Raw genomic sequence first — 72089 nt, 5'->3', positions numbered from 1 at the left:
AAGGTCACAGGCCGATGATGCCATCAGGACCACATCATCTGCAAAGAGCAGCGATGAGATCCCCAGCCCACCGAACTGCAACCCCTCTCACCCCGACCACGCCTTGATATCCTGTCCATAAATATTACAAACAGGATTGGTGACAAAAGCGCAGCCCTGGCGGAGGCCAACCCTCACCTGAAACGAGTCCGACTTACTACCGAGAACCCGGACACAGCTCTCACTTTGGTCGTACAGAGATTGGATGGCCCTGAGAAGAGACCCCTCACCCCATACTCCCGCAGCACCTCCCACAGTATCTCCCGGGGACCCGGGTCACACGCCTTCTCCAGATCCACAAAACACATGTAGACCGGTTGGGCATACTCCCAGGCTCCCTCCAGGATCCTTTGAGAGTGAAGATCTGGTCCGTTGTTCCACGACCAGGACGGAATCCGCATTGTTCCTCCTCAACCCGAGGTTCGACTATCGGCCGAACCCTCCTTTCCAGCACCTTGGAGTAGACTTTACCAGGGAGGCTGAGAAGTGTGATACCCCTATAATTGGCACACACCCTCTGGTCCCCCTTTTAAAAAGGGGAACCACCACCCCGGGTCTGCCACTCCTTTGGCACCGTCCCAGACTTCCACGCAATGTTGAAGAGGCGTGTCAACCAGGACAGCCCCTCCACACCCAGAGCCTTGAGCATTTCTGGACGGATCTCATCAATCCCGGGGCTTTGCCACTGTGGAGTTGTTTGACTACATCAGTGACCTCCGCCTGGGAAATTGACAATGATCCCCATCAACCTCCAGCTCTGCCTCTAACATAGAGGGCGATTAGTTGGATTCAGGAGTTCCTCAAAGTGCTCCTTCCACCGCCCTATTACCTCCTCAGTTGAGGTCAACAGTGTCCCATCCTTACTGTACACGGCTTGGATGGTTCCCCGCTTCCCCCTCCTGAGGTGGCGAACTGTTTTCCAGAAGCACCTTGGTGCCGACCGAAAGTCCTTCTCCATGTCTTCTCCAAACTTCTCCCACACCCGCTGCCTGCCTCTTTCACGGCAGAGGCTGCAGCCCTTCGGGCCCTTCGGTACCCTGCAACCGCCTCCGGAGTCCTCTGGGATAACATATCCCGGAAAGACTCCTTCAGTCGGACGGCTTCCCTGACCACCGTTGTCCACCACGGTGTTCGTGGGTTACCGCCCCTTGAGGCACCTAAGACCCTAAGACCACAGCTCCTCGCCGCAGCTTCAGCAATGGAAACTTTGAACATCGTCCACTCGGGTTCAATGCCCCCAGCCTCCACCGGGATGCATGAAAAGCTCCGCCGGAGCTCTTTTCTCTGTTAACTCATCCATCCTGCTAGACAACGCCAAAAAGTGGTGGAAGTTTTTCTTGAAGCAACAGCGTTAGTGATATTCATGATAAAATCAAAACGAATAACGACTGTTTGAGAATTAAACCAAAGTTTGGTCTTTGAGTATTTATTTACATTTGCAAATGGAGAAACTTTCTAACCTAAAGTCTAAATATCAAAACATCATATAGTGAAAACCTCTGTTAAGCCACCCCTCTAAATGTATCTTCTAGCATGGCCATAGTTGATCACCTTCCCCTCTGCTCTCTGTTCCTAACATTAGCCTAAACAACAGTTTATCTCAGGAGACAGAGTTCTCACTGTCGTAAACAGTCATCGGCCTTCTCCACTTCTATCTAAGCAAAAAGACAACAACGTGAGGAGCTTCAGGCTAGTAAAACTAAATAACTCTCTAGGTTATAGTTGACGGCTGTAACTGTTCCCCTCTCTGGGGCTTTAAAAGTCTACAGGAAGGAGCAGGATTTTGTGGAGGTTTAAAACAATCTTTAAACAAATGGTTAACATCATTAAACAAATGGTTAAAATAAAATTTGCCACCACACTAGTTTCTCCTGTTTAGTAGTAGTAGCATTAGTAATAGTTTGGATGTGTATTCCCGGGATTAAACCCTAGTATGCAGTTTACAAGAACTGCATCCACTCATTTATTCATTCACCCTCATTTCTGCACTTTTGGCATGAAAATAAATTAATAAACAGTTTGTTGTTGAAGTGAAACTGTGGGATTAAGAGAGGAGGATGAATGTGTCCCAATCTGCTCCATCAGGGTTAGATTCACAGTATAAACAGGATGATCTGGATGCAGAACAATATTGAGGCGGTAGATATTTTGTTGATTTTCCTTTTGGATAACTTTGGTAATATTTAAGCTTCACGTGAATTCATCTTCTGTTTGGGCAGAGTTAGCAACTCCTTCAGCTGCACGGCTTCTGAGAAGGCTGCTCTCTGTATAAAATTAATACAGAACAGAGGAGTGTAAGAGACCATGTCCTTCATCTTGTTTCCGATGTTGAAGCTCAGGTTGCCCAGGTGTTTGGCCTTGTCTATTAGAGCTCTTAAGAGCAGCTGTGGATCATCCAGCAGGGGGCGCTGCTGGACTCTTTCCACTGCAGCCTTGTAGTTGATCTGAGAAGTGTCTGAAAAGAGAAGCCAACACTGAAGCTCCTTAAAGCTGCATTCTCTCTAACTTCCAGCAGGGGGAGACTCCTTAAAGCTGCATTCTATCTGAATTCCAGTGGGGGGAGACTCCACTGGCTCCAAAAAGAAGTTTTCATAGAAGTCTATGAGAAAATGAGATTACTTCTCTCTTGAATTATTACCTCAGTAAACATTTTCATAATGAGTTTATGTCTCAGTCGCTAGTTTCAAGTCTTCTTTAATACAGCATGATTTTGATTTAGTAAATGATGCTCCCATTTATTTTAAAATAAACGAAGCAGGGGATGCTTTAGGACCTGTCAATCAGGACAGAGGCTTAGCGATGTTAACAATGCTAACACTGGTGGCTGTTGTCCTAGTTTTCATCTTAAACTTTCAATTCAGCTGGTTCAATTTCAGAAACAATGTCCAAAGAATGGCGTGAGACCAAACAACTGTAACTATATTCTCAGAAGGCGAAGCACTGCTACTTCTCCTACTTGGGTGGAGTGATTTGCTTGCAGCACCTGAGATGCCCCGTGGTGAGGAGCAGAGAGTTCGCTCAGAGTTGAAGTAATAATCACTCCGCCCAAGTAGCAGAAGTAGCAGTGCTTCGCCTTCTGAGAAATAGTTCCCATTATGTATAGAGTTACAAGATGGCTGTGCGTCATGTGACCTTGTTATTTGTACATGCTGTGACTATACAAATCACAACATGTGAATAGGAAAATGTTGGCGTTATGTTGTCACTTATTGGGAGCAGTAGGCTAGTTGGAGCCGGTTTCCTCCAGGATCTGTGCTAAGCTAGGCTAGCGGTGGGTGTGTCAGACAGAGTTGAGACACGCACGGAGATGAGAAGGGTATGTATGGATTCATGCTGCGTTCCAGACAAAATTTGTAGCCCTTAAGTTATGACTTCAAGTCACAAATCATGACTTGGTATCGTTCCAGGAAAAGTCACGACAAACCGTTCTAGCTAGCGTTAGCTAGCGGCTACCTAACGTTGACGTTAGCTAGCGCTAGCTGATACTAGCAATTTCTAGTCGGCGACATATTTTGGGCTTCATTTAATAAACATAACCTGTAGTAGTACACAATCGTATGTGTATTGTTTAGATTACAATTACTTTACGTTGCCTATTTATGTCTATTTATTTCCATTTCTCACCGTTAATCACTGGCGTCTGCAGCTTGACTGCTGTTCCAGGGCACTTTCCCGGGTAGAAGTTTGTGAAAACACGAGTTGGGATAAGGTGAATAAGCTAAAGTTCCAATAAGTCGGCGTGTTCCTTTAAACGAACAGATCGAACCCAACGTTGGGAAAAGCGACAAAAGAAAGTAGAAAAACAAACACTTTTGTGAAATTTTTTGATGCTTTTTGACACTTTTTTGACGTATCTTCAGAGATCTAAGATATAAAGATGTTCTTCCACTACTGGAAAGCCTTTGGTATCTTAAAAGATCCAAGAAATAAATACATTGTGGTGCCGCCTAGCGAAGAATTGTTGCTTTATTGCGATATTTGCTATTTCTTTTATATATATTTATTTTTGTCATTTTTGTCAACATTTGTGTTTCTCAGCTCCAGGTTCAGAGGTGAAGCATGTCCAGCTGGCAGCTGAGCGGATCCAGACCCTCCTCTCCCTTCCGAGGAAAACCATCGCCATCACAGTTTGCAGCCACTTCCTGTGCGATGAAAACAGTGTCCCCATCGACCAGGACTTCACGCTGCTGGACCTCCAGTTCCCCCGCTGACGCCCAGAACAGATCCTCAGTGTGTTGGACCATTGACCGTTCCCTAAAACCTTTCCCAAACACCAGTTGTCCAATCACAGTCTAGCTTTGCATTTCTTTTTTTTAAATTGAGTTTATCAGGGCATCCTCAAGAACGGGTTTGTATGATATCATACAAAACGTTATGCACACTAAAACGTGTATATCCTACGAAAACTAGGAGACCACTGTACGGTCACGTGACATCGACTACAGAGATCCATGACGCTGAGCGGCAGTTGCTAGCTGTTTAAGCCGCTACAGAGCTGTGTGTGACTTTTAGGCTTTTACAGTTGCATGGAGGCTGCGTTCTCTTTGTTTGAAAAGGGTGCTCAGGCCGCATCTGGGACGTGGTTTCCTTTGTCTTAGAGGTCACATGCTCTGAGATCTTTGTTTAAAGGATAGAGTTTAACCACACTGCTCAGTTCCCAACATGGATTTAAGCTTTTAAATCCGGTATGCTAGTCGAAAATGGAAACAAAACAATACTGTAGCCGGCTTGCTGGCTGTAGCTGAATGACAAGAACACGGTGGATGAAGTTTAACCAGAGAACTGGGTTTTATGACCCTAGAATGCTTCAGAGCAACGCGAGCTGCCAGTGTTTCAGCAAAGATTATGGTTAAGTTTAGGCAAGAAAAAGTGAGCGTTATGCTGCGATGAAAGTTAAGTCTTTTGTTTTCCCCTTGAAGTGAACTCTGCTCCCTGGCTTTAAAGTCCTGTGTGTTAACGCCCACACCCCACCCACCCCCCCATCCCTCCCTCGACATTATTATACAGCAGCTGTCAATTCGGTGCTAATAACTTATCCCTGTGTGTTTCATATCAAAATCTTCAGATATATTCAGCTTTCTGTACAGTGACGCCCAAATGTTTTCCAGAGCAATGTGTGAAGAGATAATTTGGCGCTGAAGCTGAAACTTTGATGTTTGCTTTTTTGAAATTCCTCAAATCTCTTTTGAAAACAAACCTTAACTTATGATGTGTTGTACGAATTGTTTCGGTGCTTGAAATGAGTTTACTGAAGTCTTTAGGTTATATATGATTAAAGCAGTAAATAAATGTCTGAAAGGAAATGTTGTAATATCTCTTTTTGAGTAGAAGCTTTGTCAAACATCGACGGAGCGTCTTTTGTCGACAGTTTCTGTGACCAAAGACTTTGAGGATATAAATATCACATATTAATACAAATCACCCAGCTTCAAATGCATTTGGGCATAACGTCTTTATTAGGGGTCCAAGCCCGAGTCTGGAAGAACCGGCGATAGCAAGAGGTGTGCCGTTCGCACAGCAGGGCTGTGGAGCCCTATTGTTTTTCTACTGATTATTTTTTTCCATTATTCTTCTCCGCCTAAAACTCTGACTACAGCCTAAACCATACATGGTGGGGGGTTGCCATTTTCAGGACTGGTACAAAACTCCGCAAGGACCTCAGGTGCAATAATTGACCCACTTCCACCACTAGGTGGCGCTATAGCTACTTTATATAGTATAAAAACGTGTTTGGCCCTATAACTCCCACACCGTACACCCGACATTCAAAAACCATACATCTACGCCTTCCCTGGATCCAACTGAATCGCGTGATATAGGCCACGCCTAATGTTTTTCTAAGGATTTGTTTTCTTCTTCTTTTCCATTATTCTTCTCTGCCTGATGTGACAAAAAGTTATAAAAATAATTTTTATACGATAAAAATTGCGCATATAACGCACAAACTAATTTGTGTAGCTAACTATGAAAACACAAACTTTGCCATATCTCGGCCAAAATAAAAGCTATCAACGCCAATCTTTAGATTCGTCTTTGCCATGACCCTCTGGAGGTCCCCCAGGCATTTTATGAAAATTGGTCACTAGGGGGCGCTCCAAGTACAAAAGCTTTATATCTCATGAACGGCTCATCTGATTTATACAAAATTCGATGGGTACCATTAGGGCCAATCCTGAGGCCAACCCTACAGTGGGGTACTGAGGGGTCAAAGCGGGCATGGCCTATGGGACCTATGTCTAAATTTACCACTTACACTAAGTGAACAACTTTAAATTTACAGGGTAGATGGACAATGGGCCATGGACCACACCTACCAAAAATTACACGTGGACCACGTGGCGCTACAATGTTTTTTTGTCTTTAACTCCCACATTACACATGGCACATTAGAAATTCTTACATCCACGTGTTTCTTGAATCAAGCTGAATTACGTGATATAGGCCATGCCCATTTCCGCTTAAAAGTTTTTTTGCAATATCGCGCAATTCGCAAAACCAACTTTTTCGAACTCGTCCTAGGCCGTGCGACCGATCTGCACGAAACCTTGTAGATAGCATCTCCAGATAGACCTGACCAAAAGTTATACAAAGAATTTTGCTACGTTAAAGTATGCGCATTTGACGACCAAACAAATTTTCCTAGCTAGCTACCACACACATATATCTCGGCCAAATTGAACGTTCTCAGCAAAGAACTTGAGATCCTTGTTCAACATCTCACTACGATGCTCTGTACCAAATTTGGCAAAGAACAGCCTTCATGGGGCGCTATAAGCAACATTTATTTGTTTCGGCCAATAACTCAATGCATTTACAGTTAGGTCAGGAAATATTTGGACAGTGACATACTTTTCATAATTTTGGCCCTGTGCGCTACGACAATGGATTTGAAATGAAATCATTGAGATGAAATTGTAGTGCAGACTTTCAGCAAAATTGGAGGAAGGGTTTAGGAATTGCAAACATTTTCATACATAGTCCCCTTATTTCAAGGGACCTAAAGTAATTGGACAATTGAGTCAAAAGCTGTTTCATGAGCAGGTATGGGCTATTCCCTCATTATTTCAACATCAATTAGGCAGATAAAAGGTCTGGAGTTGATTTCAGGTGTGACATTTTCATTTGGAAGCTGTTTCTGCAAATCCACAACATGCGGTCAAAGGAGCTCTCAATGCAAGTAAAGCAGGCCATCCTTAGGTTCCGGAAAAATAAAAAATCTATCAGAGAGATTGCAGAAACATTAGGAGTGGCCAAATCAACAGTTTGGTACATTCTGAGTAAAAAGGAACGCACCGCTGAGCTCAGCAATACAAAAAGTCCCGGACGTCCATGGAAGACAACAGTGGTTGATGATCCTTTCCATGGTAAAGAAGAACCCCTTCACAACATCTAGTGAAGTGAAGTAGACTCTCCAGGAAGTTGGCGTATCATTATCCAAGTCTACCATAAAGAGAAGACTTCACAAGAGCAAATGCAGAGGGTTCACCACAAGGTGCAAACCATTCATAAGCCTCAAGAATAGAAAAGCCAGATTAGAGTTTGCCAGAAGACATCTAAAAAAGTCAGCCCAGTTCTGGAACAGCATTCTTTGGACTGATGAAACTAAGATAAACCTGTACCAGAATGATGGGAAGAGAAAAGTATGGAGAAATAAACATGGTGGAGACAGTTAAATGACATTGGCATGCACGGCTTCCAGTGGCACTGGGTCACTAGTGTTTATTGATGATATGACAGAAGATGGAAGCAGCCGCATGAATTCTCAAGTCTATAGGAACATTATGTCTGTTTATATTCAGCCAAATTCAACAAAGTTGATTGGACGGCACTTCACAGTACAGATGGACAATGACTCAAAACATACTGCAAAAGCACAGGCATTTTTCAAGGCAAAGAAGTGAAATATTCTACAATGGCCGACTCAATTACCTGATCTCAATCTGATCGAGCATGCATTCCACTTGCTTAATTAAGACAAAACTTAAGGCAGAAAGACCTGCAAACAAACAACAGCTGAAGACACCTGCAGTCAAGGCCTGGCTGCTTTGCCACAAAGGAGGATAGCCAACGGTTGGTGATGTCTATGGGTTCCAGACTTCAGGCAGTCATCGCCTGCAAAGGATTCTCAACAATGTATTAAGAATGGACATTTTATTTATGATTATATTAATTTGTCCAATTACTTAAGGTCCCTTGAAATAAGGGGACTATGTATGAAAATGTATGTAATTCCTAAACCCTTCCTCCAATTTAGATGTAAATACCTTCAAAATAAAGCTGAAAGTCTGCACTACAATTCCATCTCAATGATTTCATTACAAATCCATTGTGTTAGCGCACAGGGCTAAAATTATGTCAATTTTGTCACTGTCCAAATATTCCGGACCTAACTGTAAATGGGAAATTTGTAATTGCAATATCTCTGCCACAGTAAAATCAATCAACACGAAACTTGTGATGCTCGTTCGGCATGCCGCTCCGAGGCTCTGTACAAATTTGGCGAAGATCGGCCATTAGGGGGCGCTATAATAAATGTAGACGCGTTTTGTCCCTTTTACTCAATGTTAATGGAATATTTGCAATGGGAATGTATCACAGACGTTGCAGCTCACACTTCTGAATATTTACTGATGTTTACCTCCTACCGTTATGTTTTGGTTTTTCCCTTTCGTGTGCTCCCCTGGTGTTCTTTAATAAACAAACTTCTTAACCCACCTGACAAAGTTTCTACAACCTTCAGAGTGGACAAATGTAACTCTTTTCTCCCACTTTTTCAATCCAAAATCAACACCATTCATATGCGCTGATACTGTGCAATTAAACATTGCAGTTGGTGCTGAGTGGAGTGTCTGTCAAAGTGTGATTGGTTATGTTGGTATCATCCCCACCCACATAATGCTTTAGGTCCCGCATTGGCGCAGCTCCCTGGGTCATCAGGGGCGACTGGCATCGGAGGCTTGGGCCCCGTCATAACTGCTTGTAGTTCTAGTGTGTTTTGTATGTACAATCCATAGACAGATATATATCGAAATTCACACATACATACACACACATATACAGTACATACATACACATATACATACATACATACATACATACATACACTTCACACAAATATATTTACATACACATTTTTATATACAGTACAGTAATGTTTCCAGTCAAACAGAAAAAGTCTTGGCTTGGTTAAACAATTTAGGAAACACGCTCATTCACTTTCTTGCAGAAAGTTAAATGAGAATATTGGTCTTGTTAATGTTCACTCATGTTGGTACGCTAGGTATGAAGCTAACTCTATTAGCCAGCTAACTTATCTTGCATTGACAGGTAACTGGCAGATACTCCAGGAAGTTCTTGGTCCTGGCCAAGAAATAGTCCACCATTTAACCCCTTTAAAAAAAGAATTGTTGTTTTCACAATTCATTTATTTGTATGGATTAAATATAGAGATTAGAGGTGTTGGTGGGTGGATTTTGTTACTATTGGAAAGATTTAGCTAAATTAGCCGGCTGTTGACTACATATTTCCTATGACAGTGGTATCAATAGTGCTATCAATCTAACTCTCAGCAAAAAAGTGAATAAGCATATATCCTAAAATGTCTATTTTTTAAGCGTGATTCCACTTGGAATATATGAGAATACAGCATCAATGTTTTGTACTACATGTTAAGCTATGCATTTAACTTAATATCCTAAAGTACCTTTTTTCTGTTTTCCTATACTTGAATTACAGGAAGTTTTGATGTGGGTCCGTTCTCTGAATAAACAGCGCACATTCCTCAGTTATCCTCACTGCAGGGAGTCTTTAGATCTGGGGACAGGAAAAACTTACCTTATCATGGGCACGTCCAAAGATATTCACAGAGTTGACCAACATCCATCGTATGTTTTTTTCTTTCTATGAATGTTTTTAGATTTTGCATTTAAACATGTTTACTGTTTCACTGTTTTCTACAATTAAATCAAGTTAGGCTTTCTTGTACTAAAGCTTAAGCGTTCCTCTCACTATGGATAGTGATTGTGGGAAGGAGTGAGGAGGCTTTTCATGTCATGTTACAGATGTGTATTGTTCACTTTGCTTTCCTCAGGTTTCAGAATGGATTCGGAGAGAGAACCTGGATTGAGTACTGGCCCACAGAAGCAGAGTGTTGTAATGGCAAAATTACATTTAAGCATAATTCCTTGTATTTTTATGTTTTATTTCTACTTTGATTTTCTTACATTACTGAAAGAGAGTTTATCTCATTCATCATGTTGCTCCTATTTTTGCAAATATATTTTTAATAAAATACAAAAACCTAACTTGGTTTAGTCTCCGACTGTCTTATTTGTTTCACTTTACTAAACTTTACCCCTGTTGCAAACAAAACTTCCACTACAGTGTCAAACTGAGGAACACAGAATTACCTGTCTGGGCATGGAGGAGATGGTTAATCAGTACCAACTCTTTGGGTGTCAGCAGTAATGAAACTCAAGAAAAGAAAATTTTTTAAATTGTTTTTATTTTGCATAATTCTTATTATGTCAAAATGTCCCTGCTATGGGACACGATGGCTTACAATGTTGCACTGTATTGATTAAAATGTAATGTTTTTTAATCTCATTGTCTGTGTTTGACAAACAGACACCTATTACTGTTATGTTGGTTACTGTATAGTAAGTTTAATAAATAGTTGATTGAAATTGACAATGTTGAGCTCAGTGGAGTAATGCATAGACAGTTCAATTTTAAAATGAACCAAATTTCAAATTGGTTGTGATTCAGAATATATATACATCCTGTAGCTTCTCACAAAATGTATCCCTGTACAACAATTTTGCCTAAATTAAATAAAAACTTTGTTTTTCTGATTAAAAAAAAATATAGAATTGCTTTTCATGTTTTTTCAGACATCACCTAGGTATATGGCTAGCAGCTCCATCACTCTGGAGAATGATAATGAGTATAGATGGGAACCCTTGTTCCGTGCTGAAAATGTAATTGTCAAGACATGGTATTTTGTACATGTACAGCCGCCAAGACAGATGCACATTTTATGGATGGTTGGGGTGATATTGGTAAGCAACTTGGGAATAAATAATTTAGCAAAACTTTTGCTGGCCACATTTAATAATGAAACTGGTTGTTACAGTTTGTGCATTTTGATTAAATAGTATATTTAGTATTTTTATTAGGGCTGTAAAACGATTATTTTTTTTTAATTGCATGTTTTATCACATGATTAAAATTCTATTATTTTGCATTTCAGAACTGTTTTTAAGTACAATGGAAAGCATTCAATTAAGATACACTGGTAATAATTTACCAGTGTATCTTAATTGGGAATCAAATGAATGCAAAGAAAGTGACTTTATGAACTTGATTTTGTGATGATTAGCGGAAGATAGTGGACCCAAATGCAGGGAGAGGCAGGCAGACAGGGGAAGGTTGGACACGAAGATTTATTTAATCCAAATACAAAACAAACCTAGGGAGTCATGTGGGCTGCAGCAGGCGAAAAACCAATACAAAAAACCAAGGGAATCCAAAAAACCAAGCAGGAAGAAACAGAGAGCATGGAAACTGACGGGAGCTGACACAGACTGACAGGCAAAACACAAGGACGCAAAGCAATCTGACCACAGACAAATGAAACACAGGGGCTAAATAAACTAGGTAACGAGAAGACACAAGACAGGTGACACCAGGGCTGGGGAACAGGTGGAGCACATCAGACAATCACACAGCTGGGAAAACAAAGGAAGTAAAACTTGGCATGTGAAGACAGAAAACAGACTATCAAAAATAAAACAAGAAACCGAACATGAACAGAGGCCTGTACTACAAATCAAGATCAACATGCCCTGGATTTCTTTCCGTTACCCGGCTTCACCTAACCTAACAACCGCGGTTCCGCATAAGCTGTGTCACAACGCTGGTTAACAACTAGTTCAGTCAACTCAGGATTTACCAATCCAGCGGCACGCGCGTTCACATAAAAGAGGCGGGGTTTGCACAGCACGACCAATCGCAAACATCTACCAGAGCCGCATATTTTATATAAGAAGAGCAAATTATAATTCTACATAAATATGAAGAACACAGACACGGTTTTACAGGCAAAACGCCATACAGTCGCTGCTTCCTAAAACAGGAAGGAAAGCTGGCAAAAATAAATAGCCGACGCTGTCCGCTCAAATCACAACTCTTATTAATATCACTTCCCCATCAGTCAGGACCAAGATCTGACCATAATTACACTTGTGCTTTCCATAAACTGTCGTTGCTTTAGCCTTTTATTTCAGTTGCAACCTTGGCAGTGGTAAGCGATCGTGAGAGCAAATAAAATATATAAAAACATAATTCAAATCGATGTGCGCATTGGCGACACACGGCTCAAGAAGCCGACAAATAGCTGATATGTAATTCCCTCCCATTAAAATATATATATTTCATAAAAATACCAATCAGGGAATATTAATGGGGTTGTCGGTCTCTACATGTTTTAACTTTTATGAGCGCACCACTCTCTCTCTCTGTCTCTCTCTCTCTCTCTATCTCTCTCTCTCTCTCTATCTGCGCACCGAGCTCCGCCTGATCTTCTATAAGAACGGTGACGCCGTTATCAATCGAGTATTGATTGGTCAGTAGGCGGTGCTTTTACACCGGTTGATCTCTGATCTCCAACTTAACCTGCTCCCGACCAGTTTAGGTGTTCAGCATAAGTTACCACGGCGATTGAACCCGGTAACAACTGATCCACCTTCGTAGTACAGAAAATCCTGGGTTGAGCCTTAAGTTAGCTCGTTAACGCCAAATCCTGCTTCGTAGTACAGGCCTCTGGGAAATGCACAGAATAAATACAGAATAAATATACAAAAACAAGGAAACATACAGAAATCTACACACAGGCAACAGAAATAGAACAAAATGCAAAGCAAAAATATGAAACCATAACAGATTTTAAGATTTGTATTTGTTTATTATTTATTTATTTACTGTAAACAAAATAAATGTGTCACACATTTTAATCTAGAGTCAATATAGTGTGTAGTAACTTCTAAATAATTTTGATTACTCACTGACATCCAGTGATCACCTTTCATCACTTTGCAGCAGTTCCAGTTTGGCTTCTCCGTGTCGTACAGGCTGTGTATGCGTGCGTGAAACTACTGTCCCCCTCGACGGCAATGTATAAGACGGGTCAGAACATGCCAACCGTAGTCTTTAAGACCCAAGTCTTCTACAATGCTGACAGGTCTGCAGTTAGTTGCCACCCATTTTGCAAGAGCAGTAGTTATTTTTTTGGATTTGGTTTCATCCGCACGTCGGCAAGTAGCACTCTCCAACATAGTGCTTTGCCTGAGCCCACTAGCATCAACGTGAATCACGTTAACTGTACTACTATGCTTTGCTCGTAGGTGGTAGCTCAAGCTTGACGCCCACACCATTTGACGAAAAGTTTTTTATTTTAATAACGTTTCATCTTTAAGGTGTTGAAATGCTACAGACCAAATTTGAAGTCCATCGGATGAAATCTCTAGGAGGAGTTCGTTAAAGTATCGCACATTGACTTTTAGGCCTACTTCCTGTTGCCACTAGGGGGCGCTATGACTTTGAGTCAATTTTGTTGGGGAAATGTTCTCAGAGTTAGAGTCTTATGAGTCCTGAAATGTTTTGAGCCATTTGGACAATGTACACTCAAGTAACACCCACTTCCTGTTTTGATGGCCGAAACGCACAAAATGACCGCCCCGCCACAGCCACGTCCTATGATTTTTTTTATTTCTTATAACAACTTTTCATCTTTAACGTCTTAAGATGGCACAGACCAAATTTGAAGTTGATCGGATGAAATCTCTAGGAGGAGTTCGTTAAAGTACGACATGTGGAAATGGCCAAAATTTCGAACTTTCAATTCAAAATGGCGGACTTCCTGTTGGGTTTAGGGTATGGCTACAATTACGTTTTCTGTGCGTCTTGACATGATACATATGTACCAAGTTCCATGAGTCTATGTTAAACGTACTGCAGGGGCTCAATTTTTTTAATTTTGAAGGGGGTGCTAGCGAGCCATTTTGCGCACCTTTTCCCAAAACCCTTAAAATACGTACATTTTCCCCAGACTTGATGCAACCGCCAAATTTGGAGAGTTTTTGAATATGTTAAGCCCCTCAAAAAGCCAATTCATTTGCCGGGAAAAATAAAGAATAATTACTTTAGTTTCAATAGGGCCTTCACTGCTGTCGGCGCTCAGGCCCTAATTAATAAATGGCAGCATGCGATTAATGTGATTAAAAAAAATGTACGCATTACGCTCGGACCTTAATCGCATCACGATTAATGCGTTAATGCTGACAGCCCTAATTTATATATTATATATATATGTGTGTGTGTGTGTGTTTTCTACTTCATTAGGGCCCGAGCGCCGACAGCGGTGAAGGCCCTATTGAAACTGAAGGAATTATTATTATTTTCTGCAAATGAATCACCTTTTTAAGGTACTACGTGAATGCAATGCAATAATAATCAATGAAAGCCATAAAATGTTCTTACAGTAATAGTCCTAAGTGTTGTTGTAAGAATCTGCCTTTACTTCTTACCTGCCCAATTCTTGTTCACAAATAAAGTAGATACAGTTTCTTCTGTTCGGACTTCTGTTCGGAAAAATCCCTGCTGTTGAAACTCCCCAAACCCCAGTCAGATACTTTGCCCAGAAATTACTCAACACTTTCACCTGACTAGTTGTCTGTGTATGTTCAATATGTCTGCTTATGTGTTCAGCAGGCTCATAATAAGATTAACAATAGACTTAAATTTCTCAAATAAGAAAAACACAACAAAAAGACAACATAAATGCACAATGGCCATCATTTTGCAATGAACTAGTCATTCAACTTAGACAAACATGTAAAGCATCATTGATTTTCTACCGTTTATCTTTTTCCTAGAAAAGAATTTGTTCAGATTTTTTTCAGAAATCAACAGTTTCTCAACTGCTGCTGGGAAATCATGTGTGGGTGTGTGCTTGTGTTACACGTGTACAGACACACTTTGGGAGGAGTGTAGGCGGGACAGTAGTGAGGCGAAGTGGAAGAGGGGGGGGGGGGGTGGAGTGGATAAAAGGAGGGTGCTGCAGAGCGACAGTCTATAGCGGATCAGGCTGAAGGATGAGTAGGACTCAGCTGTGGCTGCTGGCCTCTCTGGCCTTTGTCTCTCTGACTGCTCTGGCTGATGGAGCTCCATTGTAAGTAGACCTGCCTTACCTTTAGACCCCCCCATGTGCTTTAGTTAATTCACACAGAGCTAAAATATATAGTTTGTTTGTTTGTTCATCTTTCTGATATTCAAATTATTATTGGTTAAACGGCAATAGGAGCAACACAAATATCTAGGGTCCTCTGCATGTATATTCAATTAAATATTAGTTGAACTTGAAGAAGTTGAGTCCAGTTTGCAGTTTGTGTCACACAAGTCAAGGTACTGTGGTCTTTGAAATTATGCCAATGAGTTGACCTGATTCTTGTTCAGAGTTTGCACAACGATGCATTAAGCCAGACAGAGCCAAAGTCTAGAGGCATGATGAAATGTTTTTTTTTTACGTTGCACAACATTATGTTAAAATATTTAGAATTTTCTACAATTTTTTTTTAAAGGAATTTTTGAGGGGTGGCAACATATGGCAGATGTATATATACTGAATTTTATAACAGTTTGATGAGAAATAGTATGTACACACTACAAAAGGGCACAGACTGCCATTTACAAACTCATCCAGACAAACTTAATCTCATGCAATCAATATCTTGATTTGAGGTTTCATGTGAACAGTTCATATTAGGAATAAGTGACCATACAATGTGTTCTCACTTAATAGGAGAGAGAAGTATGATAGAAGTAAGGGGCCTTATCACAGGAAAGGCTTTAAGGTAAGACACAGGTGATGAGAGGCAAATGTGTGAGAGGGGAAAGCAAACAGTTTTTGACTGACTGCAGTCGGACATTGGAGATTCGTGCTCGTAAATGGTCAAATTGGCCATAACTTTTAATTTGTTGCTGCCAACAGGGGTGGCAAGGCTTTCTTTTAGGGTGGCATTTGCCACCCTATGCCACCCCGGTAGATCCGCCCCTGATGCAGTGTATATGTCTGATAATAATACAGTATTTCTTCTTTCAGCCTTTTCAGGCAATTCATTTCAACTTTCATCTTTGACAGTATTACAGTTCAGTTTCCAGATTTTCTAACAATGCATTTTAGCTCTTCACTTATTTAGGTAATGCAGTTTAGCTTCCAACTCTGACAAGTTTCCAGATGTTTCAGCAGTCCGGTGCAATGCATTTGAGCTTTAAGATTTTTCATACAATTTGTTTCATATTTCTGCATTTGTGAGTCATTATCGGTTAGAAAATCTACTCAGACCTCACAATGTTCTACATCTTTTGTCATTATTCAACTTTTAAAGCCAACAGTTCAGTTTAGCATAAGCTTTTAACTTTTTAATGAAATTCATACTTAATAAAACGATTTCCACTTTTTCAAAAAATCTGTCTCTGAATAGCTGCAGAGTGCCACAGGTGACATATTAACAGCAGGCGTGGTAATTACAGATCAAAGAAAGGCTTCATTAGAGCTCAAGGAGCACCTACCATCTATTCAGTGGTTATAGCGTAGTGTTAATGACACATATATTTGATGTGGGAGACCCGGGTTTGAATCCCACTGTGATACATCAATCAATGTGTCCCTGAGTAAGACAGTTAAAACCAGTAGCAATTGAAAGTTGCTCTTTTTTTGTCTCTTTCCTCTCTTTCTCTCCTCTCTCTTCTGTCCTCTCTTCTCTCCTCTCTCTTCTGTCCTCTCTTCTCTATTCTCTCCTCTCTCTTCTCTCCTTCTCTCCTTCTCTCTTTCCTCTGTTTCCTCTTTTTTCTATTCATCCAGTTTAGCTTAACAATTCAGCTATTCAGCATTCCCACACATTTTCTGTAGGAAATGCATTTTCTAGGACATCTTAAACAGCATGTGGTCACTTCTGCACATTAACTGCAGTATATTCACAATAATATATTTCTCTCTCTCACCACTGCTCTGCAGGAAGGTGATGTCTGCCCCTAACTTGTTGCGGGTAGGATCAGCAGAAAACATCTTTGTGGAATGTCAAGACTGCACCGGGGGAAACATCCCAGTCAAGATCAACGTGATGAACCATCCAACCAAAACCACACAGTTGACATCCACATCTGTGACCCTTACCAGTGCAAGAAACTTCCAGGAGCTTGGACAAATAACTGTAAATGAAATACTGTGACACTGTGCATGTTACTGTGACTTGGCTTCAATTACTAACACGACCAGAAAGAATCTAGAAATTAATTCAGAAATGTACATCCTGATGCACATACTGCTCATCATACTGGTTTCAGATCCCTGCTGGAAGCTTCAGTAAGGATCCTACCATGAAGCAGTATGTGTACCTGCAAGCTCAGTTCCCTGACCAACTGCTGGAGAAGGTGGTCTTAGTGTCCTTCCAGTCCGGGTACATCTTCATCCAGACTGACAAGACCCTCTACACCCCCAACAGCAAAGGTGAGTTCAATACTGAGTTGCAGAACTGTTAAGAAACACACTTACTTCTGTTTTTCCCAAATTAAACGATTGTGCTGTAAATTACAGTACAACAAATCCCTCTTTTGACATTTTTATCACATATTTGAGACACCTTCCTCCAACCTTCAGTAGCAAAATCAACATTCTTTCTTTCTCTGTCAGTTCATTACAGGATGTTTGCAGTGACGCCCCGTATGGAGCCCGTAGAGAGGGATGCCCAAACTCAAACTGATGCTTCTATTTCCATCGAGATTGTGGTATTTGATAAGCACAGATAAGCACAGATTGTAACATAATGTTATATAGTCAGCTGAAACTGAGAGCATGAAACCTCTTGATGAGGTGATATCACAAATGCTTAAAGCGCCCATATTCTGCTCATTTTCAGGATCATAATTGTATTTTAAGGTTTTACCAGAATAGGTTTACATGGTTTAATTTTCTAAAAACACCATATTTTTGTTGTACTGCCCAGCTCTCTCTCACCGCTGCAGATCCTCTTTTCACCTGGTCTCTGTTTTAGCTACAGAGTGAGACATCTCTTCTTCTGTATTATCTTTGATTGCACTCGCACATGCTCAGTAGCTCAGATGGTAGATCATGTCAGCTAGCTCCATAGACAGTAAAAGAAAGGCTGTTTCTCCACCTTCAGTCAGTTCCAAGGCAGGATCAGCTGGGAGACTTCTTCTAAACCAGGGAGCACATTGAAGTAGTTCTTTTGGAGATTATGGTGAACTTGTGTGTGTTGCAGCAATGCTTTGCTATTGAGAACGAGGTAGCTTGCTAGCGTTAGCATTAGCATTAGCATGCTAACGCTACGAGCTAACGGTTGTGGTTAGCCAGCTCGTTTCGGCTTGTGACATCACAAGCCGGGCCGATTTTGACCAGCTCACCAGGAGACTGAAGGCAGGACACATTCAGAAACCAGATCTCACTCAGAACACCATGGATGGATGTTTTTTTCAAAGTGTGTATGTGTGTGGAAGCACCAGAGACACAAAATAACACCCCAAATCACAGAAAAAAAATTTTTTTCATAATATGGGCACTTTAAAAGTAGATAATGTTCATACTAATGACCAAATAACAGAAACAGTTAACCTTGTGTTTTTATTATGTTTTTAGTAAAACCTATCCTGCTACTTACTGTAAAAAATAAATGCAAGAAAAAATAAATCTAGTGGCTGAGTTGCACATTGAACACAGCCTCTTTCTTCAGTGACAGAAAAAAATGTCATGGATTGTAGACAAAAGGCATACATCAAATATAGCATGCATTTACTAAATCAATTTGTAAACTGGCACAGTTGTCTGTTCATGTTTGTTTAATATTGTTTATTTTTAGACCCCTGAGGACATCGTTCTTCCACTTGATCCAGTCTCTTTGAAATCAGGGATCCACTCTGGAGATTTCCAACTCGCTGAAATTGTCAGGTTAGTATTTTATCTTGTTCAAATTAAATTTTCCACATTGTATTTTGTTATTATTATTATTATTATTTTGTTTTAATGGGGAATTTACATTTTACCATGGATAACAGGGTAATTCAATTCAAACATTTATACCTTAAATATTTTAAGTTCATACAAAGTAAATTTGAAAATGTTTATGTTGTGTTTTCTACAATTAATTTCCCATTCTGATGCTAATTTGGTGTTTGGACAGCTACTTGACAAAAATGATCATACAGTAAGTCATACAGTAAAGGAAGTGTAGAGAGACACACTAAATCCTCAGTACATCCATCACTCGAGCCAATCTATCTATCTAGAAATTGCAGGAAGGTCTTTCTGTCTTTCTGTCTGTGTGGGTGTTAAGCGCATATCTCTCGAACTGTTAGTCCGATGGATTTCAAACTTGACAGGTGTCTTTCTACGGGCACGAGTAAGTGCAGTGCCAACTTTGACATTGTGTGGATAAGAAATGCAAAAGATATCGTCGGTAAGAGAAGCACACATTGGCTTTTGCCACTCTAGCCACTGGCCACTCCCCCTCTGCTACTGAGTGAGCATTGAGCAGGACCAGAGACAGAGAGAGAGAGAGCAGTGGAGCTTTGGCAGCTAAAATGTGACATACACCTCAGGCCCTGTGCGCGCACACACACACACAAACGGTCCGGTTCTGGTGGTTGATGAATGCAGATATGTACTGATTAGCTCTCATAACAGGCAAGGTAGGTAGCACACTGCCATGCGTCCATGAAGCGAATGTCTGATTACTCCATATTGTCACTGTGATATTTTGTGATTACATTTTAAATCTGCAGCGTACTCTATCAGGTAAATACAGTAGTACAATGTCTGCCTCTGATGTAGACGTAGCATAGTTTGGGGTCCTTCTGTAAGGATTTTTGGGGTACAATTTGGTTTTGAAGAATTCTACAAGCAGCAATACCACAGGCCAAGCAATCGGCCCGTTGCAAACAGGCACATTTTCAACGGGCACCGCACTAGTACTTTAAACTTTAAAACTTTTATTCTGAACTTCAGTGTTTCTGTAGTTACTATCAACAGAAAGTTGTTTTCAGCTGCTCATATGTGTATTCTCTTAATGAATAATTAATTCAATCAATTTCTTTTATTTAGTATAAAATTTATATTAAAAGAATACGTTTTTGTGTGTGTACTGTTTGTGTGTGTGTGTGTGTGTGTGTGTGTGTGTGTGTGTGTGTTTGTGTAGTCCCGGACTGTGGAAAGTGGTGGCAAAATTCCAGAGCAACCCACAGCAGAGCTATTCTGCAGAGTTCGAGGTCAAAGAATATGGTGAGTCCCATGACCTGCACTTTTATTTAAAACTTGTATAAACCTACAATAGTTTTTTAGATGATTGAACCCACAGTAACATGTTTCCAATTTTTCAGTGCTGCCCAGTTTTGAAGTTAAACTGATGCCTGTTAGCTCCTTCTTCTACGTGGACAGTCGAGAGCTCACCGTCAACATCAAAGCTACGTATGTGGAGGTTTTTTAGGTGTTATTCAGAAGCTGTGTTGCTCTTTTAGTCAATTAGTCATGTGTTTTTGTTGTTCCAATTTTTAATTGTGTCCTTAAAACATGTCCCTCTCCTGTGGATTTAGGTATCTGTTTGGTCAAGAGGTGGATGGGACGGCCTACGTGGTGTTTGGGGTTATGCAAGACGATCAAAAGAAGAGCTTTCCAACTTCTCTTCAGAGAGTGCAGGTGAGCTCATACTCATGTTTGCTGTAATTTTCTGTGTCTTGTGGGACTCTAAAACATGAAACTGTCTAGGATTTCCTGATGTCTGCAGTTATTTAGGTTACATTGTTAAATTCCTATCTTCAGATATTATTTATTTAGGATGTTGAGAATAATACCAGGTTGACATACTTTAATAATTTACACTTTAGTACCTCCAACTGTTCAATGACTGTATCACTCTATTTCAAGATGCATTTTTCTATTATGTCACATTAGATAGAGGGAGGTATTGGAGTGGTGACACTGAAGAGAGAGCACATCACACAGACCTACCCAAACATCCTTGAACTGGTGGGGAGGTCCATATATGTAGCTGTCAGTGTGCTGACGGAGAGCGGTAAGAAAGAGAGACTGTGTGTTTGTGCTTGTTCACTATGTTTGATCATGTGTGGGTCAAATTAACTATCAGTATTATCAGTTTATTACTATCATTATTATTATTATTATTATTAATAATAATAATAATAATAACAATTTCCCAAAAAGAAGAGATATCAACATACGTTGTTCTGTATCAGTTAATCTAGAAGAAAGTAAACAGATGTTAAAATCAGGTTTGTGTTACTGCATTCCTTCACAGGTGGTGAAATGGTGGAGGCAGAGTTGAGAAGGATCCAGATTGTTACATCACCTTACACTATCACCTTTAAGAAAACGCCCAAATTTTTCAAACCAGGAATGTCCTTCGATGTTGTGGTAAAGTACTTATTTAGATTTATATAAATTACCAGCAAAAGTATGGCTATATTTCTACTTACAAATAAAAAATCCATTACAGAAAACATGTCATTACTGAATACAGTTACTCTTTGAAAACACAAATGACAGGACCACTAAATATGAATGTTGCCTGCTAATTAATGTTATGTTAATAATTGTAATTGACTAGAGAAATGTTTTGATCTGTTTTTGAGTTTCATTATGATGTATAGTAAAGGCACAATACTTAGTGCACAGCACTAAAATTAATCTCATAACATGAGTTTGGCCTTACGTAATAAGATGTGTTTTCATAGGACAGTTACACATTTTTCTGATTGTTCAGCTGTTTGTGTTTCTGATGGTAGGTTGAAGTTGTGAATCCTGACGGCACTCCGGCAGAGCGTGTTCCAGTGGTGGTCGACCCTGGCCAGGTGAAGGGCTTCACCGCAGCCAATGGCATCGCAAAGCTTTCCGTCAATACAGGGGCGGGGGAACCAAGACTGACAATCAATGTAAGTCTATAAATGTGGTTCGCAAAGGGAAGCTTAAACCTACATTAATCAACAATTTTGATATTCACTTGAAGAGCAAGCAAAGCTTTCACCTGTGGCTCCATGCAGATTTTTTCCTTATTGTATTATATATACTGTATATATATATATACTGTATATATATATATATATATATATATATATATATATATATATATATATATATATATATATATATATATATATATATATATATATATACTATATACTGTAAATGTTTGCAAATTAACTATACAGTATGGGAATAGTGAACTTCATCTTGCCATTGTTATGTCTTTTCCACATTATATTTGGCAATTTTATATTGCTAGGCTACGCTATGCCAGGCAAAGCCACAATAGGTTAGGACAGGATAGAATAGACTCTGCATTTTTTAAGAATTCATTATTCAACTGTTTGTGTACTGAATGCTTACCTGTGTGTGTCGTTAATTGCAGGCAAGGACCAAGGATGATGCTATTTTAAATGAAAGGCAAGCATCAGCCACCATGGTAGCTCTCCCATATACCACTCGCGGCAACAACTACATCCACATAGGTAAGGAACATAATAACATCAGATTGTGAAAAAAAGGTGGTGGCATTGGCAAAGTATGCACCATGCACTACATGTTTTCAGTGTTTAACACTCATCACAACATGTCACATTTGCAGGTGTGGATACAGCTGAGCTGAAATTAGGAGACAACCTGAAATTCAGCCTCAACCTCAACAGGCAGGAAAATCATGACATCACATACCTGGTGAGAGATGTTTTACACCTGCATGTGTGCATATACAACTAATTGTTGTTGCATTCCACAACCTGTGTACTCTATACATGTCGGATAAGAACTGATATTCAAATATGTGTCCCTAGATCCTGAGCAGAGGTCAGCTGGTGAAAATTGGCCATCACAGGAGCACAGGTCAATTTCTGATTTCCCTAAATGTTCCCATTACCAAAGACATGCTGCCATCGTTCCGCATCGTAGCCTACTACCACACAAATGGCAATGAAGTGGTGTCAGACTCTGTTTGGGTGGATGTAAAGGACTCCTGCATGGGCTCGGTGAGACGCACAACACAAGTTTAGGAGGGCAAACTAGACACCCACACACCAATTGATCAAGTTATTTGACATTACTCGGACATACAGTTTTTTTCATTTATGTAACTGTTTTAACAAATACAAAACTGTATGTCCCATTTATTGACCTCCGTTTTCACATTTAGCTGAGGCTGGAACCATTGAGACCCGCTCCATCCTATGAGCCTCGCAAGATGTTTGGTCTTAAGGTCACTGGAGACCCAGATTCCACAGTGGGACTGGTTGCAGTTGACAAAGGCGTCTACGTCCTAAACAACAAGCACCGTCTCACCCAGAAAAAGGTCATTGCTTTATTTTATATTTAGGGACTGTTCGTTTTTTATTTTAGGGGCTACCAGAGGAGTTTCGGGATCTTTAGTCAAAATAGACTTGACCCTCTCTTCGCCAGCAATACATTGTTCTATTACACTCCAAAATGATTGGGAAAAAGGCACAATCCTCCCCAACAATTTATTGATGCCTGGACTAGTCTGTGCTTGGCAAGGATGTACAGATAGCCACAGTTTTTTTTTACAATCATGGGATACATGATTTAACCTCTGCTTTTTCATCTTATAATATAATAAGCATGGAAACTAAATGCACACTTCCTGCATTACTACATTACTTCAAATACTCAGTTACTCCTCTAGTAAACTAGTATTAACATGAAATAAAACAATAAAACATTCAGGCTATTCAACAAAGCACTTTGGGTAATAACCCATATTGACAGCTGGCCCGCCCATTCAGAAATTCAAAGTTAAGTATGTTGGTGTGCAAAGCGCTGCAACAATCACAACAACCATGGATTGCTGTTGTGGCCAACAACTGGAAACTTTATACATTGTTCGTCTGCTATTTCATTACTAAATTCACTTCTGAGACTTTCTCAGCTCCACAGTCTGACGTGACAGCCGGCGGTGCCTGCCGGGGTCACTGGCTTGCCACCCGGCCTGTCCACCTTCGCAGACCCGCTGGCTGGAGTATTTTTTCCGTGGGTACTCAAGCTCAAGGCAACTTGAAACCTTAGAGCTAGTCAGCTGCATTATATTACAGCTCCATGTCAGTGACGATTCTTTGGCAACAGGTGGCACAGTTAGCTATTAGGGTTGCATTCTCAAAGAAAGCAACTCCAAAGTTGTGTTGCTGTCATGTTGCGATTTTTGTTGGGTCAGACCCATCTGCTAGCGATGGGGGGCTGAGACTGAGAGCTACATGGAAAAGTATGCACCAAGCAAGCTGCTTTGAAATTTTGCTGTTTTCATGAATACAAAAGTTGTGTGACGCCCGCCCCCACTAGACTAAAAAATGTTGGATGACCCTCCCCTCAACAAAGAATAAAATGACATGACCCTCCCCTATTTTCCTCCATTGGTCCATTCCATAAATACTGAATGGCCCCTAATCTAAAAAAAATATATATTAGAGAGGGGTTTTCATTTAAAAGTGCTTGACAAATTACACACATGTTGACTTTCAAGTTTGTTAGCTTTTGGCTAAAGAAATATACGGTATAAATTTGTCCTGTCGCAAATACATTGTGTGATTAGGTGTGTCTTATGCCATATCAGAACATTCATATACTGTTTGTTACAGATATTTCTGTTTAACTTACATCCTGTACACCTTGTATGTTTGTATTTGTGTGTGTGAATGACCTCCTCCCTGCTCAGGTGTGGGATATTGTAGAGAAGTACGACACAGGCTGCACACCAGGTGGAGGGAAGGATGGTATGGGTGTGTTCTATGATGCTGGGCTGTTGTTTGAGTCCAACACTGCTTCTGGAACTCCTTACAGACAAGGTGACACTGCTTTACTTTCCCTCTCCCTGAACATACCCCTCTTTAGGCCTTAATATTGTACCAATTGTTGGGAATTCGTAGGGTACAGATTCAATCATTGGCAAATTATCAAAGATGTTTTAGCAATATTAATAAAGTGTGAATATGGTTATTAATAAATGTATCAAATCGACAAACAATCAAAACGGGGCACCACCCTGCAAAGTCAGGGACCAATAATCAAACTGTGAAACAGTCTCATTTCTGTAGTATTCCTTTAGAATACAGATCTTAACTTGGTTAATCTATCTGGTTTCCTTTAAAGGAACAAAGAAAGGGTGAATTCGAGCACTGACCTGTGTTCAACCAACAATTATTACAATAAGTACACAAATAATCACAGACAACAGCTAAATAAAGTATAGTAGAATTTATTAACTTCAAAATCATCAATGGCCGATCAATAATTCTTCGATCAATTAAAACCAATATACCTTTTTAATCTACAACAAGACAAAACAAACTAACCAGCATGTGGGGAGACACTGGGTGTGTCTATGTGAGTGTGTGTGTGTGTGTGTGTGTGTGTGTGTGTGTGTGAGAGAGAGAGAGAGTTTGCAAGGAGGAGGGGGTGACGCAACCCAAGGTTTGCTTGGTCACGCCCAGATTAGCCGTTAGCTCATTGAAGCTAGGCTATGTGTTAGCTGCCCAAAAGCTATTTAGCCTCAATAGGGCGATAGTGGGCTGCGTTGCAACGCCACGTGACTAAGCTAGTCAGTTAGCTCTCAAACTAACATGTTGCTGACAAAGAGGGACACGCTGAACTACTTTGCTATGTGCTAGCTGTGTAGCTGTTCGGTATAAGTGACTCGCTGTTGGCCAGCTGTTCACTTGGGCGTGCGTGTGTATTTCCGAACGTGTTTGTGTGTGCGTTTGTTAGTGAAAGAGGAAAGAAAGCCCCTTACGAGAGGAAAGGCACTTTTAAAAAAAACCTGATTATCTCACTCAGTACAATAACTAAAACGTGAAAGGGGAGTTAGCAGGTAGCAGTTACAGTTTTAACAAGCTACATATTCAACACAAGATATCAACAGTATCATGATCAAATGATACATTCACGGAAATAGATTTGACTCGGCGGTCACAATTATAGATTAATAAATCAAACGTGCAGCAGTAGCGCTTATTAATCAGATCACATTAATGGCCACACAAATAGCAACAATAGCAAGTTACTCATTAATAAAACACACTATTTATCTCTGCCCAGACCGTAAGCCTTCTTACTGTGTGTAGTCCATCAGTCCGTAGGTTTCCACGAAAGAACAGAACCGGTCCATGTCGCTTGTCAGCGGTCACTGAGACAACTTTACCTCCAAAAGCAGCAGGGAGAATGTTTAGTCAACTTGAGAAGAAAAACGTTTCCTTCGTCTGCAGATATGAAAACACTTGCGTGTGGTTTCATAGGATCCACGGTGCTCCCAGCACTGAAATTAAATCCACTTTCTCCTGCTGAAGGGAGCTTGCGCGCTCCCTTCAGCAACGGGTTGCAATGGAAGACTGGGATTTTTGGGTGGTCAGGCTATTTATAGGTTAAGACCTCATGCTGTGTTTATGGTCCCTCTGAACCAATAGGAAGACTCAAAACTCTTGAAAGTGTGAAGACTACAATCCTGTAGTTCTTTAACTTCCGGCCAGTTGTGAGGCTTTTTCCCCTTTGGCTTGGACTTTCGCATAGAGGTGTGAACTCACCAGGCTGGGGCTCTTACATGTAGGCCTCTGTTTGAAAGACCACATGGTCTCTGAGTCTTTTGGGTCTGAGTGCCAGTTGGCCAGTGTTCTTTTGTACAAGATCAGTTTATGCACATTTGTTTGGATCCAACACAATGAAATATCTAGTCTAATTAAGAGAAGCAACCTCATAGACCTTTATTCATGGCCATAAGTCAAGTGCTTTTTTTTTTTTAGGAATAAACATCTAGTGGACAGTAGAAAAACTGCATCTTAAAGGGTCTTTTCAACTAAATTACATTATATTTCTTATTCCCCTTTTTTGGTATCTGGACATGCAGATGTTTCGGAGACATTGTTTGTGAAATCACTCGTTGCTGTCTAGCCAGAATCTCAGCAACAGATACAGTATCCTAAACTTTGGGCAAATAGAACCAAAACTGTCTGACAAATACCACTTGTGGTAGTCTATATCAACGACATTTCATTTCTGGGATTGTTGAGGTGCCACCAGAAATTTCCTCCCTCACCTTCAGCTTTTTTTGTGTTGGCATTCTAAACTCTTGTCGATTTATGAGCACTGGTTAACTGCTTCTCAGATTTCTGCAGGGTAAATTGAAACAGCGAGCTAGACTATCGGTCCAATCTTTTCTGTTGCACGGCCTTTTGAAGTACACGTTCCACCAAAGCAAGTTCTTTCCCAAGGCTCTTTTGCAGAGGCATCGTAATTGAGTCTGGTGCTTAGCGCCGCCCAAGACGATTGTGATTTGTAAAAAGAAATGCAAATAAACCAGAGCACGTTTTTCTCCTATCCCAGAATGCTGTGTGGACTAGCCAGACCCTTCTCCCCAGCGCTGTGGAGGAAGGTCTGGCAATGCGAAAATGCAAAAACTACACTTGGGGTAACTGAAATAATGTGTTTTTGATTGAGATAACCCTTTAAGGCATTTATACAATGTTTTAACATTTCAACATATAAAAAGTGCACTGTGATTCATTTTCTCACCCCCACACCATCCAAGTGTCTAACCCATAGACTGTATAAAATATGGAGTCAACATGACATCACCCATGAGTTTGTGAAGAGCCAAAACAAAGCTCAAAGTGGGCAGCCCACCTATCTCTCAAAGCAGAATGCCCTATGCAGAACTTTAAGCCTGAATATAGTTTAAAGGGGTAAGTTATAAAAAAGTACCAGCCCTAAAATGTTAAAGTTGTGCATTTTATTATGGTGGGCTAAGGGGATTGACTCCCCTTTGGAGCCAGCCTCAAGTGGCAACTCGATGAACTGCCGTTTTTTGGCACTTCCGCATTGGTTTAATTTTTTAGCACCAGAGGTTTCCGCTTGGTTTGACAAGATAAAGGACCTCACTGATTGTAGGAGTTTTATATATAACTATACCATGCAGGAATCACATCTAGTTCCAACCTTGTTGGGTTCTGTTAAAGATCTTGTCTGTGATGCGTTTCCAGAATTGAAATGTCCGGCCCCCAGCAGGAGGAAACGAGCTGCTACTATAATGGACGTCACAACCAGCTTAGGTAAGAACCACAGCTCTAAACTACCCAATAACCATATATTCATTCATCTTCTGTCACAGACTTCAGGCTCTCCACAATGTTTGGAGTTAGACTTGTTTGTGGTTGTGTTTGTAATGCTTTCCAGTTTACCATTTTTCTTTTGCTCTATGTCTTCTTCCTCTGTCATTCCTCCACAACCCTCTTTCTTCCCAGTGAGTCAATATCAAGACCAACTGCAACGTGAGTGTTGTTTGGATGGCATGAGGAACACCCCCCTCTCATACACCTGTGAGAGGCGCAGCGAATACATCAGTGATGGTGCAGACTGTGCTGCAGCCTTCCTGCACTGCTGCAAGGAGATGGAAACCCAGCGAGCTGAGAGGAAGGAGGATAGCCTTCTATTGGCTCGCAGTAAGACACAGGGACAAGGGAGGGGGGGAAGCCCTGGGTGGTTATTCATGGTCATACTGGTAGTTAGAAGACAGTCAAAACCGTAACATTTTTGATGACACTTTACATTAGGTGAGGAGGATGACAGTTACATGGACAGCAATGAAATTGTTTCTCGCACCAAGTTCCCTGAAAGTTGGCTGTGGACAGACATCAAGCTGCCTGCTTGTCCTCCCCACACACCTAACTGGTGAGTCAACTAAACTTCATAATGACTTCATAATGACACCACTAGGATTTAAAGCATTTTTTTTACTTTTACTGTTAACACTTTTCTTTGTTTCAGTGTCACCACATTTCTGACGAAAAATGTTCCTTTGCAAGACTCAATCACAACCTGGCAGTTCACTGGCATTAGTCTGTCAAGAACTCACGGTGAGGATTCAGTGCTGCTATCCTTAAAGGTTCTGTACTACATTCAAAACATTAATATGGCAGCAAACAAATAATATCTACTGTATGTAAAGATATAGAGGAGTAATGGCCCAAGCTATGAATCACATCATACTCCCTTTGTGTGTTGTAATCCAAGCTTCCGGCCAGGAGTGCGTGTTAGTGCATTTGGCTGTGAAAAAACACAAATAATTTTTTTTTTTTATCCCTCTCATTTTATAGGAATCTGTGTTGGCGAGCCGTTAGAGGTCATTGTCCGGAAGGAATTCTTTATTGATCTCAGGCTGCCGTACTCTGCTGTCCGTGGAGAACAGCTGGAAATTAAGGCAATCCTCCACAACTACAGCCCTGATCCTGCCACCGTAAGTCAGTGTTACTCTGCTCTGGTGTTTCAGGTCAGAGCCAATGAAACTATGATATTTTCTTAGGAGTTTGCAAAAAAAGGGCAAAAACAACAGGCAATATTGACAATGTGTAGCAAAAAAGAGAAGGATTGTAATCCTTTCTCTAGTCTTTGATAAGTGTAATAGCTGCTCACATGGTGGTCTGTCCCAGAACTTGGGAAACCTTATTGCAATATATACATTCTGCCTTTCCATTCTCCTGTAGGAAACCATGTAAAGCATTACATTTCCTAGGGATGCATCATAGTGGGGTTTCCATCAATGTATTTTTATGTGCATTTTGCAGTATCGCAAAATTCGAAAAAACTTCCTCAAATTCACAAAAAAAGATTTTACGCTCGCTTGAGGTGGTTTATGCCATTTTTGAAAAATTGTAATGCGCAAAATGGGAGATAGAAACAGCTTTGCCGAATAAGTTGTGACGTAGCGAACATGTAACTCACATGACTTTAATCCATCGGATGGGGGAAAGATCAGGAAATGGGTCCCATTCAGTACCCTGTACACTTGTGGCACAAGGCGCATAGTGTTGCAGTGTTTTAGTTAAGTGAAGGATCTGAATACCTCTTCCACCACTCAACTGATGATTATGATCCTTATTATGCACTACACATACTTCAGTCTTTTTCTCCATCTTTGTCTCGTTTTCAAGGTGCGTGTGGATCTGACTGATGAGGAGCATGTGTGCAGTTCAGCCTCTAAACGTGGAAGGTATCGACAGGAGGTCAAAATGGGGGCCCAAACTACACGATCTGTACCTTTCATCATTATTCCCATGAAAGAAGGAACATTTAGCATTGAGGTTAAAGCAGCTGTTAAAGATTCTTCGCTAAATGATGGAATCATAAAGAAGCTGCTGGTGGTGGTAAGAGAAAAGAACAAGCAATCTCCCATGTTAAAGTCAGTGTAGGAAAACAAATATCTTTTTAGGTTTAACTTTGATACAAATGTAAATTATATCAGTGTTTTCAAAATGAACTGTAAATAAGAACGAGAAACAGAACAACAACGAAGGAATATTTTAATCAAATTCAAACCAGAATTGTATTTTGTTACACCCCAGCAGATACAGATTGCTCCAAAATAGTTGTAATTTCTAATGCTTGTCCTCACTGTTGTTTTTCCAGCCTGAAGGCGTACTGGTTAAATCTCCTCAGATTATAATTCTAGACCCCACTACTAAAGGTGTAGGTGAGTTTACCCATTAAATAGCCACATTATGTAGTAATTATGTAATATTATATTTTTACCATTTGCTACCTGATCTCCCAACTTGCCTACTGTTTCTCCCTTTAGGTGGTATACAAGAAGAAATTATCAACAGTGGAATTCCTGTAAAAGATTTGGTCCGAAACACACCTACTAGCACACAGATCTCAGTGACAGGTCAGATATTACAGTTTTTTACAATCACTTTACTACTAATTTCAGAACCTTGACGTCATTTTTCAAAACTCTAGACACAAAACTCACAACGATCATCACTTGTAACACAGATAATAAAAAAAAAAAAAAAATCTACAACAAGAAAAAAAATCTTTAAATAAATCTTGCACTTGCACAATCATTGGTTCAAAAAACAAATATATTGTGAAATACCATTGAAACGTTACTTTAGATCACCCACACACAAGCTACCCATAGTTTCACTGTGTCATCGTTCGTACAATCATTAAATATTGTAGTACAAAATAGGTGATACATGTTTCATAATGGTACTAGATGTAAATACAGTACAGGCCAAAAGTTTGGACACACTTTCTCATTCAATGTGTTTCTTTATTTTCATGACTATTTACATTGTAGATTCTCACTGAAGGCATCAAAACTATGAATGAACACATATGGAATTATGTACTTAACAAAAAAGTGTGAAATAACTGAAAACATGTCTTATATTTTAGATTCTTCAAAGTAGCCACCCTTTGCTTTTTTTGATAACTCTGCAAACCCTTGGTGTTCTCTCAATGAGCTTCATGAGGTAGTCACCTGAAATGGTTTTACCTTCACAGGTGTGCTTTGTCAGGGTTCATTAGTGGAATTATTTCCCTTATTAATAAAAAAGCAAAGGGTGGCTACTTTGAAGAATCTAAAATATAAGACATGTTTTCAGTTATTTCACACTTTTTTGTTAAGTACATTATTTCATATGTGTTCATTCATAGTTTTGATGCCTTCAGTGAGAATCTACAATGTAAATAGTCATGAAAATAAAACGCATTGAATGAGAAGGTGTGTCCAAACTTTTGGCCTGTACTGTACATCCCTGTAAAAGTACTGCAGTAGTAGAGAGAGTACTACAGACACAGTGAAATCATTGAACAAAACCTTAAATGTACTGATGAAAAACAATACAGTATAATCACAACATAGGGTTATTTGAATCAAAGCTAAATAATTAGCTACAAAAAAGAAAAGAAAAGACAGTAGTACTGTAAAACATCAAATGCAGTGTTCCTCAACTTGCTTGTACTCTAAAAAGCAAAACAAAGAAGTGATTACTGTACTTGTACGTCTTCATCAACTCTGTCTTGTGGATTTGGCCACAGGTTCTCATCTACATTGCAATTCGCCAAACATCTTGGAAAAAACCTTTGGGCATGGCGAACAAGGTGGTACGAGTGTATATGTATATGTATATATACAGTATATATCTAAACATGGAATATTGTTTGTCTGTTTCTGTACAACTATGCATTAAGAGTTAGGGCTGGGCAATATATCGATATTGTATCGATATTGTGATATGAGACTAGACATCGTCTTTTTTTGAATTTGAATATCATAATACAGTTTTTTACAATCACTTTGGCACTAATTTCAGAACCTTGACGTCATTTTTCAAAACTCTAGACACAAAATGCACAACCAATGATCAAAATACTTTTCAAAACCCTAACACTTTTTCAATTGCTTGGATACAATACACATAAACCTAAGATCATGTGTTCATTTAACAAAGATCACCTGTTCAATATGACACAACTTAACATCAAAGTACTACTATTTCAAAAAGCAATTCACACATTACAGTTCAGATAATTGTCTGTTCATTTCATTACAAACATCTAACTATGATGATAAGTAACTGTTGCATTACTCTTAATGCATAGTTGTATGGAAACAGAAACAATATTCCATGTTTAGATCATGAAAGTTTCAAGATAACGAGATTCATTGTCACCAGTTAGCGTGGAGCATGAACCAATCAGAATACAGAATCTATGGATGTAATATTTCATCATCATTCTTTACTGTAATGTACAACTGTTTATCAGACACTGCTTCTATGGTCCCATGTACCACCTTTCAGACTATTTACAGTATTGACAGTACTGCACTATATGCATGCAGACCCTTGGAATTGCTTGTCCAATTTTGCCAACTCGTTACTGATGATTGAGATATATACTTTATATGTATACTGTATATATACATATACACTCGTACCACATTTTTCGCCATGCCCGAAGGTTTTTTCCAAGATGTTTGGCGAATTGCAATGTAGATGAGAACCTGTGGCCAAATCCACAAGACAGAGTTGATGAAGACGTACAAGTACAGTAATCAGTCCTTTGTTTTGCTTTTTAGAGTACAAGCAAGTTGAGAAACACTGCATTTGATGTTTTACAGTCTTTTCTTTTCTTTTTTGTAGCTAATTATTTAGCTTTGATTCAAATAACCCTATGTTGTGATCGTACTGTATTGTTTTTCATCAGTACATTTAAGGTTTTGTTCAATGATTCCACTGTCTGTAGTATTCTCTCTACTACTGGAGTACTTTTACAGGGATGTATTTACATCTGGTACCATAATGAAACATGTATCACCTATTTTGTACTACAATATTTAATGATAGTACGAACGATGACACAGTGAAACTATAGGTAGCTTGTGTGTGGGTGATCTAAAGTAACGTTTCAGTGGTATTTCACAATATATTTGTTTTTTGAACCAATAATTGTGCAAGTGCAAGATTTATTTAAAGATATGAATGCACAATGCAATGTTTTGAACATTACAAGTGATGACCGTTGTGAGTTTTGTGTCTAGAGTTTTGAAAAATGATGTTAAGGTTCTGAAATTAGTAGCAAAGTGATTGTAAAAACCTGTATGATATGGCATAAGTGTTGTCTTCTACTGCTTTTAAAGGTTGCATTACAGTAAAGTGATGTACTTTTTCATTTTTAAAGTGATGTACTTTTTTTACCAGACTGTTCTAGCTGTTCTATTATTTGCCTTTTCCCCACTTAGACATTATGTCCACATTACTGATGATTATTTATCTAAAATCTAAGTGTGATATTTTGGTAAAGCACCAATTATCATCGCAATATCGATATCGAGGTATTTGGTCAAGAATATCGTAATATCTGAAGAACTTTTGGGAAGGGGCGAAAATACTGGTTAGCTGATTGGATAAACCATCTGTCTATCACCTATGTTGGTGATAGACGGGCCAAATCAACCAATCAGATCAGCGAAGCGTATGAAAATACAACCACAAGCCAGGCTACCCCTGCTGCTGCTGCAGGCCAAGCATAGCTCGTTAGCTCAGCAAGCTAGCAACATGTTGGTAAAGGAGATTTGCCGTTTGTGTAACGAGAATTTAGGAATAAAAGAATAAAAGGCCCCATTTCAGGTTCCTGGTCCATATTCCAAAAGAAGGATCCAAGAGAAAAAAGCATTAGCGAGCAGCTAACAGAATTAGGGCTACCGCTGTCTGAAAATACTGGTTAGCTGATTGGATAAACCATCTGTCTATCACCACCTAACCTGCCTCAAAACCAACGCTGATTGGCCGGTCGTTTGGCGAACGGCTCCAAATGTTCTCCATCTCAAGATGCCAGACTGACCTGGGAGGAGAACTGGAGCTCACCAGATCAGGACGATCTCACGAGGCTAGAGTTTTGTGTCTAGAGTTTTGTGTCTAGAGTTTTGTGTCTAGAGTTTGTGTCTAGAGTTTTGTGTCTAGAGTTTTGTGTCTAGAGTTTTGTGTCTAGAGTTTTGTGTCTAGAGTTTTGTGTCTAGAGTTTTGTGTCTAGAGTTTTGTGTCTAGAGTTTTGAAAAATTACGTCAAGGTTCTGAAATTAGTGCCAAAGTGATTGTAAAAAACTGTATGTTATATTTCGGGATGTTATGTCATACAGTGCCTGAAAATGAACTCTGCATAGGTGCTAATTGATACTGTATTGTTCTTAATATTGTTATTGGTGATATGACCACCCCTACTGGTTGCATTTTAGTTTTGTTTAATTGTTTCTTCCCATTGAATATTTTTTTTGTGTGTGTGTGCGCGCGCGCGAGTGCGTGCGTGTGTGTGTGTGTGTGTGTGTGTGTGTGTGTGTGTGTGTGTGGGTATGTGTGTATGTGTATGTGTGTGTGTGTGTGTGTGTGTGGGTATGTATATTTGTGTGCAGGGAGAGAACAAGTTGCTGTGCTGGTGGAGAACGTCGTTAGTGGGAGCATTATGGGTACTCTGATCATCCAGCCCAGTGGCTGCGGAGAGCAAAACATGATCAGAATGACCCTTCCAGTCATTGCAGCCACATATTTGGACAAAACCAACCAGTGGGAAACCGTGGGCTTTCAGAAACGTAACAAAGCCCTCCAACACATCAAGACCGGTGGGCTCAAAGATGTATTTATTTGCACAGATACCAGATATCTTAATAATTGATTGATACCCTTCCGTGTGGGATTTTAAAGTTTCTGATTGGCAGAATTGATATCAAAAAGGCAGTGTGGTAGACAGTAATGCATGCTATATCCTTGCCCGACATATACTGTACAAGCTAGGGACATTGATAATTAATAGTCCGAAAGCAACACATAGACCATGTTTTAACCAGGGTTGTCAGTACAAAAAAACTATGCAACCAGAGTTATTTGAAATATGCTATAATCACAGAATGTAACAGGACTTCTCAAACTGGTTGTGTGGATGTTTGTGTCCAGGCTACCAGAATCAGCTTGTCTTCCGTAAAAGTGATGGGTCTTTTGCTGTTTGGGGTCAAAAGAGCAGCACCTGGTGAGGCATCCAAGCATCCATGAACACATATATAATTGTTTGCACATCCTCCTCTAACTTAGATTCTGACAATGTGAGGATGGTGTTTGTCATGTGAATAAATTAAACTAAGCTTCCTCTCCTCTCTAAGGCTGACAGCTTATGTTGCCAAGGTGTTTGCCATGGCTAACAATCTGGTGGCAGTGCAAAGTCAACACATCTGTGAAGCCATCAAGTTTCTGATTCTCAGTGGACAGCAACCTGACGGCTTGTTTCGAGAAGTTGGAAAGGTTTTCCATGGAGAGATGATTGTGCGTATAGTGATGTCATTGACATCTAATCTTAAACTTGGTGCTACAAAGATAGCTAATCGAGATGAATACAATTGCATATATGAATATGAAAAAATATGTGTGTATATGTGTGTGTGTAGGGTGATGTGAGGGGCGCAGATTCAGATGCCTCCATGACGGCCTTCTGCCTCATTGCCCTGCAGGAGACTCGCACCATATGTTCAGCCAGTGTTAATGTGAGTACTTCATCTGCAAACAGTGTTTTGTCTTTTTCCCTCACCTCTTTCATTTCTTCATTTACTGACTCCACAAGACACAAAGTGAATGTGCTAGTCATCTTAGTCTTTTTTAAACATTATTATTAGCCACTTACGTTAATGTAATTGTTATGATGTGCTCTTTGGTTCTTGGAATTAACATTTAGTTACCACTGTAAGTAATGTTACACAGACATGCTAGCGATTGCAGCCTACGTTAGAGCAGATAAAGACCTGGTTTTAAAAAAACTGCTTGTACTACCACATTCCCTTACTCAATGAAAAGGTCCCCAGCTCCTCAGAGCGAGGGGTTTAGTGAATGGTCAGTTTTGCTAAAAGGATTCTTTTGAAGCAATTGACACATTCAAAATGGAGACGTATTTGCTAATTAAAGGTTGTATTGTAAAAAGTGACCACTCTTCTACAGTCTACATCTCTGCTTTTAAATAATCTAGCAGATTAACAGACATCCCATTTTCACACCACAGACACCTCTCTGACACGAGTGGTGCTTAATGAGGCCTCGTTGTTGCGGTAATGTGATTGTTGACATGTCGAAGCGAGGCACCAAAATATCTTGCTGCCTTTCAATCCAGTCTCAGCTATTGTCCAAGGTTAAAATGCTCTGGCATTCCTGAACAGAAGTGGATATTTGAAGTAGATGCACTACTGTTATCTGACCCATTTGAAAGCCTTTTATGCTTACACTCTTCTTCCTTTCTTTTCCTTTTGTCCAGAGTCTGCAAGGCAGTATAGACAAAGCAGTGAACTATCTGGAAAGGCGTCTGCCCAGCCTCACCAACCCATATGCTGTTACCATGACGTCATATGCCCTGGCCAATGAAAACAGACTGAACAAGGAGATCCTCTACAAGTTTGCTTCCCCAGGTGTCGTCACACAGCAACATTCTTAAACTAAACCTCTGGTGGACCTGACTCCACAAGAACGGATAATGTTATATTTATGCATTGAATCCAACTATCTTTAACTAAGAACAGTTGGTTACACTTTAATTGAAGATATCTACATAATAGTGACATGACACAGTCATGAACGTGTAATAAACATAAACAACGTTTATGACATAACGCTTCTTTTAGTAAGTATCATTCGGTTTTGGTCATGACAAGTTATGGTAAGGGTTAGGTTGAGTTAAAACGCAACGCCCGGGATGGGCGCTGCAAGGGGCACGGGCACAAGTGGACCACTGGTGTGAATAAAATGGGTTTGGTTATATAAAAGCTGTTTAAAAGAACCACTGTACAGGAGGGACAGCAGGAGATTAAAATTTTAAATAAGAGGTCACCTCCACACCTGCCCTGGTCTCTCTTGTGGAGACATTACAAAATAAATAATTAAAATAAATAAAATAAACATACAGTACAGGCCTAAAGTTAGGACACACCTTTTCATTCAATGTTTCCTTTTTATTTTCATGACTATTTACATTGTAGATTCTCACTGAAGGCATCAAAACTATGAATGAACACATATGGAATTATGTACTTAACAAAAAAGTGTGAAATAACTGAAAACATGTCTTATATTTTAGATTCTTCAAAGTAGCCACCCTTTGCTTTTTTTGATAACTCTGCAAACCCTTGGTGTTCTCTCAATGAGCTTCATGAGGTAGTCACCTGAAATGGTTTTACCTTCACATGTGTGCTTTGTCAGGGTTAATTAGTGGAATTATTTCCCTTATTAATAAAAAAGCAAAGGGTGACTACTTTGAAGAATCTAAAATATAAGACATGTTTTCAGTTATTTCACACTTTTTTGTTAAGTACATAATTCCATATGTGTTCATTCATAGTTTTGATGCCTTCAGTGAGAATCTACAATGTAAATAGTCATGAAATAAAAAGGAAACGCACTGAATGAGAAGGTGTGTCCAAACTTTTGGCCTGTACTGTATATAGAGAGAGAATTGTGTAAATAAATAGCCCGGCGTCGCAATCAGAAATGCTATCCCAATATTAAAGACATATTATTTAACCTCAAAAAATAAAGTAAAAACATGTTAAAGGTCTAAAATACTGTCTGAATTGCTTTCCCTTGAGGTTAAAAAATACACATACCATTAACAATTAGCAATAAGTGCTGTGTATAAAGTGCTTAAAAAGTAAAAAGTGCCACACAATAAATAACCATAAATAATTTAAAATACATCATAGAATAAAACCACACTCTTAGTAAAATAAATAAAACCAATGGCATGTGTATTATCATGTTAAAATGTTGAGGCAAGTAATTCAATGTGTAATAATACTACTAATAATAAATATTAGCAATAAAGAAAGAAGCACAATACTAATATTAACATATTAGGTAGGACCCCCTTTGCAGGTAGATATTAACCCCCGAAAGGAAAGAGTAATAAAATCTGAGAAGCATGCTAGGGTTAGGGTTAGGGTTCATGTGTCATGACAGTGTGATGTCACTCTTATGTAGATACCTTCAAGTCAAGTGTTACCGAACACTTTACCTCTATTCGGCCTGGCTTCTCCCGGGGCTCTCCTGCTTCTAAAAAGACTGGGCACAGCAGATGTTTCCGCAAAACCCTTGCTGTTACTTCCAACTATCTCTGAATGCTTGTCCCTGCTGTAGTCATCTTCGGCAAAATTTCCCAGTAATGATGTTGTTGCTTTTGCGTCATATCTGGGCATTTTTACATCGCACAAAGTTATTGTTTGCATCGTTCTACTCCTGTTGGTAATTTGGTGGTAGCTTACGGTCATTACTCGGTCCTCTCTTCTTTCTGTAGCTGCTGCATCCAGGCACAAAACACCATGGAGGCAGTTTGTGTATTTATATTCTTTAATCGGTCAAAGAGTAAAATATAAAAGGTGCCTTTCTAACTTTTTGTATACAGAGCCGCAGGTTTGGGAATTGGGATTGAGCGGGCGTCAGAATCTCTTGTGCAATGCATGTTGTTACATGTAGGCACTGCTGACTCAGTGCCGCTAAAGCGAACACAGCCTTGTCGGTCAATATAGCATGGCCTGAGGAATTTATTGCTTACATTGACTACATTCAGTCAGGCTCTCATTAGAGGATGGATACCCAAACCGAGCCCGACGGGACCCGACAGGCCGAGTTTGGACAGATATTTAGAAATTATGTTTGGGTTTGGGTCGGGCTCTGTCACATCAGCGCAATAAGGCATTTGTTGTAAAATGGGGCTGCGGCTCCTTTAAGAGAGCTCAGTGCGTGTGGGTGTGTGTGTGTGGTAAGTGGGCAGAAGAGAGAGAGAGAAAGAGGAAGCAGACGTGTAGAGGCGACCGGAGTAGAGTTGGTGGAATAAGTTTAAGTTTTGTACACAGTGTGTGCGGTGTCCGAAATAAACCCCAGAGTGAAAGCCAAGTTCATTCATTTGCTCACCAGAAACGGGATTTTAACCCCGACGTTATTCATTGTATAACATTGGCCCTGGAGGTAACGAGTCTCCGCTGGTTTTCTGATCATGGTCAGAAATGAAGCAATCAGGAGGTTAACACATTGAACATTTTAAATTTAAAACAGCTTTTTTACGTGGGCTTGTTACCCCTTGTGCACTGATGCGCTCAGTGCCTTCCTACAGTTGCTTAATAAAAGCCGGGCTTTCCACACAAACAAACGTACATGTGTCATTAGTATGAGAAAAAAATTACTGGGGTCGGGTTCGGTTACAGCTCTGTCAGACGCAGGCTGGGCTCAGACAAAAAAATGCGGCCCGATCCGCACTCTAGCTCTCATGTAGCCTGTATGTTCATTTCCACTTAAATTGTCTTACAACGATAAAACAATTACCGTTAAATGCAAGCATATTAATATAAAGATATTTGTGTATGTCTTCCTCAGAGTTATCCCACTGGAAGACACCTAAGGGATACGTTTACACACTGGAGGCCACAGCTTACGCTCTTCTCGCTCTGGTCAAGGCTGAGGTGAGCATTTCCCACTTGAGTATGTCTAATCAGGACTCTGACAGAAAACATACAACTGAGTCCTCATCCATGCTACCTCTCTGAAAGGGTAGGGGGTTTACGAATCAGTCAAATGTGCCTCAGTTTTACACTTTTTAAAGTCAGTTTGTGTTAATTCTAGTGGCCACTTTGGACAAAAGCAATAGTGTTCTTACCACACCTGCTGTTGTAAAGATTACAAGCAGTAAGAGTTCATTGTAGCAACCAAAGTAATAACATATATTAATATGGTGCATGTCATGAAACCCAAGGACTCTTTACACAGGTACTGGGGCACAAGGGAAAAGAAAATATTAGGCCAACACAAACACGGACAGAGAAGGAATAAAAACTGGGCGCTAAATAGAAGGCGGACGTAATTTTATATGAAGATTTTTAAGTTATTTTTGTTAATGAAATAGACATATTACATACTACACGGACAATTCGGGGTGGGTTTTGAATCATTTACAATCCCGTAATTGTTTCCATCTGTTGAAAGCCCGACCCAGATCCAGTCACTCTGTCAGTTGTTCTTCGTTTAATTTCCTTTTTTCCTGTGATGGCCCTGCCCCAGTATCAGCCATAACTAGCAGATAACTTCTGAAATCAAATTAAAATACAATTATGCCTATAAGGAAATATCCTGCTACCTTTTACCTGGCTGGATACAATAACACAGGCTTTTCTGATGTTACAAAGAAATCTGAGACCCGTCAGAATGTGTGACTGTAGCGCCGTCTTCCTGCCGCAAATCATTCTGTGACTTCACAGGGAAAATTGGACCAGGCAATGGCACTAATTACAGTAAAACTAAATAAAAATAGTGTTCTTTTCACTGTTAGTCTTGTTTGCTTTTACAGGTCATTTATGATCAATATATGAAAAATGACACAATTTCAGAAACATTAAAAAGTTACATATAGTAACTTTAAGTAACCATATTTTTCCATTTGTTAATTTGGCTCATGTCGACCTTTTACATTTATGGTGACTATGGGTAGTGGAAAAAATCAATATAGCATAGTATTGCACTATATTCCTGTGGCAATACTGTATCGATACACAGACGCCAAGTATCGATCTTTGATTATACATGTGTTGTGATGTCAGTTTGTCTGCTTGACAATCGCATTTTGCAGCAATAAAATGAAAGTGAGATGAACAAACAGAGAAATGTATCTTTTTAGATTAAACAGATGAGGACAAAGTTTCCTTTTGGGGACATAATTTGAAATTGGGAAAAAATTGGAAAAAAGGTAATATATTGAAATATATCGCAGAATATTACAATATGTTTAAAATCGCAATAATATTATATCGTGACATAAGTATCGTGATGATATCTTAGCGTGCCTCTGATGATTCCCACCCCTACTGGTGACCGCTTCACAGAGCACTTTATGATTGAATATGGATACATAGACGGCATTACTCTTCCCCTTTTGCAATGACTTAGTATTGAGTTGACATATTACGGAGGATATATTTATTCATAATTCAAATTGAAAGTCAAAAGAGAAAACGAAGCAAGATCAAATTAAAAATATTATTATTTTACTATGCTATTAGGAAAAATCGTGCCATAATTGAATTTAAAAAAGAAAGAGCAAAGTTGAAATGAAAAATGATTGCAAAAAGTCAAATTTAAAAGGCAAATCTTAAATATAAATGCTTAAACTGAATTTGGCAATTGCCCTTTGACATTTTAAGATTAACCTTTTCTATTTGGATTTAACATTTGACTTTTCCATTTCGATTTAACATTTGGCTTTTCCATTTGGACTTGACAGATGTCAAAAGTGTATGTAAATGAGGAGGCGTGGCCCAAAGGCTGGTGGGATAACTATAACTTATAGACGGCGCCAGTTCAAAGTACCTCTTATCAGTACAGAGGCTGGTAAAACAAGCCTGTTCTACTGAAGTCCTTGGTCCTGGAACAGTCTGCAGGCCAAGCTCAAACTTGAGACACTCATCTCTTTAAATTATTTTAAACTTGAAATATTTGTTGTGGTACCTATTGTTGCTGTTTTGATTTATTGTTGTTGGATACTTTCTATGTGACCTTATCATGGCTAGGTCTTACTTGCAAAAGAGGTTTTAATCTTGATGTGACTTCCTAGAAAAAAGAAAGAAAAATTCAAGGACATGTAGTTTGTGATTGACTGCTTTTATCAGGCAAGTTTCAAATCTCTGCTGTTTGATTGTGTCATAATAGAAACAAATGATTTAGAAGCTCTATGCTAGGCTTTGGAAAATGGCAGATTACAATCTAAAGTATAACTGTAAAACAATCAGTTTTACTAAAGTTATCAAAGTCATGTCAGAGAATTTCAACCATTGACTTGCCTTCTGTTAATAAAGGCATTTGAAGAAGCCAGACCTGTTGTGAGATGGTTCAACACACAGCAGTATGTGGGCGGAAGCTATGGATCAACTCAGGTAACACAGACCCCTCTCTCCATCTTGAAACCTGCAGCTTATGTTAGCTCATAACCTATTTTCCTTCGAAATCTTGTTCCCCTCCCTCACTCTTTTTCTCTCTAGGCTACTATAATAGTGTACCAGGCTATAGCGGAGTACTGGGCTAGAGCTAAAGAACCAGAGTATGATCTGAATGTGGATATCTTGTTGCCAGGCAGGTCAAAGCCTGACAAGTTCAACTTCAACAGGGACAACCACTACGCCACCAGAACATCTAAAGTGAGAAAACACACAAACACATAGTGGTTCATTAATATCATCAGTCATGGGGCCTGTTTCACAAAAGCAGAATATATAAATCCAGGATAACTGGTAAAGCGAGGCTTGACCTAGTCTAATCTGTGTATCCTGGCTTGGTGCGTTTAACGAAGGCCACGCGAGGCTGAGGAGGAGAGACTAGGTCGAACCAGGATGAAGTAATTCAGATAGATGCGCGTCCACGGCTTTCCTCAAAAGATTGTTCATACTTTATACAGAGTGAGCAGCAGCTTCTCGTGGAAGTATGATGACGTGAAACACATTATTTGTATAAAAAGAAAATAAACATGGCCGCTGTAATAAAAGAAAGAAAGAAGAAAAGAAAGCGCAGCAGACGATCACGGACCGACTGAATGTGTAAGTAGCCTAAAAATATACATTAACTGACCACTGCTCTGAATTGAAGCTGTCATAATCCTACCATTCAAGGATTAGGCTACTAATCATTTACACAAATTAACAGTTGTACTCTTTGCCTTAAAAGTGAGCAGAAGATAATGTTCCTCAGGAAATTTACCATGAAGATTTCTACAACGCTAGAATATGAAGCGTAAATATCTCTTTCACTCTGTTCCTCCCTCTCTCTCATTGGCTAAAATATTAATTTCCTAAGTCATATTAACTTCCACTACTCGCTTTTAATGCAACGTGTACAACTGTTTGTTTTTGCAAATGACAAGTGACACATTGAATGTTTTCATTTAAGAGCAGTAGTTCATAAATGTATATTTTTAGACTATCATTTAGTCTGTCAGCTATTATCTGTCACGCTTTTTCTCGCGTTTTTTTATTTTTGATAGAGGACGAGTTTCCTTCTCTACATATTATATGCCTTGCTCCCTGGTATATATGGACATAGAAAATAAAGACACTGAAGAAATTCGACTATAAAATCTAGAAACTATAAAGATAATAAAGTGATAAATTCCATGCACACTATAAACATGAATGGAACAGAGTATATTCATCAGTTATTTCCCCCCACGCAAAATATAAGGTCAAAAACATTTGTTTTCAACCTGTTGTTACATGAATATACAGTAGCCTAGTTATATATATATATATATAGAACAAACATGATCCTTATTGTTAAAGAATAAAAAAAAAAGATCAACTAAAATAATTCAAGGTGCATTGGTCAACTATAGAAATGTACAGCATTGTATGTGTTGCCCTTAGTAACAGACTTTATTTAAAACACATTTGACATTTTATCAGCCTTTCTAATTATCTCAACAACTGCCGTAATATATTCATCAAACTTCTTACAACAATATGAACAGCAGTCTTCCTACAGCAATATAACAGTAACAATGACTGTCACATGAATAATTATAAAAAAAAATAATGGTCACAACTTTAAATAATAATGAAACAGCATTTAAATAATGCTGAAAAATGAACAGCAATATGCACCTGTTGTATTTTAATCCAGGCTGATAACAATAGGGTAAAACCACTGCTGGGTGATCAGAAAAGGCTCCAGGATTAAATAAAGTAGTACCAGGCTAGCTGCACAGAATAAATCTCCATGGTGATTTATGTGCCTCCGCTTTTGTGAAACCAAGTCAAGGCTATCCAGGATAACTGGGACATCCCGGCTTAATCCCTTATCTTGGTTTTGTGAAACAGGCCCCTGATATTTTCTGTTTGTTTCTTTTGATGATCTCTGACTGTGTGTGTGTGTATATGTGTGTGTGTGTGTGTGTGTGTGCGCGTGCGCGTGCGCGTGCGTGTGCGTGTGTGTGTGTGTGTGTGTGTGTGTGTGTGTGTGTGCGCCCCACAGATCAAAGATATAAACCAGAATGTGAAGGTAACTGCCAAGGGCACAGGAGAAGCAACGGTGAAAGTAAGTACAAGTTATTATTGTTCTGAGTTTTATCCTCAGTTGATTATTGATGTCTCTTTTTTGAATCTCAGAAGAGACCAAGTATTTGTTTCATCTTGTTTGGACTATATTTTTAAAACAGATGTCTATGATTTCATCACATATAAAGATGCACTTTTATCTGTCTGACAGATGGTGTCTCTGTATTACGCTCTGCCTAAAGAAAAGGAGAGTGACTGTCAGAAGTTTAACTTGTCATTGCAGCTCCTGCCAGGTAATTTGGTGCCCTCTGTCTCTTTCTTTATTCATCGTTATGTGTTGTTTAGGTACAAACAACATAAGGTACCTTACCTTATGTGAAACAAATAAACAAAATACTAAATTACTATATACAATATTTTGCTCATGCAGAGAAAATGGATGAGGATGAGAACACATACAAGCTGCGAATAGAGTTTTTGTGAGTATAATCAAGAAGTCATGAGTGAACTGTGAAGTGTTGTTCTCATAATTTTAAAATCTTAAAGGATTTTAGCTTTTTTTATGCTGTTATTTAATTATTCCATCAATGCTGTGTGCAGGTATAAGGACAATGACAGTGATGCGTCCATGTCAATCCTGGATATTGGCTTGCTAACTGGCTTCACCGTTAACACAGCTGACCTGGACTTAGTAAGAACATACAGATACACGTCATGTATCCACATCCACATACAGTTCAGTCAGTGTTTATGGTTGGGACGAACAAGATGTTTTAGAAAGTTTAGAAAGTTATCTGACTGTGTGTGTGTGTGTGTGTGTGTGTGTGTGTGTGTGTGTGTGTGTAGCTGTCTAAAGGACGAGCCCGCATTATTGCAAAATATGAGATGAACACAGTCCTGTCAGAAAGAGGCTCACTCATCATCTACCTGGATAAGGTTAGACATCACTGTTTCCTACCTCTGGACTTTTTCTCTCTGCCTTGTTCTTCCTTTCTTTATCTCTAGCTCACATTTGTCCACAGGTTTCTCACACACGACCAGAGGAGATCACTTTTAGGATCCATCAGAAGCTGAAAGTGGGAGTCTTACAACCAGCTGCTGTGTCTATCTATGAATACTATGACCGTGAGTCTCAGAGACACTTTGAAACATATGATGCCTCCATGTGCATTGCTGCCAATAAATGTCAGAGATAACACTTGATAAGCAGACATTATTACCTTTTTAAATTATTTCATGTACATTTTCTGAAATCTTTCTTTCCCATTGCAGAAACACATTGTGTTAAATTCTACCATCCAGAGAGGAAAGCAGGAAAGCTGCTGCGGCTCTGTACAAGTGATGAATGCACATGTGCAGAAGGTAACCAGGACCATGTCAAACTGACCTAATCTGTCTACTGTAAACATACATTTGTTATATCTGAAATTCTTGAACAAACACCTAAACCCAACACTAACATTGTGCTTTGTAGAGATAAAGCATTGATCCATCATGTGGGGCTTATCATCCTGCATTGACTGTAAACTGCAGCAATTTATTATTTTACCTCAAAGTTGGGGCACTTAAGGCTGAGAGAAGATTAAACAAGATAAAGAGTCTACAGCCATGCTAGTGGCTCTTAGAGGCTGTACCTGTGCACTTTCAACCTTTGGGCTAAATGCTAATATGCTCAAAATGACAATGCTTTCATGCTGTCGCATCTTAGTTGGAAATGTCATTCATTTTGCAGCTTTTGGGTCATGAACATGAACATTTCACAAATTAAAATTTTAAAAAGCATTTCATTAAAAGAAAAAAAGAAAGTCAGAATGTACCTAGGAAAAGATAAATGTCTGAATGTAATTTAATGGCAATCCATCAAAGTTGTTGAGACGTGTTACTAAAAGCTAAAAATGTAAACCTGCTGGTGGCGCTACAAGAAAATTCAGGGAGTCACCAAAGTCATTTAAATTTATCCTCTGGGCACCATGTGTATCTCTACCGGATATTATGGAAATCTATCCTTTAGTTGTTGAAATTCTTCCATCTGGACCAACGTTGTGGGATTACTGACTGACAGACAGACATGGTCACTATTAGTGGCAAACTTTGCTAAAACTGATGGTCAAACCATGATGACATCACCAGGATTGTTCTCTCAGAGTATAGAAAACTCCCTTCAGAGCTACAGAGGACAATGTATAAGCATTTTCTCAGGCTGAGTAGTACTTGTTGAAATGGTAAAGTATACTGTACATCCAGTAGAGTGCCTTTTAAGATCTGTTGAAGGAGATGGAAGTGGAATTACATGTTTTAGTAAATCACCAGATTGTAAATTGTAAAATAATCATTACAATGTTCCATCAAAGCAACAAGCACCTGCAGGATCAAGTATTGTCAGAGCAGCGGGCTAGCTAAAGAACAACTCACTAACATACTTAAATTGTGTGTCAGATACAGTTGCACTTACCCATCAACCCATCCACACACATCCACATCTTTTTTTTACAGCTTTTTTGATCAGTTTTGTATGTTGTGTATTTACGTTGTGCCTATTGTGTATTTCCAGAGAACTGCAGTATGCAGAAGAAGGACAAAATCACCAATGATGAGCGAACAGCTAAGATCTGTGAGAGTACACAGACCAGCATAATAGATTTTGGTAAGAGAGTGTGAATGGAATGTATTTATAAAGCACTTTTATCAAAAAAAAATGTTGTATGTTGGTGTGAGTAAGTGAGCTTACAATCTGCTAACAACTTGGTTGTCCTCAGCGTACAAAGTGAGACTGGAAAGTTTTGAAGAAGATGTGTCCACTGACATTTACAAAGCAAAGGTACTGGAAGTCATCAAAGAAGGTAGGTATTTATCTTTGAACTGCCTGAAATGTACAAGACACTGTTGTGTTTTTCCAAGGTCCCTTAAAGGTGATAGTGACATAACAATTTGTTTTCCTCTTTCTGAAATGGTTTGGGCACACTGAATCTCAATGGTGTTTCCAAACAGACAGAAAAATTATTGTTCAAAATGCACTTAAATGCTTTCTTGCAGAGAGTTAGATGAGAATGAAGCTACCTCTAGTAGCCGGCTAACTTAGCTTGCATTGTCAGGCAACCAGCGGACACTCCAGAAGTTATTGGTCCTGGCCAAGAAATTGACCAGTTGACCCCCTTAAAAATGCAAATTGTCGGGCGCCTGGGTACCTCACCTGGTAGAGAAGGCGTCCATATATAGAGGTTTACTCCTCAGCGCAGCAGCTGCAGGTTTGACTCCGCCCTGCTGTCCTTTGCTGCATATCATTCCCCCTCTCTCTCCTCTTTCATGTTTTCAGCTGTCCTATATAAATAAAGACCTAACATGCCCAAAAAATAATCTTAAAAAAAAGATTCTCACTGAAGGCATCAAAACTATGAATGAACACATATGGAATTATGTACTTAACAAAAAAGTGTGAAATAACTGAAAACATGTCTTATATTTTAGATTCTTCAAAGTAGCCACCCTTTGCTTTTTTATTAATAAGGGAAATAATTCCACTAATTAACCCTGACAAAGCACACCTGTGAAGGTAAAACCATTTCAGGTGACTACCTCATGAAGCTCATTGAGAGAACACCAAGGGTTTGCCGAGTTATCAAAAAAAGCAAAGGGTACTAGCAAAGTACATAATTCCATAAGTGTTCATTCATAGTTTTGATGCCTTCAGTGAGAATCTACAATGTAAATAGTCATGAAAATAAAGAAACACATTGAATGAGAAGGTGTGTCCAAACTTTTGGCCTGTACTGTATATATATATATATTGTCGTTTTGCGTTTGCGTTTAAGTGCTGGTAGGTGGATTTTGTTCTTTGTGCAGAGCCAGGCTAGCCGTTTTGCCCTGTTTTCAGTCTTAGTGCTAAGCTGAGTTGCGTGTAAGCTACGCAGTCATAAGAGTGGTATCGTTAGAGGTATCAATCTAACTCTCAGCAAGAAGGCAAATAAGTATTTCCCCAAATGTCCAACTATTTCTTTAAGCATGATTTCACTGGGAATATGAGAATACAACACAAATGTTTTGTACTGCACCTTTAGCTTTGCATTTAATCCTTACTTTCTCTCTGTTCTCCTATACTTGAATTACAGGAAGTCTTGATGTGGGTCCTCTGAATAAAGTGCGCACATTCCTCAGTTATCCCCACTGCAGGGAGTCTTTAGATCTGGGGACGGGAAAAACTTACCTTATCATGGGCACGTCCAAAGATATTCACAGAGATGACCGGCAACAATCGTAAGTTTGTTCTTTGTGTGAATGTGTGTGGAGTTTGCATTTAAACATTTTTGCTGTTTTCTATTAGTAAATCAAAGCCTTTCTTGTACTCTATCTTACGTGTTACTCTCACTATTGATAGTGATTGTGGGAAGGAGTGAGGAGGCTTTTCATGTCATGTTACAGAGTGTTACAGATGTGTATTGTTCACTTTGCTTTCCTCAGATTTCAGTATGTATTCGGAGAGAGAACCTGGATCGAGTACTGGCCCACAGAAGCTGAGTGTCAAACTGAGGAACACAGAATTACCTGTCTGGGCATGGAGGAGATGGTTCAGCAGTACCAAATCTTTGGGTGTCAGCAGTAATGAAACTCAAGAAAAGAAAATGTTCATTTTAAATTGTTTTTTATTTTGCATCATTCTTATTATGTAAAACATTCCCTGCTATGGTATTTGATGGCTTACAATGTTGCACTGTGTTGATTAAAATGTAATGGTCTTAAATCTTATTGTCTTTGTATGAAAAATAGACACTGATTACTGTTACTTTGGTTGTGATTCAGAATATATACGCTCATGTAGATCAATTAATGATACCTGCAGCAGTAATAAAGCTGACATTTTAAGCTATTGTAAAGCCACTGTCAAAAATAAAATAAAAGTGGGCGCCTGAGTAGCACACCTGGTAGAGGGGGCGTACGTATATAGATGTTTACTCCTCAGCGCAGCGGGTCGACTCTGACCTGCGGCCCTTTGCTGCATGTCCTTCCCCCTCTCTCTCCCTCGCTCTCTCCCCTTTCAAGTCCAAGCTGTCCTATAGAAATAAATGCCCCAAAAATAAAATCTTTAAAAATAAAATAAAACTATGTGTACCTGAAATGCTGTTGTTTTATTAGCTGGTTTAGCAAGGAAATCACTTTAAATAAGTGTCATGATGCAGCAGGTGCAAGTAGCCCTATCACACAATTGAAATGCATTAATTCATAAATGTATCCCTGTCCAACAGTATCGTTGAGATTAAATTCATATATTGATAATGATTAATGAACAGACTTATTCCTGCAGATACACAACACATAACTGAAAGTAACAGTATACCCACACTTGGAATGCCATTTTATTCAACAATAAATAAATGAATAAATACATACATGAATAAATATGCCCATTAATACATCTTAAAATAAATAAATGATGCTATACATAAATAAATGAGTCAATATAGTTCAATAAATAATACATAATTCATTTTAAAATAAATATACTTAATTTCAGATAAAACATATTTATGTGAAAAAAACGAGCATTGTGGATCTCCCATTGCTCACTATGAATAAAAATTATAACAAGAAAAAACTTTCAATGTACATATGGGCATTTAACTAGTGTGTCAAATGTAAGCCTATCCTTTAAATGGATGAGACAGTAGTGAGGAGAACTAAAGGTGCATAAGGAGGGACGTGAGTGGATAAAAGGAGAGTTCTGCAGAGCAACGGTCTACATGTGTCTGACCCAGCTGTGGCTGCTGGCCTTTCTGGCCTTTTCTTCTCTGACTTCTCTAGCTGATGGATCTCCATTGTAAGTAGACCTGCCTTACCTTACGTCATACACAATCCTGCAGACCCTGAAGGCCTGTTCAAAATTGCTTTAAATTTAAAGGACCTAAGATTTTATCAGCTTTGCTTTATGATAACCATATTTTGATTTGTAAAACGTCAGTTTTTCTTTGTTACTTTGGCACAATTCTGAAATGACAATAATTCTCAGTACATCACTTTTACAGCTCATTTTCCCATTAAAATGTGTTTAATTGCTTTCACACATGTGAAATGTCTGCTCTTCAAATGACTCAGTGATTCGGTGTGTTCAGTGTGTTGTTTCTGTTGACCAAAATGGGTTACACTGCTTTTCTAATTAATTGTATTAATAGTCTAATTGTGTCTGCAATATACTAAAATAATTTTTTTTTTTAAAGTAACTCTGATAACCTTTTTAATATTAATGTTTTATATATGTGGCAGGGTTAGCTCAGTTGGTAGAGCAGGGGCACATATATAGAGGTTTACTCTTCAACGCAGCGGCCAAGGGTTTGACTCAGACTTGCGGCCCTTTGCTGCATGTCATTCCCCCTCTCTCTCCCCTTTCATGTCTTCATCTGTCCTATGGAAATAAAGGCCTAAAATGCCCGAAAAAATATATATTAATGTTTTATATCTTTGACTGATCTTATATTGACATAATGCCCAAAGAACTGTTACCATATAACATCATATGTTATCAAATTCACCTAACCTAAGGTACAGATCATGAAATGTCATTTCTCAAACACATTTACACCACAGGAGGCACATCTTAGTTTTTGGTTGTGAAATTTACTGGTTTAAGCAATGAGAAAGTGAAATGTAATTTCGGTGGCAGTCATTAACCCTCTGAGAACGAAAGATGCACCGATGTTTGACAATGTTTGACAACACTCCTACTCAAAAAGCGATATTACAAAATTTCATTTCAGACATGTACAGTATCTACTGTTTTAATCATATGTTACACTATTTCGTGAACCTCAGACTTTGGTCAACTCATTTCAAGCACCAAAACAATTTGTCAACACATCATTAGTTACGGTGTGTTTTGTAAAGAGATTTGAGGAATTTCAAAAAGCCAACTTCAACTTTAAAAAATGTGAGTGTAACTAAACAGAAAGCTGAGTTTGTTCTGAATTTTGATGTGAAACACATTGTGATCCATTATATGCAAATACCCTAAAAAGGTGAATTTAAGTAGATGTGTAAAATGCCCTTAGACCTCAGAGGGTTAACTTATTTATTCATTTGACTTAAAACACGGCTTTAAGGTTTTGACTGGGCCTTTTACATCTCAAACAAAACGGGTATCTATGAAGGTAAATATGGTGCAAAACGTCAAGAGCGCATTATTTCAATTTGAGAGCATTTCTCACTGATATTACGTTCAGATTTCTTGCGCTCACACTCAAATAGTCACTGCTCGTGCTTGGATTTGCTCTGCTTGCGCTCAAACTTTGTGCTTGCACTCAGATATGTTGTTGTTTGGACAGATTTCCTGCTCTCAGCTTTGAACCTTCTCCTCGCACTCAGGCTGATTCTGCTCACTTGCAAAGTTTCTGCTCTCAGATTTCTCCTGCGCGCTTGGATTTTTTTGTCAAAAGTCAACAACCAATAGAATGCCAGCTGTAGTGTTGACCAATGAAATGATCCCAAACCCCGTTGAGGGTGCGTTCACTTTACAATAGAACGTCTGTTGAGGGCGACTGCACTATAACCTGACTGTCACCAAGTTTATATATCCCCGCGCCGTTTATAGCTTTATTATAAGTATATGTCAACAATGTGCACAAAATGGTCGACGCACTTTCACCTGCACCCATCAGGAAACGGGAGAAAGTTATGTCGTAGTTATGTCTGTCCTAAACTGTCTGTCCTAAACTACACGTTAGCCCAGACCTGAGTGGCTGAGGGGAACTGGGTCATTATCGATAACTAAAGATCAGAGTGCCCTTTTTTTCTTTACTCTTCTTCTCTTTTTTCTCTCTCTCTAACACACACACACACGACACAGGCTAGCCGCGTAGCTCCCGAGCTAACGCTGCAGGCTAGCTTCACACGTGGAATCGGCTTACGTTCGGACAGAGCTAACACAGGAGCTAGCTATTATACCGGCTAAGCGTGCGCGCTGCCTAGCAACCCCCTCGGCTTCTTCAGCCCCTCCCCGTGCACGCAGCACCACTACCGCCCTCTTGAGGCCAAATAGTTTTGTGCAGCTCACAGGAGTAGCCATAGTGGATTTAATTTCGGTGCTGGGAGTATCGTAGATCCTATGAAACCACACGCCAGTGTTTTCAGGTCTGCAGGAGAAGGAAACAACGTTTTTCTTCTCAAGTCGACTAAACTGTTCTCTTCCGGCTGCTTTTGGATGGAAAGTTTCCCTGTGACCGCTAACGAGCAACATGGACCCATTCTGTTTTATTTCTGTGGAAATCTATGGACAGAAACAAACGGACTGAAAACACAGTAAGAAGACTTACGTTCTGGGCAGAGATAGTGTGTTTTATTAATGAGTAACTTGCTATTGTTGCTATTTGTGTTGCCGTTAATGTGATCTGATTAATAAGCGCTATTGGTGCACGTTTCATTTATTAATCTATGATTGTGACCGCCGAGTCAAATCTATTTCTGTGAATGTATCATTTGATCACTATACTGTTGATATGTTGTGTTGAATATGTAGCTTGTTAAAACTGTAACTGCTACCTGCTAACCCCCCTTTCACGGAGTTTTAGTTATTGTACTGAGTGAGATAATCAGGTTTTTTTCAAAGTGCCTTTCCTTTCCTAAGGGGCTTTCTTTCCTCTTTCACTAACCAGAGATGGGGACTCGAGTCTGAGACTCGGACTCGAGTTGCACTTAAGTCGCACAACCAGCTGACTTCAGACTTGACTCGGACTCGACCCAAAAGACTTCAGACTTGACTTGCGACTTGACACAAAAGACTTCAGACTTGACTCAGACTCGAGCTTCGAGACTCGTCAACAACCTGTTTTCATACAATTATTGCTTTTTAAATCTAAATTTATTCATGTATTTCTATTTTCTTTTATTGGCGCATATACGGGGAAACGTATGACGAGCTGTATGTCCTATGCACTTTGCCATAATGTGCAACGTAATGCATCCGCCTATGTGCGCGCACTCACATATAAAAAAATGCATTGCCGATGGTGACACCAAGTCCTCCTGGAGTTGTGCCTTTTGTCATTTTGCTTTCAATAACTTTGTAAACAGTGGCAGTAAGCGAACAGCTGCATGCAAAGTGTGTGGCACCAAGATAAATGATGCTGGATCAACAACGTCGGACTTTATCAGGCATCTAAAAACGCACTCAGATAGGTCAGTCACTCACACGCTAAGAAAGTGAAACGTTACATTTAGCATATATCGTCACAGGTAACAAGCTAACCATCGCAAAGTGTTGTGTTAATGCTGGGAAAAGGCAAATAGTATTCAATTCAATTCAATTCAATTTTATTTATAGTATCAAATCATAACAAAAGTTATCTCGAGACACTTTACAGACAGAGTAGGTCTAGACCACACTCTATAAATTCCAAAACCCCAACAATTACAGTAATTCCCTCAAGAGCAAGCATTAGCAGTAGCTATTGCGACAGTGGCAAGAAAAAACTCCCTTTTAGGAAGAAACCTCGGCAGACCCAGACTCTTGGTAGGCGGTGTCTGACGGGCGGTTGGGGCGTGATGAACAGTGGTGATAACAGTCACATTAGAAGTCACAGTGACTTGAAGGTTATCGTGGAAGTTCATGTCATAGCCGGGCACATCGTGTCATACTGAGTAGTGCAGTCTCCTATACCGGATCCTGACTACTCTGTGCATAGGAACATCACAGCAGGGCGTTGCGGGATGTAACGTGGGCGCTGCAGAGCACGGGTGGGTGCGGCGGGTGCAGCAGGGCGCAGCAGGAAGCGGCGGGAATGCCGAGAATCGCAGAGCATAGCTCTGCGAAGAAGAAACTATAAGGACTCGGGAGTAAACTCCCCAGAGCTAGATTAGTAACAAGCAAGCATTTCTTGGACAGGATGCATACAAAAGTAACAAGTAGAGATGAGAGAGCAGCTCAGTGTGTCTTAGGGAGGAACAGCCTCCCCGGCAGTCTAGAGTTGTAATAGCATAACTTAAGAGAGGCAGGTTAAAGAGAGGAGCCTGGTCGGGCTAGAACTCTCCCCAACCGGATCGGGCTGTACTGGCCTGCCTCCCTCTACTCTCGCTAGATTATTAATTATACAGTATATAAACTATATCTAGTTTATTCTAGTTATATCTAGTATCTTATAGTTAGTAGTCGCTGATGCTAAGAAATCCATGGCGCACAGGAGGTGGGACGCACGGATCCATCTCCCCAGGAATAAACGCTGTGCCGGGTGGGAAAACTCGTGTGATGCGTAATTGATTCTGTGGATGATTTGTAGTCTCTTAAGTGAACAAGGTGTACCCGGTCCACCAAACACTGGGCCGTCTTGACGGTCTTAATTCTGCACATATTTCTGTTACTGTAGTCCTATTTACTATTTCATTATTTCATCCATGCGTGGCGCAGCGGATCCGTGCGCACTGTCACCTGCCGTGGAGATGCTGGCCTCCCTAACCTCTCCTCCTCTGAGTTGGATCTCCCTCGCTCTGAACTCAGTTTCACTGAGCCTACTAACACTAAGAAAATAAATTGCATTACATCATTGAGTTCAAACTGCTTATTGTGCGTAATTTGGACTGACACTGAGATGCATGTTGTTCTGTAACTGGTGTGGCGCTGCCACTTTTCTCTTGATTTCCACTTCGACATTAGACATTTTTTTTGAGTGAAAGAGATGATACATTTAGCATATATCATCAACAAGAAGAAGGCTGCCTTCAGGAGCGGGGACAGGGAGGCCATGAAGGCAGCACAGCAGGAGGTGAAACACTGTGTGAGGGAAGCTAAGGACAGCTACAGGAGAAAGGTGGAGCAGAAGCTGAGGGAGAACAACATGAGGGAGGTCTGGGAAGGTGTGAGGACCATCACAGGTCACAACACAAAGACCAGAGCTACAGAGGGGACAATGGAGAGGGCGAATGAGCTGAATGACTTCTTCAACAGGTTTAACCAGCCCTCGTCCTTGTCCCCCCCACCCCCACTCTCACTGCAGCCATCTCTCCTTTTTCCCTCTACACACCTCCCCCCTGACACCACAATCCCCCCCTCCTCCTCCCCCACCTCAACACAATCCCTGCCTCACATCACCACAGACCAGGTCAGGGGACAGCTGAGGAAGCTCCGGCCTAGGAAAGCAGCAGGCCCGGATAAAGTGTGTCCGAGACTACTAAAGACCTGCGCTGCAGAACTGGCTGAACCCCTACAACAGATCTTCAACCTTAGGAGGGAGAGTGCCCACCCTCTGGAAGACATCCTGCATCGTTCCGGTTCCCAAGAAGAATTGGCCCAGCGAGCTGAACGACTTCCGACCGGTGGCACTCACTTCACACCTGATGACGACGCTGGAGCGACTCTTCCTCAGCCTCCTCAGACCCCAGGTACAACACGCCCAGGACCGGCTGCAGTTTGCGTACCAGCCAAATGTTGGTGTGGAGGATGCCATCCTCTACATGCTACACCGAGTCCACTCCCATCTGGATAAGGGAAGCAGCACAGTGAGGATCCTTTTCTTGGAACTCCAGTGCCTTCAATACCATCCAGCCCCCTATACTTCAGGACAAACTGAACAGGATGGGAGTGGACCCCTATCTGGTAAACTGGATCAAGGATTACCTCACTGACAGGCCACAGTACGTCAGGCTGAAGGACACCACGTCTGACACTGTGGTCAGCAGCACTGGAGCCCCCCAGGGCACAGTGCTGGCTCCTCTTCTCTTCACCCTGTACACCTCGGACTTCTGTTACAACTCGGAGCTGTGCCACATACAGAAGTACGCAGATGACGCCATCGTCGGGTGTATCAGGGGTGACAGAGAGGAGGAGTATCGGAGTCTGGTGGGGGATTTTGCTCTCTGGTGTCACACTAACTGCCTACAGCTCAACACCTCTAAGACGAAGGAGCTGGTCATTGACTTTGGGAGGTCCAGACCAAGACTGCAACCAATCCAGCTAGAGGGAGCTGAGGTGGAGGCTGTGCAATCCTACAAATACCTTGGGCTGTGGATGGATAATAAACTGGACTGGACAACACACACCAGCCACCTGTGCAGAAAGACACAAAGCAGGTTGTACTTCCTGAGGAGACTGCGGTCTTTCAACATCTGCAGCAAACTGCTGTTGATGTTTTACCAGTCTGTGGTTACCAGCGTCCTCTTCTACACTGTGGTGTGCTGGGGGGGGGCAGTATATCCAAGAAAGACACCTCCAGCCTGGATAAACTGATCAGGCGGGCCGGCTCTGTGGTCGGCATGAAGCTGGACTCACTGGTGATGGTGGCAGAGAGGAGGACACTGGACAAACTGCTGGACATTACTGACAATACCAGCCACCCCCCCCTGCACACCGTCATCAGCAACCAGAGGAGCCTGTTCGGTGGAAGGCTGCTCCTTCCCAAGTGTAGGACCAACAGACTCAAGAACTCCTTTGTTCCTCATGCCATCATACTCTACAACTCCTCACTCGGGGGGAGGAGGAAATAGGGTAAAGAGGACAGAACAGAACACAATAAATTATTAATAATCTACTCACATACATACCTGGACACTCTGCTCTTAACTGCTAATTTATGCTAAATGTCATTTATTTATTAACTGTATAATAACACAATACCATACACAGTCCTATATACCTATATATCTATCTTTATTTATCTGTAGTTTATTGTTGTTTTACTGTTTGTTTATTTTTGTAAAAATATTTAGCTAAAAGTTTTATTGTTATTCTTATACTGTATTTTTTCTATCTTTTTTCTATTTAAAGAGTGTTTTGTAAGATGCTAAAATCTGCTGCTGGAAATCTAATTTCCTTGCGGGATAAAGAGAAGTCTGAGTCTAAGTCTAAGTCTAAGTAACAAGCTAACCATCGCAAAGTGTATGCTAATGCTGGGAACATGCAAATTGTATTGTATTGTATCTTTTTAGTTGTATCCATATGATGTGACAAACTTAGGTTAATATTAATATTAGGTTAATATTTCACCAGATCTGAGGGCTAGAGGGGTGTGTTAAGTAGACCCCATAAAATTATCCTTCAACTGATTCTGATACTGTACTGTATGGATGGTAGCTAAAGGACATGCTTTGAATTGATAAGATTCAACAATACAGTGTTAGGGACAGATAAGATGGCCATAGACTTGAGACTTGACTTGGACTTGCCCCTCAAAGACTTGAGACTTGACTTGGACTCATGCTCAAAGACTTGAGACTTGACTTGGACTTGCAAAAAATGACTTATGAACATCACTGTCACTAACACACACACACACACACACACACACACACACACACACGCATGCACGCACACACACACACACACAAACACACACACACACACACACACACACACACACACACACACACGTACGGACATACACACGCCCAAGTGAACAGCTGGCCAACAGTGAGTCACTTATGTTGAATAGCTACACAGCTAGCACATAGCAAAGTAGTTCAGCATGTCCCTCTTTGTCAGCAAGATGTTTGTTTGCCCACTGTCACCCTCTTGAGGCTAAATAGCTTTTGTGCAGCTAACACATAGCCTAGCTTCAATGAGCTAACGGCTAATCCGGGCGTGACCAAGCAACCCCCGGGTTGCGTCACCCCCTCCTCCTTGCACACTCTCTCTCTCTCTCTCACACACACACACACACAACACACACACACACACACACACACACACACACACACACACACACACACACACACACACATGTGTCTCACAGACACATGCTGGTTAGTTTGTTTTGTGTTGTTGTAGATTAAAAAGGTATATTGGTTTTAATTGATCGAAGAATTATTGATCGGCCATTGATGATTTTGAAGTTAATAAATTCTACTATACTTTATTTAGCTGTTGTCTGTGATTATTTGTGTACTTATTGTAATAATTGCTGGTTGAACACAGGTCAGTGCTCAAATTCACCCTTTCTTTGTTCCTTTAAAGAAAACCAGATAGATTAACCAAGTTAAGATCTGTATTCTACAGGAATAATACAGAAATGAGACTGTTTCACAGTTTGATTATTGGTCCCTGACTTTGCAGGGTGGTGCCCCGTTTTGATTGTTTGTTGATTTGATAAAGTTATTAATAACCATAACCATATTCTTAACTTTATTAATATTGCTGAAACATCTTTGATAATTTGCCAATGATTGAATCTGTACCCTACGAATTCCCAACAATTGGTACAATATTAAGGCCTAAAGAGGGGTATGTTCAGCGAGAGGGAAAGTAAAGCAGTGTCACCTTGTCTGTAAGGAGTTCCAGAAGCAGTGTTGGACTCAAACAACAGCCCAGCATCATAGAACACACCCATACCATCCTTCCCTCCACCTGGTGTGCAGCCTGTGTCGTACTTCTCTACAATATCCCAGCTGTCTTTTCCTAAGCCCAACCATTTTTTAACATGTTTTATTTTTTTATTTAACACCTGTGTGACGTTCTCGTGATAAGACGCCACGTAGTGTGTATGTTTACATCTGCTGTATACAGTGTAGACATACATGTGGAAAGCTCAAAATGCGTACAGATAACACGCCACTTGGCTTTAGGAAAGTGGCGTGTATGTTTACGCAAAGTCATGATGCCATGTTGATTTTTCTGACTTTTTTTCCAGACATTTGAGGCTGTTTTGAACCCTTTTGTTGATGTTCTTGGCGTTATTTTTTTTTTTTTTACATTTTTGATGCACTTTTTCCAAGTTTTTTGGGCTATTGTTGTCGCTGTTTTTTTGGGGTAATTTATGGACATGCACACTAGTTACAGAACTTTCTTTACACATATTTTATTTTTACAATGATTATTATAACCCACTTCAAACTAAAGACTATCAAACCTTTAGTTTTGTTACACAGACCATCAGTGGTGATATCTTCAGTGGGACTGTATCCCCAGTGCTAATGAAATCTGCAAGCCTAATGGAAACAGCCTCTCTGTCGTAATGTAAGGACAGTTCAAATGTTGTAAAGTGTGGTTCAATGAGCTACTTCTCCGTAGTCAGAAGCTAAGCAATATCCTGCTGTGGACGGGACAGCTGCTAAACACATTTTAGACACCTGAAGACATCTATACCAGTTTAAGTAGATGCTATATTTATAATATGTTCAGCGCTTTACGTTGCTGTCAGACAGCCCTTTACGATGGGGAACTAAAGCCACCAAAGCCACCAGACTCTAAATTCATAAAATATATTTTTTAAATGTAGTTGCAGGTTAATTTTCTCACACACACAGACAGACACACACACACACAGACACAAACATGTGTGGACAGGGCAGCAGCAAAACATATTTTAGACACCTAAAGACATCTATTTATCTATCCGGTTTAAGGTACACAAAAATGTAGGTAGTTACTGAGTAACAAATGAGTAACGAATGAGGAACAACTGTTTAGTTAATGAATAATTACTGATTAGCTGTGATTCACCACCAGGGATGCACTGAATCCAGGATTCGGCTTCAGATTCGGCCGAATATTGAGCTTTTTGATACGCTTATGGCGCCGCTGTTGATTACGGGAAGGTGTTTACGTAGGTGGAGCATTCAATGCAGTAGGCTGTGAGAAAGTGAAAATGGAAAATGGAAGCAGAAAAAGTGTTGTTTTGCAATACTTTCAGTCAAAAGTAGGGATGCACCGATCCAACTTTTTCTGTCCCAATACTGATGTCAGGGCTTTGTGTATCTGTCGATACTGTTGCTGAATTAATAATAAACTGTATATCTTCCACCTTATACCTTCCTTCCACCATGTGGAAGAGACTAAAGGCAACAGACCTTCCTAACTAAACATTACTTTCCTAACTAAGACAAAATAAAATAGATGTAATGTATTGAATTCTTATTTATTTGTTATTTAAAAAACAATTGTGCATTCAAATTGAAAATATCATGTAATCAAACTTCTTAAAACTAATTTAAATAAATAACAATAATGGGCCTTCAATAATGGGCCACCTTTATATAGGTTTATAATGGCTTATTCTACTGTCAGGAGTACATAGAATATCACAAAACATGTTAATGTCATCATGTTTACTAAAAGCTTTGATTACTAAAGGGTTTGGCTCCACGACATTATACAATAACTTTATATGAAGGAGAAGCTAAACTATTTTTATTGTGCAAACTGCAAAGTAGTAAAATAAACTCAAATTGAATGAATAACCTACACATACAAACAACTTTGACATGGTTTCCCTTTTAAAACAAAATAGTTTTAAGATAGTTGTATAAACACTACCTTGGCCACAGGTAAGTGAGGTTGTTGTAGTGTGGTTGTAGTGGGCGATTGAATGTAGCTCCGCTGTCAGCCTCCTTCGCTGTTTGAATAATGTTAGTAGGTTGGCAGACATATTTCAGACAACTTAAATCCAGAGTTTTAATCATTGCTCTGAACCCGTCTTTCTCAACGGCCTGTAGCGGGACCGGAGGTGGATTGCGTTTATAATGTTGCTCCGCTGCATGCTTGAAGTGACATGTCTTTAACGTTAGCACAGTAATGTTAGCACGGTAACGTTAGAGCGACAGGCAACAACAGGGGCTAAATGATGTCAGATTTTTTAACAAAAAACTTCGTAACAACAGATGGCTCCTCTCTTGAGCACACGTTGTTCTGGTGTATCTCCGGTCTTTCTTCATCCTTTAGCTAACTTTCTTCTCGGTTCTTGAATGTGCAGTACCGACTGGAGCCTCTCCCAGCTTAACAGACTGTTATGCTACCTGGCTAGCTAGGCTAGCAGCTGTAATGTTGCCCAGCATGCCGTTCGGCGGTGTAGCTATTATTTGTAAATGTAAAAATATTAGTGTTAGAAACTGTTTAAGTCACAAATTGTTATATGCTATGGTGTTAGTTAGTTGTGGGTTATTAATTGTTGTGTTATAAAGTTACTACCATGAGTGAGAAGGATACACAGTCAACAGGGGTCCCGGTGCTGTGACGGACGAAAAAAAAAAAAAAATGGATCGGCCTGTGGATCTGTTAATTTTTCTGATCCCCAATCCAGCTATTTTTTCAATATCGGGGCCGATATCCGATCCTAATATCGGATCGGTCGACCCCTAGTTTCAATAGGGCCTTCGCCGCTGTCGGTGCTCGGGCCCTAATAATCCTTACAAAAACAATAGGTTCCTCGCACGTTTCAGTGCAAGGCACCGTTGGGGCCACACATTATAAGTTTCATGTAAATCGTATAATGTTTGTCATATAAGAATGATTTCCTGTTGCCAGCAGGGGGCACTATTACCAAAAGTCAATATTGGCCTCAATTTTCTCGATTGTACTATTTTGGTGATCGTTGGGAAAACTGAAATCGAAATTCAATTAATTGCACAGCCCTGGTAAATACTCAAAATGGCAGCCATGCCACGCTCATACAGTTGGACGAAAACTCAGGCTTTTAATAGCTTTTCATTACTAAGGTCTTGAGATGCCGCAAAACGAATTTGAAGTCGATCGGATGAAATCTCTAGGAGAAGTTTGTTAAAGTATAGCACCTTAACCTTTAGGCCTACTTCCTGTTGCCACTAGGGGGCGCTGTCACTTTGAGCCAATATCGGCCTGTAGATATCCTCAGGGTTGGACTCTTATGAATCCTGAAAAGGTTCAAGCCAATTAGTTCAAGTTACACCCACTTCCTGTTTCGATGGCCCCCTACAGGAAGTTGGTCCTCTATAACTTGCTCATCTTTTGCGCTATTACAATTCTTTTAATAAATTTTCATATCTAAGGTGGATCGGATGAAATCTCTAGGAGGAGTTTGTTAAAGTACGACATGTGGAAATGGCCAAAAAACAACTTTCATTTCAAAAATGGCGGATTTCCTGTTGGGTTTAGGGTATTACTCCAATGAGCTTTTTGTACATCTTGACATGATACATATGCATACCAGATTTTGTGAGTCTACATCAAACGTACTGCTGGGGCTGGTTGTGAAGGGGCGCTAGCGAGCCATATTTGTGCGCCCATTCCCGAAACCATTAAAATACATGCATTTTCACCAGGCTTGATGCGATCGCCAATTTTGGTGAGTTTTTGAATATGTTAAGCCCCTCAGGCAATTCATTTCCAGAAAATAATTCCTTCAGTTTCAATAAATTATGGCTGTCAATTGATAAAAATATTTGAATTAGGGCTCAAGCGCCGACAGCGGCAAAGACCCTATTGAAACTGAAGGAATTCTTTTTTCCTTTCCTTTCTTTCTTTACATTTGGTCATAGCGCCCCCTGCTGGCAACAGGAAGTTAGCCTTATATGACAAACATCATCCAATTTACATGAAACTTATAATGTGTAGTCTACATGTGATACTGAGCGGCCCCCGATACTTTACCCACACCCATGTACTCAGGCCACGCCCCCTTTTATGGCTTTGGAACTGTTTAAGGTAGAGTCTTATGTGAGGTATCATTGAACTCAGCAGAGAGTTCCTTGGCCATTGGTGATGATTTGCAGTGTCTGAGTGCCGCGAAAATGCGCAGTCGCAAGGAGCGGCGTCCGCCAGTAACCCCGACCTGCAAGGAGGTGCGAGGGCCCATCCAACGCTGCTTGCAGCTTTAATAATGCTTTTTTTCTGTTCTAAATGTTGGAAGAAAATGACAAAAGACAAACTGAATTCTGGAGGACTGACCGGTTTATTGAGACGCAGGATGTGACTAGTTTAGCTTTGAGACTTTTACAGGATACATTGGAAGGTGTGTGTGTGTGTGTTAGACCCCAAGAAGACGTCTTTAACTGTCTTGTTTTGTTCGACCAAAAGTCCAAAAGCCCCAAAATATTCAGTTTATAATAATATAAAACAGAGAAAAGCAGGAAATCATCACAGCATTATTACTTTAAAAACGTTCAGCTGTTTATGAAATAATATTTTAGCCAACAATTATTAAAGACATGTTAACCTCACACAAAACTAAGTTATTATTCCTCTCTCTTTAAGAACCATTTTATGTTTTAGCTTCTTAAAACCTTTAGTTGTATTTTATTCAGCTGACTCATGTACTGATGGAATCAGTTTTATATACAATAGTTGTTTGCTATTATTATCACCCCCTTCAAACTGAAGACTATCAGACCTGTTGTTTTGTCACACAGACCTTCAGTGGTGATATCTTCAGTGGGACTGTATCCCCAGTGCTAATGAAATCCCCAGGCCTAAAGTATGGAAACAGCCTCTCAGTGAAAGTGTGTGTGAAGGTGTGTATGTGTGTGTTAGTATCAGGATCAGAGAACGACAGCTTTCCTCTGTTCCAGTCCAGAGTCACTCTGATCCGCTGGAGCTTCTTCTTAAATGTAAGATCAGTGTTTGGAGCTGGTGGAGACCATGCTGAGTATTCACCTTTATAGAACCGTATTCTCCATAAACCAGACCGTATGACTCCCTTCCTCTGGACAGATTCTGCTAACACACCCAGTGCCCAGTATGTATTGTCTCCAACCTCGACATCCCAGCTGTGAGTCCCTGAGTTAAAGCCCTCAGAGCACACGACAGAGAGATGACCATCAAACCTCTTTGGATTGTCAGGAAGTTGCTGATACTCTCCCCATCTCACACTTGTCAGATCTTCAGATAGGATGAGGTTTGGACTAGCAGTGTTTTGGTCCAGAATCAGAGGAGAGTAGGAAACCATCTCCTTCATCCTGTTCCAGATGTTGAAGCTCAGGTTGCCCAGGTGTTTGGCCTCGTCTATCAGAGCTCCTGAGAGCAGCTGTGGATCCTCCAGCAGGGGGCGCTGCTGGACTCTTTCCACTGCAGCCTTGTAGTTGATCAGGAATGAGACGTCTTCAGCTTTCAGCTGCTCCTCTGTGGCTCTGACTTTGTCTGAAAGAGCTGCTATCTCTCTGCTCAGAGCCTCCATCTTCTCCTTCATCCTCTGACTCTTCTGCTCCTCTTCCTCCCTCAGTGCAGCCATCCTGGCCTCCTCTTCCTCTTCTAGAAACAGGTGAAGCTTCTTAAACTGATCCTTAATCTGCGTCTCTGTGCGTCGGGCCTGGACCTTCATGTATTTTGCTGTTTGATCACACTTCACTTTAACTTGTTCAAAAACCTTTATCTTCTTCTTTAAGGGCTCCAGAGTTTCCTGGATTTCCTTCTTGTGTTGTCGTGCAGCTTCATCGATGGGTCTGATTCTGTGGTTGGAGTGTTTTTCTGAATGTAGACAGACGACACACAATGGCTGCTGATGGTCCAGACAGAAGAGTTTGAGTTTCTCAGAGTGCAGACTGCAGAGAGCCTCTGAAGCTCTCTGATCTCTCTGCTGTAAGAAACTCTCACACAGCTTCTTTAACTCCAGGTTACGAGGTGGTTCTGGCTTTGAAGATCTTCTCTTACAAACTGGACACTCCTGTATTGGTTTCTGTGTCCACCAGCTCTTCAGACAGTCTCTACAGAAGCTGTGGCTACATGACAGAACAACAGGATCTCTAAAGACTTCATGACAGACCGAACAGCAGAAATCCTCCTCTGACATAGAAGCCATTTTGTCTCTGAGAGCAGCTGAAAAAAGCAGAAACAGCAGATGTTAAAACAGGAAGTCAGTTGTGTTTCCCTCCCTCGCATACGGGACAAGTCTAATCTTAACTAAGTAGTTTTGTTGTCTAAACCTAAGAGATTTCTGGCAGAAAGCCCAGAAGGTAAACGTCTCCTTTGAGCCCCTCCCTGCTGCAGAAAGTTGCCTCAGTTACTCTCACTTTGAGTCTCTAAGTTTGTTTTAAGTCTGCAGCAGATTACAGTTAAAGTATTCCACTTCTTCAGTACTTAAGAGCTCCTTCCTGTAACTGTCCTCCCTCAGTTAAAGTCACAGCTTTGTAATAAAAGGTAAATATTACCGTCTGTCTGTCGGTGCGTCTCTTCTCACTGACAACTCAACAGGAACAAACTGGTTTCCTGTTTTTGTCAGATGACGTAATGTAAGATGTGGAGCTTTGTCAGGCAGCTGATCAGTTTTATCTTAAAGGGACAATTCAGATGTTGTAACGTGTGGTTGAGTGAGCTACTTCTCCGTAGTCAGAAGCTAAGCAATGTCCTGCTGTGGACGGGGCAACTGCTAAACACATTTTAGACACCTAAAGACATCTATACCAGTTTAAGGTACACAAAAATGTAGGTAGTTACTGAGTAACGAATGAGGAACAACTGTTTAGTTAATGAGTAGTTACTGATTAACTGTGATTCACCACTAATGATTAGTTACTGTATGCTATGCCAATGCTTCACAAATGGTAGTCAATGCTTAACTAATCAGTTGTAAGAATTTATCCCATCTAGCGGTGAAATTGTATATGACAACCAACTGAATATTACTTTTTAGCCCTTCCTCCTACGGTGGCCAAACCCGAAATTAGCGCTCTACATCGTTTACACGCAGCTGTTCTAGCCACTCCAATATTAACTTTGGTCTTGTTGCTTTGCCTCTTGCGTTGTCGTTTTAATTATTTATTTTTTTACCTTCCCTGGCAAGTAATTAAAGTAAGTTTGCATTCGTCACGGTGCCACTGAGTGTAAGTGGGCCAAATGTGGAGGTATGTCCCTCTTTGGCTAATGTATTTTAAAGATGGAGGCACTACATGGCGGCTGTCATTCAAGCGATTCGCTTGTAAGTATTCTGAATGATTCTGAATGGCAGATTCTTTGATTAGTGATTAGTTTGTGGAAGTAATTACACATGAATGAACACATTTGTTAGCACACTGGGTTTTTGCTAAGAATCAACTAAAAGAATTACATAATGTAGGTTTAACTAATCATTTGTTAATGATAAACCACTCAGTGATGCATAATACAGTACCTAATCATAAGTGTGGGGTGTTTTAAAGGGTTAGGAAATAACAAAACTAACAAACTAAGCGATGGAGGCAGCAGTAGAGCAGCAACTCTGAAACTGATTCCATATTCTGTTAGCATCCACACACTTTGCATCTTCACTGTTCAACTTTTTAAAGTATTTCCACACAAAGCTGGTGGCAGACATTGTGTTGTGTTGTGCCTCATTTAGTTGGTTGAGCCTATAAAAGATGAATGGGATGGTCCCAAAGAAAGTTACTGTTGTGCTGCTGAGTTTTGCATCCACATGGCAGGACATGAAGGACTTGGGTATTTCTGTACTGAAACGTATTTGTACCTTTCAGCCTATTTATTTATGCCTAGAAACGTAACTAGTTTCTCCTGTTTAGTAGTAGTAGCAGTAGTAATAGTTTGGATGTGTATTCCCGGGATTAAACCCTAGTAAGCAGTGCACAAGAACTGCATCCACTCATTTATTCATTCAGCCTCACTTCTGCACTTTTAGCATGAAAATAAGTTAATAAACGGTTTGCTGTTGAAATGAAACTGTGGGATTGAAGGTGCTGAAGGTAGAATTGTGAAGATGAAGGACTTGGCCAAAAATTTTAAACATCGATAACTTCTCAGTCCCTCCCCCTTTTCTGCTAAAGCCCAAAACGGTCTCCTTAGCCCCTCCCCCCACAAGGACATGAGCAGTTATTGACACGCAGGTAGACACCCCCTGTGGCCCTGATTGGTGCATCTGAACAGGGAGCAGTGGATTTTTGAAAATCACACTACAGGCTGTAGGTGGTGCCAGAGGAGCCAGATTTGTGACCTGCTTCATGTAGTTCCAATCAAACATAGGGTGATTTTCAGCAAATATGACAGAAAGTTAGTTTTATATTTCTTACCTACTGCACCTTTAAGAGATGAGGATGAATGTGTCCCAATCTGCTCCATCAGTGTTAGGTTCACAGTATTTTCATTTTGATTGGCCTGTAGAAGACCTGTAGATGTACCATCAGAACTATAGAGTGAGACCTGTAGACCGTGGCGGTTTGACGGCTGCCAGGATTTGTCAGGGAGGCAGAAAGCAGAGCCTGAATCCTAAAACTGGAGCAGGTGTTCAAGATACAGCAGCCACACATTAAACAAAGTCTCAGATGTACAACATATAACAGTTACAGACAATACAGTATCAAATCACAGCATGATTATACAAACAGTTATAATAGTAGTGGTTTTTAGCATGGGAAAATCGGGCAGCTGCCTGGGGCGGCATTTTTCATGACTCATGGAGCGCTGCACGAGAACTTAAAAAAACATCCTCTGCACCGCAAAGCGGTTTTCTGTTATCTATCATTTCACTGTGTGGGGAATTGGCAAATCGGCGCCCCCTGCAGCTGCAGGTGCAGGGGGCCTGCTAGCTGAGAGAGGAGCATCTCGCTGCAGCCCGTGGAAAAGCCCCGCCTTCCCCATCAGAGAGGAGCTTTTCAAAACTAAAGTTGATCAAGTCATACCTGAGGTCAACCATGTCACAGGAACGGATCACTGGCCTTGTCGTCATCAATATAAATTACTCAATAGGGGAGCAGATTTCATAGATAACATCATTGATGATTTTGTATCAAGGAAGGCCAGAAAGGTCAGGTTTTAGTTTTAGTTTGTGTTTTCTGTTCTTAGTGCAATAGTGTAATAATTAGATTCTCTTCAGTGTATTTTCACATTTGTGTGATGAAAGATTGGGGCTATTTAGAATAGGCCTATTTATTCTATATTTTATTTGTATATTATTCTTAATATTTTATATTATTGTTGCTCTCTGCTCTTGTTACATTTTTTATATATCTGATTGTATATATTCTTGGCACATTTATATATATATATACTCAGTGTTGGGAAAGTTCACTTTCTACATGAACTAGTTCAAAGTTCAGTTCACAAATTTTAAAATGAACTAGTTCAGTTCATAGTTCATACTTCAAAGTGTTGAACTAAATTCACAGTTCCAAAAATGAACTTAGTTCATAGTTCTTTTTTTCCATATGTTGCTTCAGTTCAACGTGCCGTTTCAGGTTTGCTGAGGATGTGACTGAAGTGCGGATTTTCTTTTTGAAAGCCGGTGGTTCGCCCAAAATACGAACAAGTTCATGAACTGTCGTTCAATGAACGCGTTCAGGCACAACACTGTATATACTGTTCATATTATTATAATAACATAAGTGAAAGAGAAAATTATATTTCTCAATTGCACAAATCCTTCATTAGAACATTTGAAAAACACACAAAAAAAATCTAATTATTTCACTATTGCAATTAAAACAGGAAACACTTTTTAAGGTGCACAATCTCTACCTCCAACATTGCCAAAAGACTATGAAGACAAGTCTGCAAAAATATGACAGTATAAGCTATCTGAACTTAAATAAATATACACTATATATAGTATATATTATATATATGTTTATATTTATTTTTTTGGGTTGGGGGGGGCACTCAAAGGGGGTCTTGCCCTGGGCGTAATTCAGTGTAGAACCGCAACTGTTTGTCTGTAGTGTGATTAAATGCAAATTAATTGTGTTTTTTTTCTGTTCTAAATGTTGGAAGAAAATGACAAAAGACAAACTGAACTCTGGAGGACTGACCGGTTTATTGAGACGCAGGATGTGACTAGTTTAGCTTTGAGACTTTTACAGGATTCATTGGAAGGTTTCTGAGCACATTACACCACTGACACATTATACATTCATGTCTTTGTTTCTACTCGGTTGGACACTTTTAAACAGAAAAAGAACAAAAATCCTAAAAGGCAGACACATTAGCTTAGCAAGAGAGAAAATCAATCAACTGTTTAATGTACAAACTGTCAAGAAAAGTGCCCATCACATGTCACAGAGCCCAAGATGACGTCTTTAACTGTCTTGTTTTGTTCGACCAACAGTCTAAAACCCCCAAAATATTCAGTTCATAATAATATAAAACAGAAAAAAGCAGGAAATCATCACAACCATCACAGGGTTATTAATTGTGTGTGTGTGTGTTTGTGTGTATATATCTGTGTGTGTGTGTGTGTGTGTGTGTGTGTGTGTGTGTTTGAGCCCAATATGACTTCTTTAACTGTCTTGTTTTGTTCGACCAACAGTCTAAAACCGAGCAAAAGAAAAACAGAGAAAAGCAGGAAATCATCACAATCATCACAGCATTATTACTTTAAAAACGACCAAAACTATCAATCGATTATCAGAATAGTTGTGTGACGATAAAATAATCATATAATTGTTTCACTGTTTATAAAATAATAGTTTAGCCAACAATAATTAAAGACATGTTAACCTCACTGAAAACTAAGTTATTATTTCTCTCTCTTAAAGAACCTTTTTATGTTTTAGCTTCTTAAAACCTTTAGTTGTGTTTTATTCAGCTGACTCCTGTACTGCTGGAATCAGTTTTACTTCACCGTTAAGAATTATTATCACCACCTTCAAACTAGAGACTATCAGACATGTTGTTTTGTCACACAGACCTTCAGTGGTGATATATTCAGTGGGACCATATCCCCAGTGCTAACATATGGAAACAGCCTCTCAGTGAAAGTGTGTGTGAAGGTGTGTATGTGTGTGTCAGTATCAGGATCAGAGAACAACAGCTTTCCTCTGTTCCAGTCCAGAGTCACTCTGATCTTCTGGAACTGCTTCTTAAGTGGGAGATCAATGCGTGAAGTTGTTAGAGACCACGCTGAGTATTTACATTTATAGAACCTAATTCTCCATAATCCAGACCGTATGACTCCCTTCCTCTGGACAGACTCTTCTAACACACCCAGTTGCCAGTATGTATTGTCTCCAACCTCGACATCCCAGCTGCGAATCCCCCAGTTAAAGCTCTCAGATCCCAGGACCGAGACGTGATAATCAAACCTCTCTGGATTATCAGGAAGCTGCTGTTCCTCTCCCCATCTCACACTGGTCTGATCTTCAGACATGATGAGTTTTGGATGAGCAGTGTTTGGGTCCAGAATCAGAGGAGTGTAGAAGACCATGTCCTTCATCTTGTTCCAGATGTTGAAGCTCAGGTTGCCCAGGTGTTTGGCCTCGTCTATCAGAGCTCCTGAGAGCAGCTGTGGATCATCCAGCAGGGGGCTCTGCTGGACTCTTTCCACTGCAGCCTTGTAGTTGATCAGGAATGAGACGTCTTCAGCTCTCAGCTGCTCCTCTGTGGCTCTGACTGTGTCTGAAAGAGCTGCTATCTCTCTGCTCAGAGCCTCCATCTTCTCCTTCATCCTCTGACTCTTCTGCTCCTCTTCCTCCCTCAGTGCAGCCATCCTGGCCTCCTCTTCCTCTTCTAGAAACTGGTGAAGCATCGTAAACTGATCCTTAATCTGCGTCTCTGTGCGTCGTGCCTGGGCCTTCCTGTGTTCTGCTGTTTGATCACACTCCTCTTTAACTTGTTCAAAGACCTTCAACTTCTCCTTTAAGTTCTCCAGAGTTTCCTGGAGTTCCTTCTTGTGTTGTCGTGCAGCTTCATCGATGGGTCTGATGCTGTGGTTGGAGTGTTTTTCTGAATGTAGACAGACGACACACACCGGCTGCTGATGGTCCAGACAGAAGAGTTTGAGTTTCTCAGAGTGCAGACTGCAGAGAGCCTCTGAAGCTCTCTGTTCTCTTTGCTGTAAGAAACTATCACACAGCTTCTTTAACTCCAGGTTACAAGGTGGTTCTGACTTCGAAGATCTACAAACTGGACACTCATGTGTCTGATTCTCTGCCCACCAGTTCTGCAGACAGTCTTTACAGACACTGCGGCTACTTGATAGAAGAACAGGATCTCTACATACTTCATGACAGACTGAACAGCACAAATCCTCCTCTGACATGGAAGCCATTTTGTCTCTGAGAGCAGCTGAAAACAGCAGAAACAGCAGACGTTAAGACAGGAAGTCAGTTGTGTTTCCCTCCCTCGCATATGTGAGAGATTTGCCTTCAGGGCTGTCTGCCAGAAGGGTTTATTTGAACCCAAACCACTATCTTTTCCTAAACTTAACTAAGTAGTTTTGTTGTCTAAACCTAAGAGATTTCTGGCAGAAAGCCCAGAATGTAAACGTCTCCCATGTGCCCCTCTCTTGTGCAGAAAAAGTTTCCTCAGTTACTTTCACTTTGAGTCTTTAAGTGTTTTTTTCAGTGTGCAGCAGATTACAGTTAAAGTATTTCACTTCTTCAGTACTTTAGAGCTCCTTCCTGTAACTGTCCTCCCTCAGTTAAAGTCACAGGTTTGTAATAAAAGGTAAATATTACCGTCTGTCTGTCGGTGTGTCTCTTCTCACTGACAACTCAACAGGAACAAACTTGTTTACCTGGTTTGTCTCAGATGACGTAATGTAAGATGTGGAGCTTTGTCAGGCAGCTGATGAGTTTGATCTTAAAGGGACAGTTCAGATGTTGTAAAGTGTGGTTGAGTGAGCTACTTCTCCGTAGTCAGAAGCTAAGCAATGTCCTGCTGTGGACGGGGCAGCAGCTAAACACATTTTAGACACTAAACTGTATAGTTTAAGGTACACAAACATGTAGGTAGTTACTGAGTAACAAATGAGGAATGAATGAGGAACAACTGTTTAGTTATGAGTAGTTACTGATTAACTGTGATTCACCACTAATGATTAGTTATTGTATGCTATGCCAATGCTTCACAAATGATTATCAATGCTTAAGTAATCATTTGTTAATAATAAACCACTCAGTATGATGCATAATACAGTAACTAATCCTAAGTGCGTGGTGTTTTAAAGGGGTAGGAACTAACAAAACTAACATTTGCTAACACTGTTGGCTGTTGTCCATGTTTTCATCTTAAACTTTC

The 72089-nt window shown here is 40.1% G+C and overlaps 3 protein-coding genes across 3 annotated transcripts in view; 2 read left to right on the top strand and 1 right to left on the bottom strand.

Moving 5' to 3' along the window:
• The window catches only part of shld2 (shieldin complex subunit 2), a 43201-nt gene extending 37935 nt beyond the window's left edge, over positions 1–5266 (top strand). The window contains 1 exon segment of the mRNA XM_028602988.1: positions 4078–5266. Coding sequence (XP_028458789.1) covers positions 4078–4250 — 173 coding nt within the window. The 3' untranslated portion in view covers positions 4251–5266.
• A 9924-nt stretch (positions 5267–15190) lies between these two features.
• On the top strand, positions 15191–49424 carry LOC114571643 (complement C3). The gene is made up of 43 exons (XM_028602692.1): positions 15191–15268; positions 17114–17309; positions 17443–17605; positions 17789–17883; positions 18972–19060; positions 20307–20389; positions 20488–20575; positions 20701–20803; positions 21059–21179; positions 21423–21538; positions 21910–22056; positions 22533–22632; positions 22749–22837; positions 22954–23145; positions 23310–23465; positions 24840–24969; positions 28153–28221; positions 28414–28611; positions 28723–28840; positions 28937–29025; positions 29266–29405; positions 30100–30312; positions 30575–30638; positions 30744–30833; positions 34868–35074; positions 35406–35478; positions 35609–35768; positions 35891–35986; positions 36745–36895; positions 39849–39934; positions 42317–42394; positions 42500–42655; positions 44481–44543; positions 44715–44796; positions 44934–44982; positions 45104–45194; positions 45350–45439; positions 45526–45628; positions 45776–45865; positions 47055–47147; positions 47260–47343; positions 48610–48754; positions 48959–49424. Exons 1-43 carry the CDS (start codon positions 15192–15194, stop codon positions 49098–49100), a joined length of 4965 nt encoding a protein of 1654 aa, XP_028458493.1. The 5' UTR covers position 15191; the 3' UTR covers positions 49101–49424.
• A 13870-nt stretch (positions 49425–63294) lies between these two features.
• LOC114571796 (E3 ubiquitin-protein ligase TRIM39-like) lies at positions 63295–65350 on the bottom strand. Its single transcript, XM_028602987.1, has 3 exons — positions 65300–65350; positions 64345–64967; positions 63295–64167 (listed from the first exon to the last, which is right to left on the bottom strand). The coding sequence occupies exons 2-3, from the start codon at positions 64948–64950 to the stop codon at positions 63541–63543; spliced, it is 1233 nt and encodes a 410-aa protein (XP_028458788.1). The 5' UTR covers positions 64951–64967; positions 65300–65350; the 3' UTR covers positions 63295–63540.
• Positions 65351–72089: the final 6739 nt, after the last annotated feature.

Source organism: Perca flavescens, chromosome 17, assembly GCF_004354835.1.
Source record: "Perca flavescens isolate YP-PL-M2 chromosome 17, PFLA_1.0, whole genome shotgun sequence".
Classification (NCBI taxonomy): Eukaryota; Metazoa; Chordata; class Actinopteri; order Perciformes; family Percidae; genus Perca; species Perca flavescens.
This window is presented reverse-complemented; position numbering and strand designations above follow the sequence as displayed.

Coding starts and splice junctions, on each gene's coding strand:
- LOC114571796 (XM_028602987.1), bottom strand. CDS start 64,950: ATGGCTTCTATGTCAGAGGAGGATTTCTGCTGTTCGGTCTGTCATGAA. Junction 64,168..64,344: donor AAGAGGAGCAGAAGAGTCAG/AGGATGAAGGAG, acceptor CTGCTCTCAGGA/GCTCTGATAGACGAGGCCAA.
- LOC114571643 (XM_028602692.1), top strand. CDS start 15,192: ATGAGTAGGACTCAGCTGTGGCTGCTGGCCTCTCTGGCCTTTGTCTCT. Junction 21,539..21,909: donor GAATGTCCTTCGATGTTGTG/GTAAAGTACTTA, acceptor TTCTGATGGTAG/GTTGAAGTTGTGAATCCTGA. Junction 30,834..34,867: donor CACACAGATCTCAGTGACAG/GTCAGATATTAC, acceptor ATTTGTGTGCAG/GGAGAGAACAAGTTGCTGTG.